Source organism: Sesamum indicum, linkage group LG8 (assembly GCF_026168435.1).
Source record: "Sesamum indicum cultivar Baizhima isolate 11 linkage group LG8, ASM2616843v1, whole genome shotgun sequence".
Lineage (NCBI taxonomy): Eukaryota > Viridiplantae > Streptophyta > Magnoliopsida > Lamiales > Pedaliaceae > Sesamum > Sesamum indicum.
In genome coordinates, this window is record NC_142664.1 from 1,650,143 (window position 1) to 1,720,893 (window position 70,751).

The following is a 70,751-nucleotide window of genomic DNA, read 5'->3' on the forward strand; positions in this document are numbered from 1 at the left end:
CATAATTCCATCGGCATGTGTCGAATTCTAACCCACACTAGGACTTGTCTGTATTTCAACTTTCTCATCACCATGCCCGATTCCCACTTCTGCAAGACTATGGGTTACCCTTGGAACAACCAGACCCCCCTCAATGATCTCCTCCATTGCCACAGTCGTCTTAAATCGAAAGAAGAAAAATCCATTTGAAGTTGTTGTAACATCAATCAACAATGGCCATATGGATTTAACGTAGTCTTTAAGGTGATGACAATAAGGACATTTACCCAAAAAATATCCAACCGCTGTGGAAATCCAACGACAACAGTTTCCAACGTAGGACGAATAACAATCTCTCCATTTTGCTTCGATGGGGGAACATATTCCAAAGTTTTATAGGTCGAATTATGGAATGCATCTGCAATTTTGTCACTAGCATTAGAAATATTCAAGCAAGAATGCAGGGGAATGTTACTGACAAAAAGTCCGGTCTGTGTTAAGGGCGGCACATGTACAGCAACCGTCACGGGAGGCAAACCCACCATTGATAGCGTAATAGGTTGCGGCACAACGGCAGCAGCTGAAGTCATCACCGGTGGTGCAATAGAAACAATTTCAGTCGTCGACAGCGTACGGACTGGCGACAAAGCAGCATCCATATCGAACAGGCCACCACTGGTATCGAAACAAAAATCGGCAGGGACTCAACCACAGCAACCGAGTCCGTTTCCACCGTCTGTGCAGCAGAAACCGACGGAATCAAAGCAGATGGGGGCCAACGAGCCATGCGCAGCCCTCGCGCTAAACGCACTGCCAAAACACGGCTTTGGCGAATTGGACCATATCGCGATTCCCACTTCTTTTTTAGGGTTTCCAGCGCCGTTAGGGAAGCGACATCTCCATCATTAATAATCCTATTCGCCAGCGTCAAGAATTCTACAATGCTGAAAGAAGAACGAACGTCATCCAAACCAATCGGCGACAATAAACCAATTTCATCCTCTCCCCCATAGAACTCGCCTCCTAGAGCGGCCTCACCGGCATCTTCCACCACAACTTCACCATTGTCAGTGCCGTGCGTGAGGATAGGAGAGTCCATCTCCTTTGAAAGTGTTACGCCGCTGCAATTTTTCCTTCAGTTCACGCGACAGAGAGAGCCAGAGAGTTGAGTCCTCAAATTTCTAAACTCTTTCCAATCTTCTGTCTGCAACTTTTGCCTATGAAATTTCTTCTAAAATTTGGTTTTGCAAAGTTTTGAATTCACATGGAAGAAAAACAGAGAGATGACTGGTTCACTTTTCTCCTAATTTAATTTATTTTTTTAAATAATAAGATGTATGCACTTATAAGATACTCTAAATAAATTTAAAAGATGAGACTGTTGGACTTGGATTTATCCATCTAATAAATCTCATGTGCACGTAACTACATATGTCTATACTATATTATTAAGATTGTGGGTGTAAAGTAACTATTTTAGTGTGTATTGTATGTATTGATCAAAATAAATATATATAACAAAAATAATAAGTAAATTCTTTTTTATTTTTGAATTAATTACGGCTATCTTCTACGAGGTATGACATAAATATAAATATCTCTCATTATTTAAAAGTTATAAATATCCTTTCAAGTGAAAATAATTATGCAGCTCCAGACAGTAAAATGGATATTGTTATTTTAACCTTACTGATTTGACTTTTTTAAAAATGCTAGGAGCAATAGAAAAAGAACTGAGGGTGGGTAAAATAAATATTTCATAAGAAATATTAATTTATAAAAATATTTTAAAAAATTTTAAAAAGTATATATAATTGTAATTTATAATATAAAATGGCATTTCGGTCAGTTCATTACAAAAATTGGATAGAAATCTAATGAAAACTAATGGAATGACTCGTTGTTATACGAGCATTAAAGTTAGAAAGCATTTATAATTTTTTAAATAACAAAAGATATTTATAATTATATTAAATATTAGGAGAAGTGACTGTAATTTATCCTTCCTTTTTTTCCCTTGTCTCATTTTTTGTTTTCTTTATTTTTTTTTTTTTTTTTGGTTTTTTTTCCTCTCTATTGTATTGTACTACTCATTCCCTTAAATTTTATAGTGCTCTTTTTTTTTTTGGGTGAAATGTAAGTTTTCATTCATCCAAAAATATTTACAGTGTACTCCAGACATACCTGGAGAGATACAAAAAGTCCACACTATGGATTAAGGTACAATCAAATTGTATAGAAAAAGTATCGAAGGGAGCCTATACACTGTGATTCTGATAGAAATAATAAGACCCTCAGGACAAAGTGTTGTGCCTAAAAAATGACTTCGTTTCAATGCTCTTTTATCATTAACTTCCTACAATCAGAAAATTCTAATGATACTATCTTTTGAAAATTATATCTACTTTTTTCTTACATATTTCGAAAAACATAAAATTTGATCCAACGAGTTTACGGACTTCAACTACCCCTGTTGGAATTTGGGCCTCATGAAGGCCTTAAGGACCCAAATTTTGATTAAGCTCATTTCAAGTCTTATTAAGACAATATTTAATATAAAATAATTTTTTTAATATTTTAAACTTTTAAATGAAATGATCGTATACTATAGTATTATGTCAGATCATAAAAAAGGTTCTGGGACCAATTATCATTACTATCTATTTACAAAAGAAAAATTATATGTGTAGATTTGCATAAGAGAAGAACGTGTTAAAATATTAAATATTAAATGATTCAGGATTGGACACTCTAATTTGACATAAAAGTTGGTGATAAATTAACATAATTTAGTGACGCATTTTCTAATATTTATATTTTAAAATGGATGTAAATATTCATATTTTAGAAATGTTTTTGTAGGGTTTTTGTTTCCAATATTTTGAAATAATACTAAAATGAAAAACAAAAGTATTCTGATTATAAAGACGTTTTAAGTGATATTTTCATGATCATTCAGTCAATACAAAATCAAATAGTACGAGTAGGTAAATTCTAAACTAGCCTTTATTAAATTTTGAAAATCTTAATGCCATAATATATTTCAATCCCTCTAATCTTAAGAAAGATTTTCATTTTTAAAAATGTATTTCACTAGAAGAAATTAAACATGTAGCTAAAGAAGAATGGACAACTTAGTAGTTAATAAGAAAAGAGAAATTTCAAAAATAAAAAATAAAATAACAGACCATAATTTGAGACACCAAAAGCCCTCTATTCATTGATAATAAAGTATGTATATAGATTTTGCTAAAAATAATGTCTATTTAAAAAATGGTGAATGATAAATTAAAAAAAATAAATTTAATTAATAAATTTATTTTGACACATGACAAGTTCATACTATATGGATGTCTGGATGATGATTGATGAAGCCCAGTTCAAGATGCACGGTGGACAGGGTTGGGCTAACTCAATCTAAAATCGGATTAAACCAATAAAAAATAGGCTGGTTCGGCCCAGGAACAGCCTGGCCCGTCTTGGACCAGGCTGTTCCTGGGCCCGTCCCAAGAATCAATACTTGGGACTAGCCCAGCCTAGTGGCCCAAGACCACATGGTCCTGAGTCAGGCCTGTTGGACTACTTTTTTTAGTTCATTATATATTCTCAATTATTATTTATATATACACAATTTTTTATGTGATTTAATTTATTATTTATTTATTCTAAATAAATTTAAGTAATTATTTATAAGAATACCTCAATATGAAAAAAAAATTAAGCAAGCATATTTGGGCCTAGTTTGGGCTTGGTTTGGGCCTCAACTAGGCCCGTCCATTGGCTGGACCTAGGTTTAAAAATGGACCCAATCAAACAATATGAAAAAAAATTAAACAAGCATATTTGGGCCTAGTTTGGGCTTGGTTTGGGCCTCAATTGGGCCCCTCCATTGGCTGGACCTAGGTTTAAAAACGAACCCAATTAGGGCCCACTTAGAGGCTCAAGACCGGCTCTTGGGGTGGATTTTTTCAAGTTTGTCTACACCGGCCCACTGTGCACCTTGATGCCCAGTCATCATCCAAACATGTCTAATGGATCGAATAGGTGTCAATTATTGAAGTGGTGTTTTTTTCGAATGAAATGATGTGTCCATTCTAGTGTAATGGTATGCCCTTTTATAGAAATGATATGTCTATTCGAAGAAAAAAAATCATAACCTTTTACAAATGTTATTCTCAACTAGACCTATCTATTCAATGACACATTTTAAACCTTTACAAATAGGGTCATCCATTTTCATTTCATTCATTCATTTAATCCATAAAATGCATTCTAGTATTGTAGCAGTTGTTTCTTTTTGTCAGAGTTTCAAAATACTCATTTTGGTTCGTTGTTTCTCAAAGTTTGTGGTGCTACTATTTTAAAACTGTAAAGTCGTTGTATCTTTGGAAAACTAATTACCATCACCGTTAGCACCAGCGCAAGACAATATTATCTTAAAGAGTCGAACTCTTGCCTCAACTTCCTAATGCACAAACACCACTTTTTCTTTCATTTTGCACAACAATATTAGGACAATATTATTATTGTGTATTATAGCGATTGAATTTGTTGCTACTAATCGGGTTACTGTAGTTGTCCAACCACCTGTGGCATAACCTATTGTTGCCAAAGGGTAAGGCTAGAGAAATATCCAGCAACGACTTTAAAAGATAGTATAAAACTATGTTATTCTACCTCACAACACTAAACTATGGGATTAGCTTATGTAATTTTAGAGATTAAGATCTCTAAAACGTCTAATCGACTTGTCTTATTACAATCTCATTACGTTGAAACTATACTTAAAATGTTCGATGCTTATGATAGTCCATCTACTAAATCTCATGTAGATCGAAATCTATGACTAACAAAGAACGAAGGTGAACCCGAAGGTTAATTTGAATACTCAAGAATGATTGATAGTTTAATATATGTCATCAACTGCAATTGTCTTGATATTGCATATAGTCAACAAATTGAGTATATTTACAAGTAATACTAGCAAAGATGAATAGGAGGGATTGATTAGGGTCCTTAGATATTTAAATACATTTCAAGCCATCTATTACATTATACAAGATATCAAACGGTATTAGAAGGATACGGCGATACCAATTGAATATCTAACACTAAAGACACCAATTATGGATTTACCATTGAAGGTGGTGTAATGTTTTAGAAGTTCTCAAAACAAACTTGCATAGCATGTTCCACAATGAAATCCTAGTTCATAGCTTTAGATAAAATTGTAGAAGAGGATGAATGGCGTAAGAATTTCTTTGAGGACATTCCTTGCTAGACAAAGCCAATGCCTACAATTATGATACATACGGGCCTTGCAGGAAAGATCCTACGAGCTAGATACTTCTGGCTTGCACTCAAGAAGGATGGGGTGGACTAGGTAAGGAAGTTTGAGCAATGTCAGAAGCATGCCCCACTTATCTATGTGTCTGATGAGCCTTTCTAGAACTTTTGGCACCTCGCTAATTTACTGAATGGGGAATGGACATAGTAGGTTTCTTCCCCACTGCACAAAGACAATAAAATTCCTGTTGGTGGTAGTGCATTACTTTAGCAAGTGGGTAGAGGCCGAAGCCGTTGCTAAGATCACAGAGAACGAAGTATAGATGTCACAAACAAGATATTAATGCAAGGCATTGATACCAAGCTTGAACAAGCAGGAGGGCAGTAGGTTGACTCCCTGCTCGGTATGTTGTGACCTTTACATGCTATAGGAGAAACTCCTTTCAACTGGTGTACGGTTCAGAAGTTGTTATTCCTGTTGAAGCGGGGCTAGAAACCTTCAGAATCCAGCACTATGAACAAGAAGGTAACAATATCTTGCTATGTGCTACCTAGATTTAATAGATGAAGTTCGAGAATAAGCTCGAACCTGCATGGAAAGATACAAGCTTTCGAACTTATTTGTATCTTTCCATGCAGGTTCGAGTATCTAGTCCCAAACTGGATTTAATAGATGAAGTTTGGGACTAGATACGGCAATCCTCCGGTGACTCGACGCCTCTCTCTCTCCTACCTGTCGCTGCTTCGCTAATCATGAAGTGTGTGTCTCTCGCGTACAACTAAGTCTGTTTCTCTTACTTATCTTTTGCAATAATCACATAACCTTTTGTAGGTAGGTAAGAATGCCCTAAATCCGGATGTATACAAGTTATTACTAGTCAAACAAGGACTCTTCTTTATTAGAACAGTAAGGCGAGCCCCAGTAGCCCAACTAAGACTTTCCCAGCTGGATGAGCACAAATGGGAAAATCTTTTATTTCGCAATACTATTTCTTTCTATTCTAGAAGTCTGACACCAAGACTCGCCCTCCGAGAGTGGGCGGAAGTGATGATATCCCCATAAATATTTTCCCTCAAAACTCAAGAATAAGGGAGTAGACCCCTACCAAATTGCCTAGCAGGCCAGGCCCTACTGGCCCATGAGCAAGGCAACAAATCCATAGCTTATATTATCTTTAATAACCATACATGCCTAGAAAGAGAGCTTAACACAGCATGTTAAGTCAGCATACAGTAGGAACGATACGTCATACATGTTGATGACACCTTAGGACACATCATATTAACATATCTCCGATTAACTCCAAGAGACCCGACTGAAATTAACTCTTTCATTAGCAAGTAACAGCTTCTCGGATTCTCAGTTAAGTTGACAAGATCGCTTCATACAGTAATAAATTTTTTCAGATAAGTTCGAATCTTAAACAACTGTTTTTTTTAATTATCTAGCTAACATATACAACTATCCAACAACATATCATTTGCTCTACTAACCTTCAGATCTTGCTCTACAGATGTCTATCAAATTAGACATGGTGCAATCATTTTGGTAGCACAAGCTATCATATTTTTTCTCTCATTCTCTCTCGACTTTTAGAATATTTCAACATATTTTTGCTCTCCACATGAATATTATCACTTTAACATTACTTCAAAACCATTATTCTCACTTCATGTCAAGTTTCTTTTATTTCTTTGGCGAATACGTTACTTACTTAAGCATCAGAGTGCTAACCTCTGTTTTGTAGGTAGTCCTCCGATAATCTTAAGATTTTTGTAAAATTCTTTTGGTTATTATGGTGCTGCTAGATCCCAGTATGCATCAATCCCATAAACAAAAGAGACATAAATAGAGTCCAAAGTACTTCTACAATGTAGACCACAATGAATAAGCTCATGTTCACATTACGAATTTATACATCAATATTAGTATCGTTCCATCCAATCCAAATTCTATTCCTCGAGCCAGCAGAATAGTCCGAAAACCAGGCCCATCTATTTTGAGTTGCCTGTTATACAGCATCTGTCTCAACTTAGCCTATTACCTCCAACTGAAGTTATGTTATTAGTGCCTTCCAAACACCTTGGTGGTCTCTCCTGTTGAGACCTCTTACATTCCTTGCAGCTACACTAATCATAGGCATCCACCACGGGGCTGCTACGATTAGGACCCTGGAAACATTGCTCTTCTTCCTCCATATCTTCAAGCATCGAGAACTAGTTATACACTACTATTTCTTTCCCTTTAGCAAGTGTACCCAATCAAGCATTGAGTTATGCAGTTCGTGGTGTTGCTGCAATGAAGTCTGCTCAGTACCTCGAGCCTAAGCATGAGGAGGTCCAATCTGTGCATCATTAGCCCCTGTTGCCAACTGCACCATGCTTCTTTTAGGAACATAGACTCACATTGGCGCCACAGCCTTCTCTAGAGGCTTCCTAGTCTATAGGGAATTCAACTCACTATGCCCCATTGCATTGTATTTGCCGCAACGTATAGGGGCCCATTCATATTCAACATCGATCTTACACACCCCTCCCTGCAACTCCTCTATAGCCGGTTGAACCGTCAGAATCTATTTTTTACAACGGTTATTTGGTAATCTTTTTCTTAAAAAGCTTATAAAATTCCAAAATAGAATATTTTGGATCTTATAAATATATGTAGAAAAAAGTTAACTTCACTCAAATTTTTTAAAACATCAAATAAACTTTATAAAATTAATAATTTATAAGACAAACATATTTTGTTTTGTCCATATTTCATTTATACCCTTCACATAATTCATATTTTTTTGTTAACAATGAAGGATTTTCTCTCACTTCCTTCCTCCCTCCCTCTCTCTCTCTCACACACTCACACACACACACTTTCTCTAGGATTTTAGAAAACTTATTTTACTTTTTAATCTTTCTTGCATTCGGAGTAGAGAAAATACTTTACTATTTAATAGTAAATTGTTATAGATTGCTATTGATATTATATTTGATAAAGAAAATATAGATTTAAAACATTATAACTTACATGACTAAAAATAGTTATTGCTATTAAGAAAGAAAATATCAATTATATATTTATGTTAATATTCAACAAGCATGAATATACATATATATTATTTGATACAAGAATTTAGGTGTAATTCGTTAATTTTTTTATCTTTTCGTAAAAAAACACATTATCTATGACATTTTTATTTGGATCTAAACCAGTTTATACTATTTATGATAGTATTTTAAAATGATTTAGATACAAAATATGTTAAGAAATAGCTATTTATTTAATTGTAATGGTATGTCAAACACCATAATATCTTATCATATGTAAAAACATCTTTTCTATCCAAACGTTATAAGGATTTATTTTTAAAATAAGATCTAACATCAAGTAACTAAAATATAGGAGTTTTATTTTAAATAAGTTTATACAAAAACACTCTCTTAGGTTGGACAAGAATTTGTCAAATGACCAAAATTGTTGTCCACTTTTCATTTATATTAGTTGATGATTCTACAAGCTATTAGCTCCTATCTCTTTCTTAATCTCATTATTATATCATCCCACTATATATAATTAAGCTCATTTAATCATCCCCTTTTTGCCCTAACCAATTAGTGAGAAGCCCATGCAAGTGAATCATCAACCTCCCATTAGGCAACAAAAGTGAAACTATTAAGCAAGTGTGTAAAAGAATGCCGAAGGCAACATATATTCCAATCAACACATCCTTCCAATCACTATCTCCTTTTCCCATATGGCCTTTTCCCCTCAACTTCTTCCTCTCCTTGAAACTCCATCTCCCTACACACACTCAAATCAACCTCTCCTCAACATTATTTCATTACCCTCCCAAACATTTCCTCTTGGATTTTGCTTAAATTTCACAAGCTAGGGGCACAAACTATACACCCTTCCCCTTATATCTATCTCTCTTCACATATAAATATATATGTACGCGCAATGAACGGAACATACACACACATCACATACTGATGACATCGTTATAAAATATAGAGGCGATAAATTATTATAAGCATGGGAAGGCAAAATAAGGATCAAGAAGTCGTTGGGTCATCTATCTTACTACTACAACAAAGATTTGAGCAGTTAGAAAGATTGAAAAAGATGAGGGAAGAGAGGCAACTTCGTAGAACGTTGGCTCAATCAAGAGATGATGGTCGGATGAGTGGTTTTGCATCATCAGAGGCTGCTCTCCATCAGGATCGTCTTGCGCTTGGGCTCCACTCCAATGCCAACCATGTTAGTGTTGCATGCTCTCGAGCCATTGAGCACCAACATGAGTTTCCTTCTGATGATATTGTCGATACTTCTCTTCGTCTCTAAAGACGTGTGTACATGGATGCATTCTGAAGCTCTTTTATGTGTATGGTATTGTGAAAAAATTAAATAATAAAAATCACGTTGTGCTGTAAAAGCACAATATATAGGTCCCATGTTGACTTGGCTTAATAATCATCTTTTTCGTTTTTTTCTAATGTATATAAGAACTTTCTATTATTATTATATAGGTATGGTGTGGTGGGGTTAAATCTTTGCATTTTGTTTCAATAAACTCTCTTATCCACGTCAACTATTTTCATTCCATGGAAGAAAAGTCAATAGAATAATAGAAACTAGTGTTTAATGCAACATATTATTACGACCATTTTCACAAGAAGATGTTATTTACAAAACAATCCCTCTTGAAATATAATTTATTTCAATCTTTATTATAATTTTGTGTTTTCTTTTATATTCCACTTTGATTATAAAATTTAGATATATAAAAAAAATATTATATATAAGGGTACATTAGATTAACATTCTGTAAGACTAGATTAATATTTATATATATAAATATTTTCAATTGCTTTTTATAAAATTACAAGTATGTGCACACTATCCAAAAAAAAAAGATAAAATGGCGATAAAAGAAATGAACTGATGATTTTAATATTGTCAAATATATTTAGTGACGATAATTTTTATTTTGGTATAATAATCAACATTATGATTCTAATGATTACTATTATTTTATAAAAATCATTATTAGCAAAACTTAGCAACAAAAAATGGTAAATAAAATTATCATTAAATACAATTAGTGACACATATATAGTGTCAATCTAGTAATAATAATTATTTGTTGTCACTATACATATGTGACTAACATATATATATATATATATAATGATAATTTATACACAATTCTAGACACTAATAATTATATAGTAACAAGATAAAAATTATTCTCACTTAATATATATTTTTGTTGACAATTTTAAAAGTTATCACTTGGTATTTTCGTCACTAATATCATATTTTTTTATAGTGTCCCTGACAGGTGTCAATGTTTACCAGGGGTATAATTGTAAGCTTTTGTCCCTAAAGGAGTATATCTAAACTACGATTATAAACTCAGGGGTGTGCTCGTAGCTTTGTAAGAGCATGTAATATTTATGTATGTCATTAGTCTTAGAGGGTGTTTGATTAAACTTTTTTAAAACATCTTATAAGTTTCTACTCTTATAAGATATTTTTGGAGCTTATAAGATATTGGATCTTATTTTAAAATTTATTATTATAGGATTGTGATCGGATTCGCATATGTTTGGTAATTCTCCTTTGAGAATAATCAAAAATAGAAAGTGTCCAATTGAAACATGAAAACATGCCTAAATTGGTTCTAATTACTCCTCGGGACAGAGTGGGAGGAAGGGAGGGGATTATCGAGCGCGGAAAAGGATCCAATGAATTCAAAAGAGTTGAACGAGGAGCCATATAAGGTGAAATAAGTTCCTAAATTATTTGGATAAAGTAAGATGTTAAAACTTATAAGATGTTACGGTTGTTTGACATAAATAAAATATTTTATTGGGAAAAATAACCAAAAATGATATGAACCATTAGAATCAAACAAGTTGATATTTTGTGACATATTTTGTATTTAAATATTTTTAAAATACTTTCATAAATAGTGCATATGAATTTTAACTTCAAATAAAATTTAATAGATAAATTTAAAAAAATAAAAAGAATGACGAATTATTACCTAAACTTTTGCTAGTTGAATACTGACATAGATATATAATTGATATTTTCTTTATTATTAATGATTATTTCTGATCATATAATTTATAATGTCTTGAATTTATATTTTATTAGTAAATATAACATCAAATAGCAATCTTTTTTTTTTTGTTTAACTATAATAAGTCATTATTAAATAATGAAGTATTTTCTCTTTTTCAAATGCAAAGAAAACTAAAATAGCCATAAAATTTCTTAAAATCATATATATATATATATATAGAGAGAGAGAGAGAGGGAGTATTTTGTACAAGTGAATAAGGATATTTTTGTCTAATGATATATTAATCTTATAGAGCTTATAAGATGTTATAAAAAACTATTAGTGAAATTATTTTTTTACAAAAGATTATAAGATCCAAAATATTTTGGTTCGGGGTTTAATGCAATTTACCTTCCTGTGATATTGTAAATGTGCAAATTACCTCCTTTGAAAAAATAATAGCAATTTACCCTCTTTATTGTTCAAAACGAAGCAAGTAAATTGCTTTATTTTTAAAAACACAAGAAGGTACATCGCCAAAAAGAAATTTCATAGGGGAATAATTTGCTCATTTGCAATATTATAAGGGGGTTGCTTGCAATTTTCCTTTTTATTTTGAGATTTTATAAACTTTTTAAATTTTTTTTTTACCAAAATACTTTATTGAAACTTATAAACTCTCAAACATCTTTTAAAATATTTCGAAGAGCTTATACACTTAACCAAACAGCAAAGTGTATACAAACAATGAGAATGCAACAAAGCTTACAAGACATGTCAACCCACAAAAAACATGGGAAAATCTTTGATGATGCAATTCAGAGTTGAAAGAGTAGTGGGAGTTGGTCACCATATCTTTTCTTGTCTCCTAACTCTCTTTATTTAATCAAATTTGAAAATCTATGTACAAGTAAAAATGTGAAAGTAAAAGGGAAATTTTGGTGATAGTGTAGCCTAAGATTTTACAGTCTTGTGCCTTTTTTATGTATTTCTGCAAACCCATTATTTATAGTATTACAAACTTCTTTTTTTTTTTTTTGAGTAATTTTGAATGGCAAGTATCAGATAAATTTTGATAAAATTGATTTATCTTTACCATTAGTGAAAATTTTAAATTATTTAATTTCCTAATTGACAATTATATTTTTTTAGATAAAGAATTGATACCCTCTCTATATTTTTTGTATTGGCCCAAGACATATCCATCAATTTCTGTTGGTCTCAAATCAGCTGGCTCATGAGCAGGTATATAAAGCCCACAAGGTCGTTTCTCTTACCTTTACTAAACTGGCAAGTTAATGAGCAAACTGATTATCAACCCGCCACGTTATCAAATAGCTAGGTGGATACGTCATACAACTTGCCAGCATATTAGGACACGTCACTCTAAAATACCTCCAACTGGCTTGTAGCCATCTAGCGGCAATCTTGCTGATAATAGCAAGTAATTGAATCCCTGAAAAGACTCAGATAGATTGGACAAGATTCAGTCAAAAAAGTTATAACTCTTTCAAGATAAGTCCAAATTTTGATATTCTTTTTCTATTATTTAGCTAACTCGTGTAGCTATCCAATGGTACCGGATTCACCCTAACTACTCTCTGAATTCTATTCCAGGAAATTCTATAAATAGTGGTTCTATGCAGTCATTTCGTAATATCTATCCTCATACTCACACTCACTCTCAGTTTTGAAGTTATTTTAAGCTTACTTTTGAATAATTTTACCCCTATGCAATTTTTGAAAGGCAGTTTTAGTCCATATGCACTCATAGGGGTAAAATTGTCCGAAAATCTGCCAGATGACTAAAAGTAAGTAATTTCGTAAGTTACTGGACCTAAACAAAAATAGACATAGTTATCGAACTAAAATTAGAATTAGGCCTACTTAGCGGACTAAAATAATACTTTTCCCTAAATATTAATACTTTTTTCCTTTTTATCTAAAAACATGTTAAATTCCACTTAGCTCAATAGATCTCATTAAGCTAATCCACAGCTGCACATACCTAGTGCTTATATGGATAGCCTCAATAATTCGATTTTATTATATATAGATCTAAGTATAAGTAGTACAAAATTTAAAAAAAGTTATTAATCGCATATCAAATACACCACATTTATTTGTAGTTAACTAAATTCTGCCAAACTCGATTGAATAACAATTTCCTGTACTAGAAAACACCAAACATATTATACCAAATATTTTAAAAGTTTATTTTTAAAATAAGATCCAACATGATACAAAATGTAAGAACTACAAAATTATTTTTGTGTTTTTCTGTATTTTATAAAATTACAGCTACATCTCTTGAGGGGTGTTGGTTTAATATTTTTCTGTGTTTTATAAAATTATAACTACACCTCTTGAGGGGTGTTAGTGTAATATTTTTTAGTGGGTGATTGTGTAAATTTTGCATTTGAATATGGGCGTAATTGAAATTAAAACTATAACTTCAGGAGATCTAGCTATAATTTTACAAAATATAGGGGTGTTTATGTTTTTTGGTCTAATATCAAGGATTGTCAATGTAATTTACCCTTAATTTTTCTAACACTCCGTAAATTTATTTTTAAAATAAAATTTAACATCTTATAAATTTTAAAAAAATCTTATAAGATTTTATTAAAATTTAAATGGAGTTAAAATTAGGATTTGGGCCTCTCTGAAGAAGCCCATGCAATAAATATATGTATTTAAAGCCCACTGAAAGGCCCTATGCAATGAAAATTGTACAATCTGTTGAATGACATAAACACCCATCAAAACAGAAAGAAAGTCCGACTGATCTCCAGAATCTTCCTAAAACCCCCCATTTCTTCTTAAACCCTACCCCTTCTCACTCCCCAACACACACCCCAAATCGGCAACTCTGCTCTCTCTCCCTACCCACATAATCATTGGCGAAAATGCACCGGCTGTCGAGGCGTTCCGTCTCCGCTATCCTCCGAAATGCCGCTACGCGTTACCGTCCACTCTCATCCTCGTTTCCTCTCGATCATCACCTGGTATTTTCCTATGCTGTTTCTTATTCGCATTCGTCACGATTTTGTGTCTAACTTTGTGGTCCTCCCAAGCTCTTTGCAACATTCTCTATGTTTCATCTTGAGGGTTTTGCCGGTTAGAATTTATGTTGATCAAGTTGAAACTTAAAATGTAAGAAGGCGTGGATGAAGCATATGCTTTTATGCTTGTTTTACTGTACTAATCTTGCGATGTTGCGAGCATGAAAGTAAATACTTAGAGAGTCACATTAACCTTTTATGGGTAAGTTGGTTGTCCTAAGAGATTTTCGGAACGAGAAGCATGTATGTTTATTGTTTTCCTGGGTAGCAAAGTGGTGTCTTAGGCAAACTTTTCAGCATTGTTGTATGTGTTTCTTTTAGTGATTAAAGACTTAGGGATATACACAGAGGATCTTGATTGTGCACCTAAGTTCAATTTTACTATATGCATAGAATCTTGCATGTGCATCCAACTTTAAGTCTCTTTATAAAATTCCCCCTTTTCTGTAAGATTAGTTGAATATGCCTTTCGGTATCTTATTACTGTAGTGTCTCTTACTGGGACATTGTAAGATATTTCTGCATGGAAATAGAAATTAGTTACAAAGTTTCAAAGGTTACAGTGATCAGCCATTACGTTTGTGTGTCATTGTCTTTTTGTTTATAAATAAATCAGCCTTGTATCTGTTGTTTCCTGTAAATAAGATCTTCATTCTCCCCTGGTGAGTAGGCTGGACAGAATGATACGACAAAGAGATGGTGTTCTGTGTTGACAACTGGTACCAGCAATGGTATTGGTGATACCAAGCTGTTTAACATGAAAAATGGTCCTGTTGTGGGCCGTCGCTTTGAGTCTACTGCTGCTGCATCTGATGCATCATCCCCACCAGCTGAAAAATTTGAGTACCAAGCAGAGGTGAACTTGAATCGTATCTTATTGACAGTCTGATTGACCTATAATTCATCAATTGTTCATATTTATACTTGTTGTGGCAGGTTAGCCGTCTGATGGACCTTATCGTGAATAGCTTATATAGCAACAAGGATGTGTTTCTTCGGGAGCTTATCAGGCATGTCTTTCAATCTACATGACATTCACATCCCAATATTTTAGTTTTGCTATATTTTGTCCATTACAAGAAGTTTGTAGTATATGTTGATACTGCACCAGAGTGAGGTTTGAGAGCAGCATCTGAAAAGCATGCATGGATATCTAATGCACCTGCAAACTGGATTTTGGTTGGGGGAGTCAAGAAAAATATCAAATTAGATTTTGTTCATTTTTATGGGATTAGGATTTTAATCCATGAGGAAAGAAAAAAGAGTGATCATCCATGAATTATTACTCAATTTTGTTTGCTATACTGATTTGTTGTTGTCTTTGTATTGTTATATCCATTCATTATTTGATCTTAGTTACCTACTTTTACTTTTATATAATATTCTTTTGTTATCATTGATGACACTTAACTGATTGCTGAGGGTAACGAAATACTGTGAGTTGCAATAGAAACTTTTTTATACATGGTAATTGCTTTTACATGCCTGTTGCTCATGAATCTCGACATTCTAAGAAAACATCCCATCTGTGTGTTGAGCACTATTTCTGTCTTCCCTGCCATGCCTGTGCTTTCTGAACGTTTTTACTAACTTCCAAAAACCTTGATCTTGGTTAACAGCAATGCAAGTGATGCCTTGGACAAGCTGCGGTTCCTTAGTGTTACTGATCCCCAACTTTTGACAGATGGCGTGGACCTTGACATCCGCATCCAAGCTGACAAGGACAATGGAATTATTACAATTACGTAAGTTGTATGAGCTTTAAGCCTGCTTTTATCTTTTACTAACTTCCTTCCTAATGTTGAACCATTTTCCTAATAGAGATACTGGGATTGGCATGACTCGGCAAGAGCTTGTTGATTGTCTTGGTACTATTGCACAAAGTGGAACTGCGAAGTTTTTAAAAGCATTGAAGGTGTGTAATCCCTTTGGCGATACTAATAGTTTATTGTTTCTGTCTTTTGATAGTCATTACATGTATCACCTTCCTATTTTGTTGTTTGACAGGAGAGCAAGGATGCTGGTGCTGACAGCAACTTAATTGGTCAGTTTGGAGTGGGATTCTATTCAGCTTTCCTTGTTTCGGAGCGGGTATGTATGGGTTCTCCTGAACTAATTCCTCCTCTAAAGCTGAAGCTTACACCCCCCACCCCCAGCCTCTCTCAAAGAAATTGTTTTTTTTTTTTCTGTTGGCATGTTAGGCTTATTCATTTTTTGTATGAAAGGTTGAGGTTTCAACAAAGAGCCCTAAATCTGATAAACAATATGTATGGGAAGGAGAAGCCAACTCTAGTTCCTATACCATCCGAGAAGAGACCGATCCTGCTAAGCTCATTCCACGGGGAACTCGCCTGACTCTTTATCTAAAGGTCGGTTCAGAAACTTCTAATGTTGTGTTTCTGCATCTTCTTTGCTGGATCTTTGTTCTTGTCCTAATATTCCTTTTGTTTATGCATTAGCATGATGACAAAGGGTTCGCACATCCAGAAAGAATTCAGAAGCTTGTTAAAAACTATTCACTGTTTGTTTCCTTCCCAATTTACACATGGCAAGAGAAGGGATACACTAAAGAGGTAAAGATTCCCAATCTCTTCTGATGTTTTTTGACTTTGCACGTACTGTTTTTGTTCTATTGCTCCTCTCTAATAAAAAGGATTAAAAAGGTCTGTGCACAGATGATAAAATGCAGTTAGCATTACATATTGGTCAAACTGTGAAAATATAAGGTGATTGTAGAGACAGGATAAAGTGCCAATTCTTGATCCTGAAAATCCTGCTACCAGTTATCCCCCCAGTACTCCTGTGCTTCTGCTCTTGAAGGCAGCTACGCACTCTTCTTGCGAGGGCTTTCTAAAAAGTGGCACTTTTGCAGGTTGAGGTTGATGAGGATCCTGCTGAAGCTAGCAAGGGTGAACAAGATGGGAAGACTGAGGTACTATCCGCAAGCTTATTTAGTTTACAAGCATGTATTAGGTGTAAAGCTTTTTGCTTTCCATTGGTGAAACTTTTGTAATGCTTATTGTACAACAGAAAAAGAAGAAGACTAAGACAATAGTCGAGAGATATTGGGATTGGGAGCTTACAAATGAGACCCAGCCAATATGGGTGAGCTTATGAAGTGCTATTTTTTTCTTTATTTGCTAAAGCTGCTTGTCTCCGGAATTTAAGGTTCCTCTGTTCGATGCAGCTCCGTAACCCTAAGGAAGTCACTACAGAGGAATACAATGAGTTCTACAAGAAAACATTTAATGAGTACTTGGAACCTCTTGCCTCTTCACACTTTACAACTGAGGTTATACCCCTTCCTTACCTTGAAGTTTCTTATTGTTGGGACTTGGGACGACTCTGTTTAATATCCACTCTGCAAGCTGCATGCATCATTGAATGCTTCTTTTTGCTGCTATGCCTTTGGGACTTAAGTAAATAATCTATCTTTCTGGAAATAGAAACAGTTCAACAGTTGTATATGTGAAATTTATTAATTTTTTTTATTCATAATTTACTGAGTCTCACTCTATTGGTTGTTGCAGGGTGAAGTGGAGTTTAGGTCTATTCTGTATGTTCCATCTATAGCACCCACAGGGAAGGATGATATAGTGAATCCCAAGACAAAGAATATAAGGCTCTACGTCAAACGTGTATTTATTTCTGATGACTTCGATGGTGAACTGGTAAGAAAATAATGAAGGGTCTGTAAGCAAGGATTGTCCACTGAAACTATTTATAACTAATATTCATTTTCTTTTTTCGTCTTTTTATGGAATAGTTCCCTCGATATTTGAGCTTCATTAAAGGTGTTGTGGACTCAAACGATCTTCCTTTGAATGTCTCACGTGAAATCCTTCAAGAAAGTCGTATTGTAAGTATACAAAACAAATACCTTCTTCAGTATCCTGCCTTCGAGTATTCTGCCTTTCTAATTCTTTCTGCTTGCTGTTGATTAGGTGCGGATCATGAGGAAACGTCTGGTGCGAAAGGCCTTTGACATGATTCTGGGAATAACTATGAGTGAGGATAAAGATGTATGTTTCTTCCTGAAATTTTTAACTTGGATTCTAGGGAAGAATTTGTGATGTTTTCACTATAACTGTACTTCTATTTCCTTTCATATTTTGATTTTATCCACTTCTGGGGAAGCATATGATTTCTAACTTGCCTTTGCATTCCCTAACTGCTTTGTCCAATTTGCTCATATGCCTGTTCTTTGTACAGGACTACGTGAAGTTCTGGGAGAATTTTGGCAAACACATAAAGTTAGGCTGCATTGAAGATCGTGAGAACCACAAGCGCATTGCTCCACTATTACGGTTCTTCTCATCCCAAAGCGAGGAGGATATGATCAGCTTGGATGAGTACGTGGAGAACATGAAACCTGAGCAGAAAGATATTTATTATATTGCTGCGGACAGCGTAGCTAGTGCAAGGAATACACCCTTCTTGGAGAAACTTGTTGAAAAGGATATTGAAGTATGTTCTATCTGCTGATTGCATTGTTCTGCTGTCCACCTATTTTTTACTTGCTTCATGACCATGGTTTATTCGCTTGGTGCAGGTCCTTTTCTTAGTAGATCCTATAGATGAGGTTGCCATACAAAATCTGAAATCATACAAAGAGAAGAATTTTGTTGACATCAGCAAAGAAGATTTAGATCTGGGTTAGTTATGAAAACCTTCTCATTTACCTTTTTTAGTCTTCATTTTCCTTTAGTACTCTGATGAGATGACACTAGCCACTAGCCTAATCTTGTATGTGAAGTTAGAAAATCAAACAGCTATGCTTCAATGTCGTCTACCTATGGGTGCTTGAACTAGGGGTCTTGCCCCTGGGTTACTGTTTGTTGCCCTTGTTTTTCTGTTTTACGTTATGGCTAGTTAAAGGTCATATTATTCAATGCAGATGTACATTTTCTATATCCGTATTGTTCTTGGTGATCTATGATCATCTTTTCTTGGTTGATTCTGAGGTTTCTGATGTCCTATCCATGAACGGTGTAGGTGACAAGAATGAGGAGAAGGAAAAAGAGATAAAGCAAGAATTTGGTCAGACTTGTGACTGGATCAAGAAACGCTTAGGTGACAGAGTTGCCAGCGTTCAAGTCTCAAATCGTCTCAGCACATCACCTTGTGTTCTTGCCTCTGGGAAGTTTGGTTGGTCTGCCAATATGGAGAGGTGAGGCCTCGAGATTTTGCTGAGGCAGAAGAATCTGCATGGCTTAAATATGTTTATATATCAACATACTTGTGCCTGAGATTTTTCTGTTATTTTGAACTCAATGCAGGCTGATGAAAGCACAAACTGTTGGCGATCCCTCAAGCTTGGAGTTTATGAGAAGCAGAAGGGTTTTTGAAATCAATCCAGAACATCCCATAATCAAAACTTTGAATGTATGGTTACTTGGTCCTTAGAAAGAGTTCACATGTAAAATATTGTCATTCTTGTTTCCACATCTGAATTGTATGTAATATTGCAGGCTGTGTGCAAGAGCAATCCGAATGATGAGGAAGCTCTGAGGGCAATTGATCTTTTATACGACACAGCTTTAATTTCCAGTGGTTTCACTGTGAGTTACTTCTCTTTGCAATCCTTTCTTCCTCTTCTTCTTCTTCTTCGTTTATATATATGTATATATGTTTAACAGAAGGAAAGATGAGCTCAGCAGTAGTCCAAATTTGAGTAGATTTCCTCTAACTGCACACTGAGACTTTGGCAGCAAAATGCTTTCTGTTAACACTTATGTGGTGATGGTGTCTTCTGAGGCCAATGGTTGTAGCTATCCTGTGAAGTGTAGTCCCAGATGTGGTTTTCTATACTAGATAGATGATGTTTTGGCTAGAATCTTCTTATTATTATTGTCTTCCAACATCTTCCTGCATGCGGTAACAATATTATAATGTATATATATTTGATCGATGCAGCCTGAGAGTCCTGCACAGCTTGGAGGAAAAATTTATGAGATGATGAACATGGCTCTTCTAGGCAAGTGGGGTGCATCTGCAGATGGGTTTCAGCAGCAAGTAAATCCCACTTCATACGTGCCAGAAACGATTGAAGCTGAGGTCGTCGAGCCCACTGAAGCTGGTTCGAAAAAATGATAGGTGAAGACACTCATATATCCATGCCTTGGTAGTGATATGCATAGTAGTTTCAGTAGAGTTGGTCAGATTGAGATCCATGATGGACGTTGCCGCACTTTTAGTCTGTTGTGCTGCGCTGACAAATTATCAGGGCATGGACGAGGTATGTAGTTTTGTTCCAAGAGAAACATGTTTTCCGAGTGATAACTGCAGGAGCAAAGAATGTTGATTATCACGAATTTGAATAGAAAATGAATAGATGTAATAAGAAATTATTATTCACAGAAGCTGGTGATGTCTGTTTCATCAGTAAGAGTTATATGATCACTGGATCTTCTTATTGGTTTTGTAGTCATTGCAACGCGAATTGCCTTCTCCTCCGTTAGTTAGATTAACAGGCGTTAGTTGTTGATATCAGCCAAACATATTAGGTAACCTATCTATTTTTGTTCTTGGTAGGAATAGGATGTTTTGTAATCTTCTGCTGACCAAAATACTTGGGGAGGGGAGGGTGAATTTGTAATTTCAAATGGGATTGAAGACTTGCAAATTTGGCCAATCTAGTGTATACAATTAATTATTCTAAAATTAATGAATTATTGTATAAAGGAATTGTGAAGAGATTAATCAATCATTACATTTGGCTGTGGACATTAATAGTTTTGTATCTCAACCCTTTAATTTGGTTATGCTGGTTGGGTTAGTAACGAGTGGTTGTACATGCCATAAATTTATTTATAGTACTTATATATTCGTGTTGTTATACATATGGTAATCTGATTCCTTTTTTTTTTTACGTTAAATAAATAAAAGTGCTAAATATTGTGAATTCGGTACAATGTATTCACAAAAGCAGTGTGAAATTTAGCAAGATTAAAGGTAGGATACAATAGAGAAGAGAAAAAACAAAAAAATGAAAAAGGATGAAAGAAGGGAGGCAAAAATTGACTCGTCATTTCTTTTGTCATATGGGGTTAGTTTAGTCTTTACACGAAACTGAAAGAAAAGGAGAAGAGTTTAAATATGCATATGTGTCAAGTTCAAGTAGCAGCAAATGCAGTATAGATTTATTTATGGATGGGTGAAGAGGTCCACCAACACCAACCCATATAAAGTATTTTGGAACAGTATCTGAACTTGAGAGAACAAATTCCTTAAGATATGGACATTGGGAATAATTTGACACAATCCACTCTTCACCTTTGTTTTTCTTTATTAAAAATAAATCAATTCTCTGCTTTATATAAACTTTATGTTGTATTAATTGGACGTATCTAAAACCCAATTAATAACTAATTTTAACGAAGCCCTGCATTTTCTGCACCTCATATAAGATTGCTGACTATTATTAAATTAATTTAAGGATAAGCTATACAGATATTATTTTTAAATGATATCGATGTAAGTTTTTGTTCTTCTCATAAAACGCTAATGTGAATTATAATTACAATCTCATGGATTTTCTTAATTTTACAAAGAATCTGGAGAATTTGCATAACTAGACTTGATATTAATTGTCACAGTGTAATTTACTCTTAATTTAATTATTATATTATGAATATTGATGGGGGTGCATAGTATTTATTGAACAAACACCCCCTTTATATGGTAGAAACGGCATAAAATTCGTATCCACCCGACCGCTTTGGTGATTTGAAATTTGAACCGTGTACTTCCTGACAGCTCATAGCATGAGATGTGCCATGTGGACCAGGCTCGTATGGACATCTTGACTGTTCCACAATATTTATGGTAAGACACATTGGCATCAGTTTTGATTACATTTAACACTTTGATCGCATTTGTCCATATCGAATTTGAACTGACTTAGGTATCGGAGGGTTTCAGTTGGAAACCTCCCAGTTAGCTTAATAAGCTTTTCTTTTATCATGGATCATACATTTTTGGGTAACTTATATCGAGCTCGAGTCTATCGATCTTCGAGAGATTGTCACTTTTCTACCCCGGATCAATTTGGCGTTGTCAGTGGGAAACTTGAGAAAGCATTCAAGGCTGGGGATGAAAGGAACATCTAGGATGGAGAATCTGTCTGTAGGAAGGAAGAAGAGACTTCTCTATGGCACGATGATCAAATAGTCCACTCGTTTCGAGGTGACTTGCAGCGTATGATGGAAGAGGCTAGCAGAAAGGTTGTGGTAGAATATGAAAGAAAAACAATAACCCCAACAATGCGAGACTTCATAAAAAGACAATTATTTAAGGAAAAAAAGTCGAAGAAGAACCAAGAGGAGCAATGAATAAAGGAGCGCCTGAGATAGAGTTGTTTGATGCAACATCCAGCGAGAAAGGAACAAGGAGGAAGCCAGGTATCTTGGAAGTACATGTAGATGATGTAAGTCGACAGATCGAAAAGTTGGGGTTGCAACTAAGAAAAATGGTAAAATTATATAGTCATTCCTTAAGTTATGTTTATTTATACAAGTACACTTTATTTTTGGTAAAATTATAAATACACCCCTTAAAATTATATTTGTAAATTATATCGACATTCTTTGCAGGACAGAAACTTACAGATACACCCACTCAAAAAAATTACATCGACAACCCCTTAGGAACTATATTTGTTGTTCACACAAATTTCAAAAAATAAAAAAAGTTACAAGACCATTAATATATGGGCAAATCGCTTTTCTGTAAATTTAAATAAAAACATTCCACAATTTAAAAATAAAAGTAATTATCTGATTGTTATCCATAAACTACGATCCAAGGGCTGAAAACTTATTTATGGATCTAAGGCCTTGAAAGTTTATTACCAACGACATGGAACCTTAACACTTTGTTGTGGGGAAGAGTTTTTAACTTACTTTTTTAGTTGATGTAGATTTGATATATATATATATATATATATGTAGTATTTCTGACATTGTGTCTTGATAATCCAATTTTATAGGCATAAGTTAGGATTTTGACTTGCAGCTCACTCTTGTTGAAAGTTGAATTCAATAAAGGTTTTTTTTATGGACTAATCTTCCAAAGTGTCGAAATTAAACATGCATCAACCCAATCAATCAATTCAAAATAAAAGAATAATTTATACTATTACCTTGAATCGATCCATCAAAAAGCATAAAATTGCATATTACGAATCTATCTACCTCAAAAATATACAAAATTCAAATTCATTATGAACTTATTTTGAAACTCAATTATTAGTTAATTTATTCAAACTTATTTAGTTTAAAATTTTAATGTAAACACTTGTATATTTGTTAAAAAAATATTTATATAATTAAACTTAATTTTATTGAGTGTGAATGTAATTTAAATTAAAAAAAGAAGAGATGATCAAAGGTTAATAAAATAAGTTGGTGGAAATCACAAAAGGTAAACTTAATCTTATAGCCAAACTTATACATAAATATATATATAGATTACTTCACTCCAACATGGATGACTATAACACAATAAATATTTTAAAAGGAAGATAGTGTTGAAATCATAAACAAAAAAAAAAAAAAAAAACAAAGAAGATACGGCCAAAACACACACATATGTGTCAGATGTCAAATCAAAACCTCTCACATCATAATAATAATAATAATTATATATTTTTTAATATAAGTAATGGTCAAACCAATCATGGGCATTGATGCAAGTAATAATCACTATAATTTTGCTTTACTTAGGAGTAATTAAACCCCATTTTAATTTTAATTTTAATTAATGTGTAGAGGAAGGTACAAAGCAGACCACTAGGCGCATTCTAGCAACTGTCCCCCCCCCCCCCCCCACTTCCCAAATTAATTACACACCACCTATTTTTCCTGTCTTTTTCCTTTTACTGCTCTCCATGCCGCCTCCTCCTACCATCAAAACCATCCTTAGAATAGATGCCCCCTCAACCCCCACCCCCCCTACCCCATCTCCCCTTTTCCTCTTTCAGAACTCTGAGCTCAACATAACATAAAACACACTGCCTTGGCTCCCTAAAACACCCCTTTAACCACTTTTCTCTCATTCTCTCTCTCTAAATATATATATATATATATATATATATTGAGAGAGAGAGGAGGTAGACAGATGTGTACATGCATGCATGCATACATTACATACATACATCTAATCTATGATAGGTCCTGGGGGGGGGGGGGTGCACAAGAGTGGCAGAAAAAAACAAAAACATTCATCTTTAAACGCTGAATGGATTGGTTGGGTCTCTTTCAACATTTTCTCAAAAGTAAAAGAAATTCAGAAGAGGGACAATAATAAGTAGTAAATGAAAGAAACTTGGGTGCAATATATAATAAAAAGAGAATTCTACGATGGAGATTTCTTACTTTTAACTCTTGTTCTTGGGAGAACATATCTTTATGAATACTACTGCTGCTGCTACTACTACTATAATACTGTTTCTCTACATTTCTTTACTTTACTAACTACTCTATAAGTAATAGTATTGTATGTGAACAAATTTTGGCCTTACATTTGATTTCTTTTTAATTTTTTGGGGTCGCTTGTTTTTCTTAACCTTTCCCCACATAGATGATGAGATAATGATGTATTGTACCAAACACTCACAAGTCTCTCAAGAACTACAGAGGGACAGAGAGAGAGAGAGAGAGAGAGGTTAAAAGGGAGAAGAAAAGAAAAGCACATTCTTTTTTATCCCACAACAATTGATAATTGATTCCAGTTGGATTTCTGCTGAAACCAACTGGATATTTTTTTCAATCCTAATTCCTCTTAGTTCAGTGATGCGTTTTTCTTTGATAAAGTTGTCTTCTTTGATGCTTCTTTTGTTGTCTCCTTCTATCTATTTCCCTCTGCCAATTCACACGTTAAGAGACTTCTACGTGTGACTTCTTCATATATCAAAAGGAAGGGGCCTGTATTTACTATCTTTCTACTGATTCCAGCTTCAGCTATCCAAATCAGTTTCTAAGTTGTCTTTTTTTTGTCATGATTGTCCTTCCTGCAAGTGTTCTCCAAATCAAGTTAAGGGTTGTTGTATGGTTTTTTTAAGCCTTCACGTTCAGAGAGTGTACCATCTTCTTCACATGTCGCTGTGAGAAAATTTGGAACTTTATTTCACTGCAGAATCTACTGTTCCACTGCCAACTTGCAGATTTTGATTCCCTGTCTAATTCTTTTTAAGGGTTTTGCCTTGCTGAAGCCCCCTTAACTTTGAGAAGATTTCATTGCCTTTTCTTGAAGGGTGCTCAAGAATCTTTGTTTCTAATTATTTCTTGGCGCTTTTAGGGTGTCTTTCTTGATCTTCTGCTTGATTTAGGGCATTTTCCCTATTCTAATACTTCCTGAAAGTTCCTTCTTTAAAGACCCTTAGGTTTTCATATGTTTTTTTAACTGAATTGCGCCCCCCCCCCCCCCCCCCCCAAGAATATGCAGTTCGGCTGAAGTATTGGTGTTCTCGTGGTGGGTCTCTTTGATGATTTTCTGTTTGATATTGGATGAGTTTCTCAACTGTTTCTTGGGTTACTTTGAAAGTTGCGAGGCCGTTGCTCAATGTATGTAAGTGGTTTTTGGTGAAGATGTCTTCGAATGGCAAGAATTCTGGTTCAAATGGCAACCTCTGTTCCTCCTATAATCCGCAGGACGCCCAAGAGTCATGGCATGGAAGAGCAAGTGATGGGAAATGGAGAAGAGGACTTGTACTCTTGTGGCTTGTGGTTTTTTCTTTTGTGTTCATTTGGGTCTTGTATTCGATCTTGACTGACGGAAGATTGGGCAAGAAAGTGGAGACTCCTCTTACAAGTGGAGATGAAGCTCAAGATTCGTTGGAGAATTGCAATGCGAGCATGGAGAAGGTTAGTTGTGCTTTGGCTTCTTGATCCATTTGAAAGATGTTTGTCTATTGTTCATACCCTCAAAGGTTTAGAGTTCTGATCTTGATTGCTAGTGATGCTTTCGGTTTTTGTTTTCTGGTTTGAGAGTGATCTGCGCTTGATGATGACTTATCAACAAAGATTGATAGGATCAAACATAGGAGATAAGTAAAATTCATAATTATACCACTTATAATGATCTACATAAGTTTGCACTCTGAACATGGACTTGCTCTTTTAATTTGAACTTAGATCATAAATGATCTCATAGGACTTACTATCTCCGCCCTGCCTGTCCAGTGTTGACATGGAATAAAAAGTTGTGGAATGCGAATTTGTGATAGGCTCTTGAAGTAGATTCGTTGATTCTATGAGCCTTATTAGAAAAGTCTCTCTAGTTCCATTCCATTGATGGAACAGTAGTGGAATTCTAATGTATGATACCTGTCAGCAAACTCTATGTGGAGCCTATCCACCTCGACTTCAGGACTATCTTAGGTAAAGCATCAAAATGAAAAAAACTCACCCTTCATTAATCATCTATCCATGTACAATGCGCAGCAGCCGATAACCAATCTTGGACTTGCCCTCTCCATGGGTGAAGGAAAACAAGAGATTCAAGATAGTGTATGATTAGGACGTATCGATTCTGAAGATCTTGTTTTCATAGATGTTTGCGATGAAATGAACTTAGCCTAGAAAATCATAATTTGTTCGTCCTTCTCTTTCTTCAGAGAAAGGAAGAAGAAAGAAATGGCTCCAGGAGTAGTGAAGGAACATACCAACATTGTTTAACTAACAACCGCTGCACTAGATAATCTTATCTATTTTCTATTGATGCTTTATCATATACATTACGTAAAATACTGTCTCATTGTCTTCTATTTTTTGTATCTGCCAAATAATCAATTTCTTAGTCTTGAACTTGTTCCATAGAAGTGTCTTTCCACTTAGAAAAGATTCTTGCTATGCCCCTGTGTTACGATTTAACATTTGGTTTGATCCCAGTTATAATAAATTATGTGCTACTGGTTCTATGTGCTCCTTTCTCTTCATTCAGCTACTTGCTCTTGTCTGCATCTTTCAGATTGTGTCTATGGCATGCCGCAGAGAATGGGGATGTGTAATCCCTCCACGAACTATATTATGTGCACTTAAGATGCTGGGTTCCAGGAGGCAGATATTTCATAGGCTGTGGGAATTGGTGGCTGAAAAGGTGGGACTCACTGCACCTTGCCCATCCATAGAGGCTACTGGTGCAATCTATCATGGTTTACCATCGTCTCAGGAGATTTCTTCATCATTTTTTAATACTACAGTTTCATCAATTTCATCCGCACATCTGTGTTGCAAAGAGGTAAGATATTTTTATGTGATTCTAGGTTCCACAGCCTTTGACTGAAGAATGCCATCTGTACAGCTAAGTGTAATGTGATTGAAGATCATGAATATACAGATTTTCTTCTCATAATGGTTGTTGCATCTTGAATCTACGAAATTATCTACTGATTACTTAAGCAGTTAATTAGATCTTCATTGATTTATTTAATATATCTTCATAAATCATCTCTCTCTCTGAATTCATTTCGTCACGAGCAGGTCTATTACCCAGTACTGTCTTTGAACCTGTCTTTGGCCTATGAAGACAGAAATTTCTAATTTTCATGTAAATGTTTTTGGTAACTGTTATAATCTGAATCTTAAAATCTGCATAGGTAAAGATGTTTAATATATTAGTTGGCATGCTATAATGCTTTTCAACGGGACTCTAAAGGAATTATTCAACCAAATGTCAATTGCATATCTTGTCATTCAAGAGAATGTCTTTTTACAGTTTATTATCCACTGAACCTTAAGCAGCTATTAATTGGTAAATATGCTTGAATATATGCTCGTATTGTCCATATATATTGCATCTATTTCCTTTCTTGGACAGCCAAAACAAGACTAACAAGCTTAAGTGGATCCTTTTCTCTAATACTTTCTTCTCACTTAAGTATCGTGACACCATTAACTCTCAATTCATATTTTCACAGAGCAACTGCATAGAAATAGGGAAAATTTTATCCTTTTCAACTCCGATATAAACATCTGTGTCAGGTCAAAACTACACCTAATCTTCATGGATAGAGAGAGTACAGTTGACTTGCTAGCTAGACATGATATGAGATAATATGTTCTGTTATATCCCTCAAATTAATTTTTAAAAAGAAAAACCAGAACGAGCAATGTATCCTTTTCAGCAGATTATATATTGTAAGTTGTGTTATCTTTTTCAACAGTCTGTGAGAGAAATTAAAATCTAAGTGAAAATTGACATCTTTTTGCTTTGGCTTTCAGCAGAATGAACTGAGAATGAGAGAAATTCGTACTGATGCCACAGATCATTGCGAGACCATTTACTATGGGTTTGCCAAAATTTGCTTGGGGGTCCTTATTGGGATGGCTGTAAGCTACAACCTGCGGAAGTTCTATGACAAAACTAGGAGTCAAAAGCATGAGATGAGACAGAAACTTCCACTATTGCAGCACGCTCAGCTGCAACAGCAGGCACAAAGTTCGTCACGAAGTACCGGAAAATGGAGGAAGAAGCTTCTGGTTATTTTTGTCTTAGGCGGTGTAATCTTTTCCGTTTGGTTATTTTGGTACTTGAATGAAGACATAATGTTGAGAAGAAAAGAAACTCTGGCGAGCATGTGTGATGAACGTGCTCGGATGCTCCAGGACCAATTTAATGTCAGCATGAACCATGTTCATGCATTGGCTATTCTTGTTTCTACATTTCACCATGGGAAACAGCCTTCTGCTATTGATCAGGTACAAATGCCAATACTTTCTGTAGCCTTTTGTCCTCTGATCTCAGAGTAATCTGTGTTTCTCACTTATGCAACATTAGTGGTGATGATCTTGTAATGCAATTTTGTTTGCCAACTTTTGGATCATACAGAAAACATTTGAAGATTATACTGAGAGAACAGCTTTTGAAAGACCTCTCACAAGTGGTGTTGCTTATGCTTTAAGAGTTCGTCACTCTGAAAGAGAGCGCATTGAGCAGCAGTATGGATGGACAATTAAGAAAATGGATGTTGAAGATCAAACTTTAGCTCAAGACTATAACCCAGAGAACTTCAGCACTTCACCTGTTCAAGATGAATATGCACCTGTTATTTTCTCACAGAAAACTGTGTCTCACATTGTCTCAATTGATATGATGTCTGGCAAGGTGTGCTTCTAACACATCTCTCTTTATTTTGACATTACATGAATGAATTAATATAAAGTCTTGTCAAATGCTGAAACATTTGGAACTCTTCAAATTTCCTTAAAGGATAAAGTTTAGAGTTTTAGTCACTAGGCTCCCAGGTTTGGAACCATTAGATGGGACCTTGAAAAATGTAAATTTTAAACAATAAAGTACTAGTATATGATAATCTTTACTAGTTCTGTGCATAGTGTATAATCTTGGTATGATAAAAATGGGACTTTTCTGTATTTACATTATGATAACGACCCTTCTTCTTTGCATCATAAGTTCTTAGGCACCCCATAAACGTAATAATTATATGATAGTTACTGCATGTTTCTTAGGATTGTGATAGGTATTGGACATTCAAATTGCTATTTTTAAGACTCAGGGATATGGAGAAAGAGCTTTCTGGAGACATATGCGTTATATATTCAGTTATAAGCTGCATTTATGATGCCTCAAGCATTTTCTCCAGAGACTTGTCAGTATAAATGTTTATATTTACATCAGCACTTACCCTGGATATATATCAAAGCAAATATGGAAAAAAAAAAAAAATAGATAGCTAATTAATTTGTAAGTTGCAGTTGTGGTTTAGTTTTAGGGACTTGTATCAAGTGTTCAAGATTTGTGTTCATTGGCGAAAAGTTAGGATGCGGTGATTGACGTTTCGAGCACCAAACACCTTGGGCATGGTTTTGGCTTGATAAAACTCATGCATCTTAGTGAAATAGTCCGTTTTGATATTTTAGGCGACTTGTCTTTTGCAGTGAAATCTCCAAGAGGGTCCCGAGGAACTGAAATTTATGTTGGATGGAGTAGATTATATATGGTTACTGATATCTTTTTCATTGTATAGAGAAGTGAAAAATGACGATTAGACTCTTCCATTACCTTTGAGGGTTCATTTTTCTCTATTTAGCTGTTAATTCCATTTAAAGTCAGGTGCATGTTCTAATCCACGTCCTTCAAGGTGACTTTATCATAAGTTAGCAAGTATACTATAAGATATCCTATAATCATTTATAATTAACAAGATGTAAATTATTTTTTGTTCTTTCTCAGAAGATACAAGATGAATTATGAGCCACAATCTTCTGTGCGTCCGCGTGTCTTTTGCTTGCCCATTTCATGCAACTTACTCTTATTGTTGTTTTCATACAGGAAGACCGTGAGAATATCTTACGGGCTAGAGCTTCTGGAAAAGGTGTCCTGACATCACCATTCAAGCTATTAAAATCCAATCACCTGGGTGTTGTACTTACTTTTGCTGTATACAACACTAATCTTCCTCCTGATGCTTTGCCTGAGCAACGCATCAATGCCACAGTGGGGTAAATAAATACTTTAGCTTTTGTGGTATATCAGTGAGCCATACTTCTGTGTGATTCTTCATGTTTTCCACTTATGAATTGTCTACTTCTCTTCTGATTTTGTGTTTGCTGCTCCATAAAAGTTATCTAGGTGCTTCCTATGATGTCCCATCATTAGTTGAGAAGCTCCTACATCAGCTTGCTAGCAAACAGACTATTATCGTGAATGTATATGATACAACCAAGCAAGCTGCACCAATCAAAATGTATGGCACTGATGTGGCTGACATGGGATTGCTGCATACAAGCTACCTTGATTTTGGAGATCCAACTAGGAAGCATGAGATGCATTGCAGGTTGGTATCTGTTCAACTTTCCAATCGGCCAAATGAGAAACAGCACTTGCTTCTAATGTTGTCTTGAATTCTCCCTGTATAGGTTTAAACAGAAACCTTCTCCACCTTGGCAAGCAATTACAGCATCTCTTGGAACACTTGTTATCACTTTGCTTCTGGGCCATATCTTTCATGCAGCCATAAATCAAATTGATAAAGTGGAACAGGATTATCAGGAGATGATGAAGCTCAAACATCGTGCTGAGGCAGCTGATGTGGCAAAGTCTCAGGTAAATTTAAAATCATATGGTTTAGGCATCTGCTTTTATGCATTTCATTCCTGCATCTTAGACTATTTGCTGACTTCTTTGCTCCATTCGTTATACTTTATACTGATCTACACTAGGCTTAAACATCTTCTATTTTTCGTTCTTTTTGTGATCCATCTTTACCCTTCTATTATTTTTGCTCAATCCTTTTCTCTGTCTAACTTCTTTCTCTTTTGTAGTTTCTAGCAACAGTTTCACATGAAATCAGGACTCCGATGAATGGAGTTTTGGGTAAATTTTAGATTTGAGTTTACATGCTTTCCACAGTGGGGTTGGGTGGTGGGGGTGTTACGGGAGGTTTCTCTTTTTAGCTGTTGCAGCTAATATAAAATTAGCACTTAATGCAGGTATGTTACAGATGCTTATGGACACAAATCTAGATGCCTGCCAACTGGATTATGCTCAGACTGCTCATGATAGCGGAAAAGATTTGATATCATTGATCAACAAGGTTTTGGATCAGGCCAAGATTGAATCTGGAAGGCTTGAATTGGAGGCTGTACCTTTTGATCTGCGCGCTGTTCTTGACAAGGTTCTGTCAATTTTTTCTGGAAAGTCTCATGAGAAAGGAATTGAGGTAGAAACCCAAGTTATTTATTTCTCTTCCTCTGTGTCCGTATGTGTGTGTGTATTTTTCAGAGATCAGACTTGCACCTTATATAATTTCCGTTTTGCACTGTTCTTAATCTCCTGGTGGAACACAGCTGGCCGTTTATGTTTCCAATAAGGTGCCACAAGTAGTCATTGGAGACCAGGAGCGGTTTGGGCAGATTGTCACGAATCTTGTTGGGAATTCAATTAAGGTTGGATCAGAATATTTCCATGCATTCATCTTAGTTTTGAGAGTCACATCTGTGATATTGTAGACCAGTCCCGTCATACCATTTATTTGACGTCAACTTCAATACAGGGTAAATTTATATCATTGTTAAATGATATCATCAGTTTTCAGCTGGTTGTTGACTGATGGATAGGCCATATTTGTAGTTGATTTCATTCTTAAGTGGTAATATATCCCAAGATCTGAGTAAATGGGGTTGCTGATAGTTCTGAACCTCTCATTCCAAATGATCTTGTCATATGTTCTGAGAGATAAATGTAACTGTATCTGTGTAAATAAATAATCATCTTCTGTTTATATTGCAGTTCACAAATGACAAGGGGCATATATTTGTATCTGTGCATTTAGCCGACGAAGTGAGGTTTCCCCAAGACATGAGGGACGAAGTTCTAAGACAAAGCTTGAATGTTGTTCAAGATGATTTAAATGCTTCATTTAATACATTGAGTGGGTTTCGGGTAGTTGATAGATGGAGAAGTTGGGAAAATTTTAAGAATCTTGGTGACACCGCAGACGAACCCGGAAAAATCAAATTGTTAGTGACCGTTGAAGATACAGGTACAGGTATACCTCCCGAAGCCCAAGGCCGGATTTTTACGCCCTTTATGCAGGCTGACAGTTCTACATCAAGGAAATATGGTGGGACTGGAATAGGATTGAGCATCAGCAAGCGTTTGGTGGACCTTATGGGTGGAGAGATTGGTTTTGTCAGCAAACTCAACACCGGCAGTACCTTTACCTTTACTGTCACCTTCACAAAAGCCGAAGCAAATTTGCTGGATAAAATATGGCAGCCATGCGATCCAGCTGTTTCAGAACTCAAGGGACTAAGAGCATTGGTAATCGATGAGAAAAGAATCCGAGCAGAAGTTGTGAGATACCATCTCGAGAGACTGGGAATATCTGTCAACATAAGTTCCAGTATGAAGTCTGCTTGCTCTTATCTTTCAAGGTACTTTTCTGGTGTGGGATTTCGTCTTTCTATGTTTTCCGAATAAATGTTTATAACTGACGATGAACTAGCTGATGGCTTTACTTTTTCTGTTGGCAGTGTCTCAGAGTCTGAGAACTTCGCTATGGTCCTTATTGACCAAGAAAACTGGGATAAGGAGACTTGCTTTTCGTTCCATAGCCTCATAAAGAAGATGAGACACACTATTTGCAGGAGCGAACGAGGATTCTCTTTGAAGATATTCTTACTAGCAACCTGCCTAAGCTCTACTGATCGCAACAAGCTGAAGTTAGACGAGTTAGTGAATGACTTGATAACAAAGCCTCTAAGGTTAAGTGCATTAGTATCCACCTTCCAGGAAGCAACTGGAAAGAGGCTTGATACAAGGGGCAATCCATCTAGACTAAAAAATCTACTCAAAGGCAAGCAAATTTTGGTAGTCGACGATAACATTGTCAACAGAAGAGTTGCAGAAGGTGCTCTAAAGAAATACGGTGCAGTTGTGACCTGTGTGGAAGGGGGAAAGTTTGCTGTCGAGTTGCTTAAGCCCCCCCACGAGTACGATGCTTGCTTTATGGATCTCCAAATGCCAGAAATAGATGGGTAAGCTTTCTCCACCTTGAGCCTCACTTTTGCATAATTACGTTGACCTGTTCTGTTTGAATTGGTCCAATAGATCCAATTTCTTGTTTGATGTACTGTAGGTTTGAAGCTACCCGACAGATCCGTAGCCTTGAAAAGGAATATAATGAAAGAATTAGCTGTGGTGAAACATCAGTTGGCGGAACACTGTCTCGTTGGCACACTCCAATACTAGCAATGACGGCAGATGTGATTCAAGCAACAAATGAAGCATGCATGAAATGTGGGATGGATGATTATGTATCAAAGCCGTTTGGAGAGGGACAACTTTATTCAGCTGTGGCACGCTTCTTTGAGACCGGATGATTTGCTGTATGCGGCAGCGGGTGATGATGTTGGTTGGGATTCAGTGCTCCCTCTAAGAGCTTAGTAGCAGTTGAGCATTTGATTACTGACAAGTGACTCGTCGTGTCTGCTATAACTGGGTTATAGGCTTGGCTGAATCCTGGTTGGACGGTCGGTGTCTCTCTTCTGGCTTGGCTGTTTGTGTGTGGGTGGGTGTGACTGAATTTCAATGTACAAAATTTTCATTTTAGTTTTGCAACAGGAGTGGAGCTCGGCTGAAACGGTAAGGAAACCATTGCAAGAAAAAGCAGAGGAACCGACGCTTACAAACATGCATACAAGATTGACGCTAAAAGCTCTCATTGCCTTAAATTCTTTACTGGGAAAGGATGTATCCTGTCCAGAAAAGTGAAGGAGAGATACCTGTGTGTATCATCTGTGTTTTGGTTTAGAATCTAGATAGATAGATGATGTTTGAGTTGTAGTGAGATATTAGTGTGGGTGTGAAAATGTATGACTGTATATAGATATGAGGTTTGAGATTGAGATTAAGATTGTTGTTAGGCAGATTTGCAATATTATATTTTTTTTGGTGGGAATTGTATATGAGAGAATTAGATTCGTATGTTGAGATCCATACTTACAGGGGATGGCCTTGATTGTTTTTGATCGATGCTTAAATTAGTAAGAGAGATAATATGAGCGAGCTCGTTAAGAGGCGGAATGCTGTATGGTCATTGTGAGCTCGTACATATTCAACTCTTACTGCTGATGAGTGTTTTAGGGACTCCTATTCTCATCTCAGACTTGATAATCTCCTGAAGCTACTAAGGGGAGAAATGAGAATTGAGGAAGTTTGGGATGGTGTCAAGACCAAATCTCATCCATCAAACACTCCAGAAAAGTGTCCTAACTAGTGAAGTTATTGAAATGGAAAACAATCTCCAATTGGAGATTAAATGAACACAGAAAAGCCAAATAAAGATGACTGCCGTTTTACAATCAAGAGCAAATCACATCCACTCGAGACGAGAGAACCCATTGGGATGGCCCAATTCCACCCCCTTTTCTAATATGCGGCAAGAGCCCATCAACCCAGCAACATTAATGATATTTTTTATTAATAGAATCCTTATCAATGTAAAAGATTATACATAAATGGATTGTGTAGTTCGGCCAAAATCCTAAGTCCAATGGCGATGTGAATGGAGGAGATACTGATAGAGGAAGAGGCAGAAGAGCCGCTTTGTCTACGTCTACGGGTAAACCTCCACCACAGAAACACTCTTCTTCGCCAAACCAAGAAGAATTCTTGGCCATGTTTCTCGCTCACAAAACCACTCTTATGGCTTTATCTTTCTCCATTCCCAAGCACTCTCTACCCTCTCATTTCACCACCAAATGCCACCTCAATGTCTTTGCACTTCCCCCATCTTTTCTTACTCTCCATCATGGTTTTCGTCGCCTGCGGAGTCCCAAATTCTCTGCCGTCGCCACTCAAATTACAGAAACGCCCACTCCGCCGCCCCGACAAGCCCCTGACATTGATGCCTCCGGCGGGAGGATTGTCCTTCCTACTAATCTCTCTTCTGAGAGGCTTCTCAGAATTCGCCACACGGTGAGACTTTTTGACGATTTCATTTTCTCTTTTACCCTTATCATCAACTGATTTTAAAGAAGAAGGTACGAGCAGTGAAGGTGTGGTGTGGAATTTGTGATTTTACACCTAATACTTCAAGTTAAATCAATCCAAAATCTGAATCAAGTGCCAGGAAATCAGTTTCATTCACAACTGGATACCAGTAGGTATTGTTTAGCAGCATTCAATTGCTGCGTTTGAAACCGGCATGACAAACAGCTCAATCACATATCATGGCTTTTTAACTGAAAATGCTAGTTCATTGCTCGGAATTATGCTACTGAGTAATTAAATGGAGAGCCTAGCATGGATATTTGTAATTCGATGTTGATGCTGCATTGACAGGACATCTGATTATGTCTTCAATCTTTGTTTATCTTATTTGACTTGAAGGTGTGGTGTGGAATTTGTGATTTTACACCTAATACTTCAAGTTAAATCAATCCAAAATCTGAATCAAGTGCCAGGAAATCAGTTTCATTCACAACTGGATACCAGTAGGTATTGTTTAGCAGCATTCAATTGCTGCGTTTGAAACCGGCATGACAAACAGCTCAATCACATATCATGGCTTTTTAACTGAAAATGCTAGTTCATTGCTCGGAATTATGCTACTGAGTAATTAAATGGAGAGCCTAGCATGGATATTTGTAATTCGATGTTGATGCTGCATTGACAGGACATCTGATTATGTCTTCAATCTTTGTTTATCTTATTTGACTTGAAGGTGTGGTGTGGAATTTGTGATTTTACACCTAATACTTCAAGTTAAATCAATCCAAAATCTGAATCAAGTGCCAGGAAATCAGTTTCATTCACAACTGGATACCAGTAGGTATTGTTTAGCAGCATTCAATTGCTGCGTTTGAAACCGGCATGACAAACAGCTCAATCACATATCATGGCTTTTTAACTGAAAATGCTAGTTCATTGCTCGGAATTATGCTACTGAGTAATTAAATGGAGAGCCTAGCATGGATATTTGTAATTCGATGTTGATGCTGCATTGACAGGACATCTGATTATGTCTTCAATCTTTGTTTATCTTATTTGACTTGTGACATGCCCATATTATCAATTCTGAATGATAAAGTTTCTATGACACGAGCATTTAATTAGTCTTGACAAAATGCAGTGTGCTCACGTAATGGCCATGGCTGTTCAAAAGGTTTATCCAGATGCAAAAGTGACAATTGGTCCTTGGATTGAGAATGGTTTTTATTATGACTTCGATATGGAGCCTCTGACAGATAAGGACCTTAAGAAAATTAAGAAAGAAATGGTGAGCTTAGTTTCTCGTTGTGTTGCGATAATCAGTCCTTTTCATTTTAAGTCAACAAAGTTGACGCATGACATTGTGAAAATATTCATTAAATTATGCTTTTCGGATACAGAATTTATTTCTTGAATCATCTGTAGGATCGCATCATTGGGAAAAATTTGCCGTTAATTAGAGAAGAAGTTAGCAGAGATGAAGCCCAGAAAAGAATAATGGCTGTCAATGAGCCGTACAAGATGGAGATTTTGGAGAGCATTAAAGAGGAGCCTATTACCATCTATCATATAGGTGACTTTCTGCTTCTTTCTATCTTCAAATCTGATTACACTTGCTAAACTATTTTTTAGCTGTAATTGCCTTAGAAAAACTTAAGAAAATGTTCGTATGTAGTAATGCCAAGGCTATTAGAATGCATATCCTCTTTTTGAAGAAAAGATTCCTTGCTAGGGATCCTTGACCTCGTGGCTCCGTGTAGCTAGATTTGACACGTGAAATTTGATTCTGCCTTTTCCTCTTCTTCTTTGTCATCTTCACAGGTAATGAATGGTGGGATCTTTGTGCTGGGCCTCACGTTGAATCTACTGGAAACATCAACAGAAAAGCTGTGGAACTTGAGTCTGTCGCTGGGGCTTACTGGAGAGGAGATACAAATAAGCCAATGCTGCAAAGGATATATGGTACAGCATGGGAGACTGAGGAACAACTGAAAGCTTATCTGCACTTCAAAGAAGAGGCTAAAAGACGGGATCACCGTCGGATTGGCCAAGATCTTGATCTGTTTTCTATACAGGTAACCTGTTTATAATTTTGGAGTAGTCTCTGCGCTCTTAGCTTTCTCCACCTTGGGTATCCAAATTCTGAAATTAGTTCTGTTATTAGGAACAACTCCTGAATAACTAACTTGTTAACTGCTATATGGAGGTGTAATGTTATGTTTTATTCACAAGGTTGAAAATTTGAAGTTTCTAGTTACATTGACTAAAATCTTAGACTGGGGTCTGCTATAATAGTCAATGGTTTCACATATGATGAATTCCGTGTTTTAGCATTTTTCTCTTCTCATTGATGGTTATTTACTTTCTACCTTTTCAATTTACCTAAGGCAGTCACTTCACATCATAATTAATGTAGAAGTACTCAACGTTTCCATCAAACTATGATATACACATCTATGTCTGTTTTTAATATACACACATTCATACCATGCATTAGGCTCTGGTGATTTTCCCAATTACAGCTTTGAAAGATTGAATCACTTATCCTGTGTAAAGGATCTCTAGCTTATTATTCCCTATAGCAGAGACAATTGAGCTTCTGATCATCAGTTTTACACTAAAGCTGTCAATAGTTGTTAGGGAAGAAAATACACAAAGATAATTATTTCCAGCTCTCTTTTTACTTAAAGTGAGTGGTTTCTTTTTAGAGAGTCTACAATGTACTGTAGCTGTACGCGTTAAAGATTCGATTAGTACTATTTAACCAAATCAGGTGAGTGACTGCTTTCACAATTTTTCCATGTAATATGTCTGCATGGCTCTATCATTCATGTTAGATTCCCTAACTTTCATCGGAGATGATTGATCCATGCATCTTAGATAAATACCTGCAGGATGAAGCTGGTGGAGGGTTGGTTTTCTGGCATCCCAAGGGTGCTATTGTAAGGCACATAATTGAAGATGCCTGGAAAAGGATTCACATACAGCATGGCTATGATCTGCTTTATACTCCACATGTAGCGAAAGCGGATCTTTGGAGGATCAGTGGCCATCTCGACTTTTACAAAGAGAACATGTTTGACCAGATGGAAATAGAGGAAGAACTTTATCAGCTTCGGCCAATGAATTGTCCGTACCATATATTGGTTTACAAACGGAAGCTACACTCGTACAGGGATTTCCCAATCAGGGTTGCAGAGCTTGGAACAGTGTATAGATATGAATTATCTGGAAGTTTACATGGTCTGTTCCGAGTCAGAGGATTTACCCAGGTACCCCTCTTTGGTTTGCAATATTACATGCAGGCCCCTACCAATATCTGCCAGCCAAAACAATATCTGGAAGTTGCAAATCATCCATTTTACTCCTTCGGTAAAAATAGCCCAGAAAATAACCAAAAATAAAATGAAAATACTATGGGAACACGAATACTCCTAATTTTCAAATTTAAAAATTACCATTCCCTATCTTCTCTCAACCCCCCCCCCTCCCCCCCGCACCCCATATTCATAAATGCACACATAAAAACACAGGCACCCCAAAGAATACACGCATATATTCACAACCAAGATCCACACAAATGGGAAAAGGGATTCAGGAGAGGCAAGGGGTTCGGATGCAACGGGGGGTGGGTAGCTTTGAGGGGGTTGGGGGGGAGTTGATGGCCAGAATAAAGGTGAAGAAGAAAAATAGGGAAACAATTTAAACAATAACAAAATTATTCATTTATCTAATTAAAATTTAAAAATTTAAGTTTTTACACCTTTTAATTTATTACTTTATTAAGTATATATGTAATTATTGTTAAGTTACTGTTAAGATATTATTTAATTGATTTAAGAAGACAAATTCTACTATGTTTTTTAATTAATTTACTTAGTTAATTGTATATTTAATATATTTATATTATTTACATGTAATAAATAATAATTTAATTATTTAAAATCTAAAAAAGGTAGCATTAAATTTTACCTATTAACTTAATTGATTTCATATTTTTATTCATAGTTAAGTTATAAAACTTAGTCATAGTTAATTAACTATTACATTCGTACTTTATTTGATCCTTTTTTTTTTTGTTTACTTGATTAGTATCATTAATTAAATTGTTGAAACTGAGATTATTAATGCACCCTTGTGGTTAGATAAAGTAACAAACCCATGGATCTATGCAATACACAGCGTTGGGGCAGCAGGGCATTGTTAACTTACATTGGGTCTGCGCGTAATTTCCTAAAACTGAGGGGTGCATCATTAACAAGACCAAACCTCAGGTGTTCTCTATATAATTATCCCTTTAGATAATGGATACACATGATGTCTAAAAGAATCGACTATGCTAACAATGTCTCCCAATATGGGACATCTAATAGAGTTGAAACTCAAATCAAATAGGAAAAAAGAACCATATAAGAAGATGATACATGATATATAGTGAGGTTCTCCAACACTTGGGTGATAACAGTACCTACAGGTAGCTGCAGCAACCAGAAAATCGACTTATATCCAGATATAACATGAGCCGCAGTATATTGAGCTTCTCACACCAAATGCAGATAGGATTTCCTCGAGCTTGTAATTTGCACTGAAGCCATTCAAGTTCATCAACATTGCTGCATCTTAATCCATTTATTTCTGTATGTGTCGGGAGTCTTATTAGTCCTTACCGAGAATAGGATTCCCCATTCCACTGCATCATAGGCACCTGATGCTCTCTGATAATAGCCATCATGCATTAATAGGTGTTCTCTCCTTTAACTTTTTTATTACAAAACCTGCCTTTTCTGGTCAATGTTATCATTGACCCAAACATACACTCATGACATGACAGAGGTATATATTTAGTCTGCTCTTTGATGGTTTTGCAGGATGATGCCCACATATTTTGTTTGGATGATCAAATCAAAGATGAAATCCGAGGTGTTTTGGATCTTACCGAGGAAATATTGCTGCAATTTGGTTTTGACAAATATGAAGTGAACCTCTCAACAAGACCAGAGAAATCTGTGGGAGGCGATGATATATGGGAGAAAGCAACAGTAGCTCTAAAGGATGCTTTAGATGACAAAGGTTGGAGTTACCAGATAGACAACGGGGGTGGCGCTTTTTATGGCCCCAAAATTGATCTCAAAATAGAGGATGCTCTGGGAAGAAAGTGGCAGTGCTCAACCATACAGGTATACCTTTGACTGCACACTTTATGTTGTTATGTTTCCAATTATCTCATGGGAAAAAAGAACGAACATTTTACTCTCCCATTTCAATGTTCATCTTCAATTTCTCTTGCTAACTCAAGTGATATCTTTTAAAGACAAATCTGCAATTCAATATGAATAATTCTTTGTGAATTATGTTGTCTTTTATCAAATTTCCTTACAAAGTAACTTTTCTTTGTACAGGTTGATTTTAATTTGCCTCAGCGCTTTGACATCACATATGTTGATTCAAATCAAGAGAAGAAGAGACCAATTATGATACATAGAGCAGTTCTTGGATCCTTAGAGCGGTTTTTCGGAGTTCTTGTAGAGCATTATGCTGGAGATTTTCCACTATGGCTTTCTCCAATTCAAGCTCGACTTTTACCAGTAACTGATACACAGGTGAAAAAGCTTCCATTCTCTTCCGAAAATTTCCCAGTGGGTCCACTCATATACTAGATACCTTTTTGGATCAAAAAATCTTATATTGATATGGTGCTTTTACACAGCTTTCTATATGACTAAACCACCAAAAGATGCATGACTTGAAATTCAATGGCTATCAAAAATATATATGTGCTACTATATCATTCACTGTTAGAATTGTCCCCGTTGCACTCCTCCCGGTTACTAAAGTAATATAGATCTTTATTTATGTACCTTCTGATTTATGTGTTGCTCCATGCTGATTTTTGTTGCGTGCGTTGACAGCTGGAGTACTGTAATGAGGTGAACAATCGATTGAAAGCTAATGGCATTCGGTCGGAAGTTTGCAGTGGTGAGAGGCTGCCCAAACTTATTAGAACCTCAGAAAAACTTAAGGTTCCATTGATGGCTGTAGTGGGGCCAAAAGAGGTAGAAACACAAACTGTAACAGTTAGATCCAGGTCTGGCAGAGAGTTGGGAACCATGGCTGTTGATGATTTTATCAGCAAAGTGAAGTATGCAATTGAAAACAGGACATTCTTTTAATCAAGGACTTGAACATGTTTTCGACCTCAGTGCCACCACGGAGGACTGCTTTTATTTGACATATGATCAAAGAAAAACTGAGTACGTACTTAGCACACACAATTTCTGTATGGACATATCTTTGAAAGATCAGCACGAGAAACTGCAACGAGAATGGTCCATTCTTTTCTTCTCACCAACCTTAGGTCAATAATTTTATTAATGCTTCCGTTTCTGTATATATATATATATATTTTCACAGGGGGGTCGGTTTGCTCTTTCAACGAACAAACAATTAGAAGCAAAGCTCAAAAAGCCAATCCATTTGGATTTTGGATTCTTTAATTTGATTGATAAACAGCTTTCACAGTTGTTGCGATGAAATATTTTTCTTGTTTCTATACTTTTATCCTGAATGGACTTCTTTTGGAGTTCTTATCTCCTAGCAACTTAAATTGCAATTATTTTTCTCAATTGCTGCGGTAGCAATCTACAGTAAGTTGCTCTCATCTTCTTCTCCATGTTACTAGGACCTATTTCCGCAGGGACAAATTCTAAGCCATGGGCATGATGCAAAAATGAGCCCAGAAACTGCATTGGTCATTTGCCACTTGCAGTGACTTTCAACATGCTCTCTCTTCATCTGGCCTCCCCTTCACATCTCTCATTTAGTTCATCCTGATCGGCAGGTCCTTGGACATCTTGGTCCCATCATGATGAATGAAATCTCATGCCTTACCTAGCCACCCTGGTTATTCGCTTACAAACCAGCTTAATCATCTCTTACTTTCTGATGAAGAAAGTTAAGAGAAAGGGTACCTACATTCAATTTCTTAAGTGTATAATTACCATCCTCCGGTGTTGATGATAACTTCATACTGTTAAACATGTATATGTCATTTCTGGAAACATAGAGCAACAGGCTGCAACTGCACTAAATAATACCAAATCAAACAGTTGAAGGTTCTGCCTCAAGCCCACCCCACGCATCTGCTGCTTCACTCTCTTGTCATACTAATCAGTGAGCATTGGAGAAACTAAATAAATTCTAGATTGAGTCATAGTTGGACAATAAAGTACTGTTTGCAAGTTGCATATGCCTAGTCGACGAAAACATCAATCAGAAAAGTTTAGAATGTGGGAAAACAGATTTCAAAATAACACTGAAATTTATTTGGAAAAGTGGTACCATTATGAAATAATCAGTTGGCAGCATCCAAGTACTGCTAAGAGTGATTGGTATATCAACACAAAAATCACCATAACCATTAAATTTTTAGGGTCGTTCTGAATCATGAATCTTGGTTATATTTAAGCCAACAGTCCTGCTAAAGCAGAAGAGTGAGCAGTAACATCGAGCCCCCTAGGCATGTTCTCCCTTCTCACTTAATACAGTCAAATATGATGAAGCCTTTCTATAGAATGAGGAGTCAATAGGTCTAAATTCCAGTTACAAATTGCTGAATAGATATAAAGCTCCCCAAAACCTTAGGGGCAAGGATTACTATTGCCCTCCAACTATCTGATTGTTTGAGAATAGCTTCAAGGCTGTGTTTTTAAATCTGTACATTTTGAATCTCCCAACGCAAAGACTCCCGTAGTTCAGTTTTTATGTCGTTTGCACTTTCATGTTTGCCAAGCCCGTATTGTTGCCGCATGGTGTCGCTTGTAGGATACCATTGTTGCATTGCCTTTAGCTCTTCCTAAACATTGGCAATTGCTTCAGTCCGAGAAACTTCAGCTGCGGCTTTTATTGTATAATCTCCTTGAGGAAGCTCCGCCTGAGTTCTTTCTTGTCCCTCGAAAAGCTCCACAGGTTTTCTCTTCTCTGCACATGCTTCACCTTCAACCTGAGGCCTCGCAACTGGAGTTGAAGCAAAGATCTGACATTGACTTAACTTTTCTTCAGACTCTCCTTTAGGTTCAGCTGGAAATTGCTCGTTTTGAGGAGCTTCCGTGCTCTTTTCTGCACAACCAGGACTTATATTGTTCTGAGGTTCAGTTTCTCCTTCAAGTAGCTGATCTGGAGTAGCAGCAGGGTCAAGATCCCAGCAACCCTCAGGCAAGTTAGTACCTTCAACTTTAAGTGAACAAGATGGCACCTGGTGTGAAAATCGTAACATCTCTCTTCTTGGGATCCATCTAATCGCATTTGTGTTTGCATTCCTCTGATATACAGTCTTATATCCACTGAGTTTAATCAAAGGAGTTACCCAGACCCCATTCTCTTCAGAATAGTCCTCAAGAACCTCAACCATTTCATACTGGTGCCTAACTTCATCTGGGGTTGTTCTGTTCCAATCTGGTGACCAATTCCGATACACAGCCCATATATCTCCACCTCTTGGATAGATTCTCACACAACCTCCCCTACCAGCCTTCTCCCTGCTAAGAAGATGAGAGAAGATGTTGACTTGCTCAACCATTTCAGAATGGAACACTCTAAAACTTCCACAAGATTTGGTAAATCCAGAATCCAACCAATTTACTGACCCAAATTCACAATCGGATTTCGAGCTTAAGTAGCTTATATAGATCTTGAATGGATTCAGTGAGATGACTTCACGAATTATACAATACAACCGAGGCATACCATCTTCTTCATCATACAGGGCCCATATCTGCTTTGGCTTAAAGCATTCTTCTGATCTGCCCTGGTCAAAATTATGGAAGTCGGAATCTGGAACTGTTATCGACATAGATGCAGTTCTCTTCAGTTCTGATTGGAAGCCAGCACCCATTGCACCTGATACCTTAATCGTCTTGGATTTATCAACTTCAGCATGTGTATTTCTCTTCTCAGCCTCTTGATCTGCTGCTTGTGACGCCAACCTCATCTCTTCTAGCTTCCTACCGATTTCTGATCTTGCCTTATCAATTAATACCTGTCTCACGTCAAATGCAGGGGCAGCTGCACAGCGTCTAGTTGAAGTCTCAGACGGGGAGCTCAAAGCCGGCTTCAGTATTCCATTACCATTGACTATTTTTGCTTCTGCAGCGGCATCAGGAATTTCTTCTTTCCTATTGTTAACTGAGATTCCCAAGTCCATTTTTCTCTTCTTGGCAGGTCTACCACGCCTGGGTTTTGGTACATCATCTTGACCGGTATACCCATTAGATGTCACATGACCTGTACCCTTTGCCCTGTTATTTGTTCCATTTGCTTTGGTTTTGTTTGCCTCTTCATTGGCTTGATAAAAGACAAAGGAAGACGTAGACAGTCCATTAGGATCTACAATGCCAACAGAATTTATGGAGGAGGTACCCTGAAATGATATATTGGAGGCATACTCAGATCTATATCCAGCATGATGTCCTGGGGGGCCAGTAGGTGCACAATATCCAGTGGCTTTTGGTATATATGTAACTCCGCAACCATGACTTCCATACCCATTCTCAGGCGCATAAGAGTAGGTGCTGTAAGGGAAAGAACCACTGACAGGGGCTAACCCTGTTTCAACGGCAACAAAGACACCACGACAGTTCTTACAGGATAGTCGCTTGTTTACATATTTCCTCAGATATTCATACTGAACATGACAGGAGGTGCACACGGTCCAAAATGTATCGAGTCCTGAATGAGAAGCTGAAAACTTGGTACAGTTGTCATAACCACCAGCCCCAGTACTGCACCCAGCAAACAAACTTCTCCTTTGATCATAAGAGCTTCGTTTCACACTATCAGATAAAAGCGTCCATGCTTCAGAGACAAGTCTAAATGCCCCATCAGCTCCAACAGTTCTATTCTTATCAGGGTGAAGCAGTACTGCCAACTTCTTATACTGTTTCTTTAGTTTGGACTTGTCTGCAGATGGATCCGACCCAAGAATTGAATAGAAATCACATTCTCCATTAATTTTTGCCTCAGAAGCAATGTAGACTCCAAATGTGGCCACCATTTGTGATATACCCTCCAGCTCAGGACACAGCATTTGAGCTTTTAAAGCATAATTCTGAGCTCCAATGACATCTTTCATTGCAAACTGCTTCTCAGCAAATGCTTTCGCTCTAAGTGCTTCCTCTATATTGCTTTCCATGTCAAGTTCAACTTCAAACCCAAATTTTTCAAGGAAAAACTAGAAGCAGCATATACTGGGTGAACCCATTCCCAAAATAGCCGATGTTAAGCGCTGCAAATTATGAAAACAGATCATGATACATTCTCTTTTCTTATGTACACATAACATGGTTTCACCAACAAATATCACAAAATAAGTAAATTATCCAACATCGTACACAAAATGATTCTCTAATGTCAAACCAAGTGATTACCAATCCAAATACATGCATGATTCTTTAACTCAACTCCAGTTAAAATAGATGTTCTCCAAATTTTAAATCTTGCCCTCCACATTCATCAAGCCATCAAAAGCAGCAAGTATTCTGAACTAAGCTGCATGAATAACTCAAAAAATCATACTTCAATTTCACTACCCTTTCAGGAATTCTACCCTAGTCAAACAATTTCAAGTAAAATTCAAAATACATAGAAAAGAAACATATCACCAAAATTTTAGCACAATGTCTCCATCAACCAAAGATCTAAACTCAAAACAGAAAAAAAAAAAAATCATTTCAATTTCCCACCATTGTCACCTCAAAAAATAAACAAACTTAAAACTTTAAAAAAAAAAAAAAGAAAGAAAGAAAGAAAAACAAAAAAACTCACCCAGATTTACAACAAAATCCAGAAGCAGATTATGAGAAAATCTCGTCAGCCTCAAAAATTAGCTTCAGATCTACACAAAATCTAGGGTTAAATCCGGACCCAAAAAACCACCGTCCAAAATGCAAATAATACCATCAGTAAATAAAAAAGAAATCACAGCATTAATAAGCAAAGAAAGAAAAAAGGAAAGCTTACTCAAAGGCAAGTAGAAAACAGGTGGAGAGATGAAATTGGGTGAGAGAAAATTTCCGGCAGCTGAACCTCCGTCGAACGCCAGCAACCAAAACCAAATTCAAAAAAAAAAAACAATTTTCAAAAAATACTGTTGAGAGTTTATTTAAAGTAGCACTACAACTACAACGATACGCTGCTGTTAAAAATATGTTAATATATATATATATATATATATATAAAATTAAAATTAATATATCTACAAAAAATAATTAGTATTATTAGTGAGTGAAAGTGACAGTCATCATTAATTAATATGTGTGAGACAATAAAAATTAAAAAAAAAAAGAATATATTAATTGTTAAAAATGAAGGGTGAGGTGGAGAAAAATATGAAGAAGGATTAGAATTATGTGTGGTGTTAGGTGAGATGGATGGAGTGCAATTTTATTTAATTATAATATTTGATGGAGTTTTAATAAGAAAAATGTTTAACAATAATACAACTTATGTTAAACTAAAATAGGAATCTACTTTTTATATATTTTTTTTTATATATGCTTCCACTTTTGATGGCCAGCTTTAGCACTCCAATATATTCTTTTTTTATTTTTAAATTAGATTAGTAATTGATATTCTTTTTAAAGAGAAATGCAGCAGTATATCATCTGATTCTTGTAGTACAAAGCATGTCTATGATTCATATGTTTTTCAAAAAATAATCAATCACAAAACAAATGTAGTCACCGAGAGAATCTTGAACAGCATCTAGGCTCTTTCCAGTTGACCACATCCTAAAATTCACAACTAAGTAAATGACAACCTGTGCAGTTATTATGTACATCGCATTGCTACATGAAACTATTCTATCAATAACTTATATCAGCAGGCAAAGGCAATCTGCGTCTTGTTTTTGGCAAATAAAACATGGTTGGAACCTCATCTTGAAGGATAAACGGATGCAGCTCATGTTTGAGCTATCCCCTTTCTTATCAGCATATCATACACTTTGTCAACCTTGACTGGATCAACATTGAACAGCCCATGTGCATCAGATTTCTTAGTTACGTTTCCATTTAGAATTCCAATAGACATGGTTTGCAGCATGTTGAGGTAATGTGTTGGTAGGATTCTCATCTCCCCACATAGTTGTTTCTCCTGCATCAGTGTTGTTGTCACAACAGAACCAGTCAGAAACCAGTACAAGCCCGTCATAGAAATCTCAACTACTTGTAATACAAGTTGTTAGTAGCCAAAATCTAATCAACAGACTGTTAGCTTCCAATCATATTTGGAAACTCAATCACTAGATCTAACGGTGAAAGCAACTAAAGATATAGTAACAAATCTTACAGCTTCGGAGAGCATATCTGCTCCGAGAAATCCACTGACATCCCAATTATCCAAGGGGTCTGAACCATTAAGGCCTCTAGTGTTTGTTGAAGAGTCCTTTCCACCAGGATCTAATACAGATGGACTGTTGTTACCTCCCCTCGGGCTGCTATCTTGTTCTCCTTTATGGTGATTCATTCTTTGCAAATATTTGCCACTGGGACCGGCCTGCGAACTTTCCTTCACTCGACGGGCATTTTCCTCGATTTCCCTCTTCATCTTCTGCTCAATGTACCTCTCAGCCTCAGCAGACGTGCGGCAGCCAGCAGCTCGAGCTTCCTGCACATGCAGAGCCATCAGACTTTTTAAAAATGGAAAATAAAAAAGATGATCATAAAAGCTATAAATCAAAGCAAAATATAAAGATCTCTGCTCAAATGTCTCATTTATTTATTATTAATTAGATTAGTAACCAATCTGAGTTCAATATTCCAAGCATAATAAAATTCACCCATTTTTAACCACAATGACATGACTGGTTACACCAAAATTGAGCAAAAAGCAATGAACAAAATACAGAGATAGCACAAACAGCAAGAAAAGGAAGAAAATAATCCACCTAACCTTCAATCTTAATTGTATCAATTCCAAAATTCAGCCAAATGAAATTTTTAGCATGATTTGGTACGATCAATCCAGAAAATTCAATAATAAGCACTTGTACGTGCCATTCATAATTATGAATAAATCCTAATCAGGAGAAATACTTTATACAGAAATCATGACGTGCATGATGGTATTACATTTGAGATGCTTCGGAACGTCAAATGGTGCATATAATACCTGAAGGTCTTGTATTCTTTTCAAAATTCGCTGCTCCTCAACAATACTCCTCAACAATTCATCATGTTCCTCTTTAGAGTGAAATCGCATAAACACCCTGTACCGATTACACAATTCCTTCTCTTCCGAGGTAAGGTCCTTTTCAAAAGGGTCGGGATATAGCAAATTTCTTTCCAAAATGAAATCTTTCCTCCGTTTTCTTTCATCAAGCCTGCAGTATTGATGGATTCACATGAGCAACAAAAAAGAAACGAAATGACAGAAAGGCTGCAGCAGTTTAAGTATCAAGCTGAACTAACATTTGTCATATTCTATAGTAATTACAATAAAAAAGAGAAATTAGATATCTAAACGCAACTGAAGCACTTAAATGGACAACCATGAATCAGAAGAGAGCCCAATGTATCAAAGAAAACATTCTTGTTCAACAAGCAACGAATAGGAAAATCAACAAACGCAAAAGAAAGTAACTAAAGAATCAAAGATAAATTACCTCCAAAACAGCGGTTAGGTTGCAAACTTGTGCAGGCATATGAAACAATCTGACTGAAGAATATTTTAGTTATAGTATTAATTGAAGTCTTAACTTGGTATACATGTAATTCAAATATCATGGCTCCTAATGCCAGCATATGTTGCATTCGTAAGCACGTGGTATGTTCTAACGTTGTCCAAGTAACAATTTCTTTGGATGGGTGCAACCTGTAAGCCAATTTGCATATATTGCCATCGCAACATTCACAGAAGATGAAAATGGCAGTTATTTGACTTGTTTATATTCAGATCTCTATCAGAAAAGAAATAGTGATCCAGTACAGATATCCACTAATGAATATTTGCAAGCCTCTAACAATTAATTCTGCGACACAGAAGTTTTCCTTATATACCAGAGAGTAAACTGCTCTCTAAAGTGGCCTCCTGTAGTATCAAGTGAATATTCCAGAAAATGGAAGATATGGACAAATCAACCAAATCACTAAAGCTTTCAAAAAGTCATATCCTCGCAATAAACAATGTTACAGGTCTTCACCCTTAGATGTGCATCTCTCCTAGTCTCCATGCGCAATCTCTTGTTTGAGATATAATTCGCTTTCTTTCCAATTTTTGGTAACTTCACACAAAATGCTGTTTGTTTAGGAGTTATTCTAACAACTCCATCCCTTCCTCTTCCAGTTGTCAGTAAAAGCCACTAGAGAAGAAATATTGCAATAACATTCTCAGGGCAAGTCTGAAAAGCAAGACTACCGTTTCCTAGCTCTAATACAATGTCAAATATTCTCTTATCTTAACATCTGATGTTGATAACAAAATTATCATTACTATTGGTCCGTAGCTACTTAAGTTCCTGGTTTTTACTTAGTTTTGTTCATTTTACAAGTGTTAGTTCTTTTTACAGTCTTAACAAGCACACCCAACTTGAGCACGACAATGCCCATTTAAGCATTCCTATCTAGTTATTCCACAAACCATTATAGTAAATATTTTGTTGATTTGTCCCAAGACTTTCTTTAATGTAATCCCGTACAGAGGGACAAAAACCAACGTACTTCAACTTCTTATAAACCTCAACACCGACTATATAAATAGAATATATATTTTTTTAATTTACCTAGCATTTTTTCCTGAAAATGGTCAGATTGAATAATAGGTGGAGACTTTAAATTTTTCTTATTTTCTTGGAGGGAAAGAAAGGAACTCAGAGACATAGTTCAGAGCTCCCTTTTCCCTTACACTTTTTGTTTCTTTCTTTTTTTAAGGTGCAGGATTCCAGTTGCTCTGTACTTATGAGTCGCTACATTTAATCAACTTGGAAATTTCAGACATTAGATGTGGATGTTCTACAGTGCTACTGTGACATTGTGAGTCCTAAAATTTGGGCCTCATGTACTGATAAATTTTCATTGAAGTAACATCACATAGTTATCAACGTAATTGAGTCAGATTTAACTATAGGTACTTAAAAGGACCACTTTACTGCCCGTGAAAGCCTAAATTACGTTAACAGTACAATATGAATCTCTCTCCATACAGCCAGCAACAAAACCAGTTTAAGTATTTGTAATATCCTAGCTTAATACTATTTTTGTGGTGTTTCTGTACCTTACCTTCTATTTTGATTGCTACAAATAATTCAAGTGTTGAAGAGAAATGACCACAAAAAATACTATGACATCCTTATGTTAACAATCAGATCATTGCCAAGGACTAATCTGGAACTTGAGTTTTCACAAAGTGCACCTCACAATTCGTTTCTTAATCTAAAAACATTACAAAATCTCGATCTGGGGTTTCTTTTCCAATTGCTAAAGCTTTAATGCTTTATGATTGCCTAATTGTGCAGACAACCGAAAACATGTAAAAAGTTCAACTGAAAGCATATTAACAACTAGCTGATGCATCATAGCGCTGCAATGAAGAATGACCCAACAAAAAAAGAACGGAACATGTTTTAAGTCTTGAGAATCTCGAATGATACAAACGTAGCATTACTGATGAATAAAGGGGAACAAAGAGTAGAAACCAATAAACAGATTTGATTGCTTGTTTTCATTAATTACTTATAGTCTTGATTCAAAATTGCCTGTATTACATTGGCAAGCATATACTTGTCTTGACATATCCCCAAGTTATATAAGGGAGCAAGGTAGGGACACTTGAATAAAGATTTTGCATTTTGGTATGTTAACAAAATACTAAGAAAAGCCAACCAAAACAAGAATCAGGGATAGATTTTCCCCATAGACGACTCCTTGCAAACGTCGACCAAAAGATTGCACAAAGAGAACAAGACTCAAAATGAGAAGATAGTGGAACAAGAAACTAAATTTTACCGTTTTGAGTAAATATGCAAAACGCGAAGTTTCAATTCACGTTCAGCATCAGTATCTGTCTCCTTGAACTCCATGTCAGCTAGTAGCTGCTCAGCATCATTGTCATACTCAATTTCAAACTCTTGCCTCTTAGAATTATATCCACTCAGTTCTTTCATTGAAACCCCCTCGTCGCCTGATGCCCTAGGTTTTTTCTCTCCAACACTCCTGTCAGCATGGAACTCTGCATAATAGATCGGCTGTTTAAAGATTTTATATCGTAACATATACAAAAATTCGACTTGTTAAGAAATAAAAATAATTATCATGAAAAGATTCCTGCTGAAAAACTAAATCTAAATGCATCCTGTTGGTGGTATTATATAGAAATTATTGGCTCCTCGAAATGTACTCCTTAACAACGATAATCACAAAAAGATATCTGCTGCATAGGTAATCTGAACATGGATCCTATTCATGATGCTAGCAAATTACGCGTCTGGTGCACACAGAACATATTTTTTACATACTACATCCACCCTGATATTAAAGCTCTCATTCGACCAATTGCAAAGTTTTAAATGTGAATTGAAAACATGAAACTGCTGTATATATTTTCACTATTGATCTGGAAAGTAATGGTAGAGAGTTGGTAGTACGACATATTAAATCAGAGCAGGGCGGGTGGGGCGGTCTACATGAGAAAATCAAGCCTTAATTTGAGGCACTCCAAAAAGGATAAAGGATATAAAATTTGGGATAAAAACAGCATGCTAAGTTTATTTTTAAATTCAACTTTGAAATTTTTGGAATATTAACAAATAGTCTAAGTAAAATTTATACTTATTTCAAACATGAAATCTCGTAAAATCACATAATACATGTATTAAGTCATTTGGTCGTTATGTAGAATTACCAACTTTTCCTTAATTATCTTCTCGTTCTTTTATTACATGAATTAGAAGGATATCTTCCAGTTTAATGCATGTTAACAAAATTTCAACTCAACAGTTGAAAACTGCAGTCAAGACCATAAAGATTAGACTTTTTTAACTCAGTCTACTGATAACTTTAAAAGTAGATATGCACAAAATCTCCAGTTACGGCCGTTAGGTATGAGTTTTACTACAACCATTAAACTATCAAAATTACTTTTGAATGTATCGTGATTTGTAGAGGCATTGATTAACTGAAACTACATGTGCTTTTGATATGCATAAATAAATGAATTGTCGATTCTTCAGAAAAGGTAGCTTTTAACCAATCACAATTCCACGGATTATAAATCATTTTACAGTCTGCAATTTAAACATCAAATTTTCGCTTGTGCCAAACTCAAATTTTAATTTATTCCAGGAATATTGTTTTAAATAGATTTTAATAAGTTACAGATTTTTTATTCTTAAAATTATATAACATCAATAGCTAATAACTAAAATGGGGTGCAGCCATAGTACATACCAAAACATGTAATGCTTAATAAAGTGATGTGGTTAAATATAGATCTACATGCATCACGAATTTACATAATACTAATAAAATGAGGTAGTTCAGTTAAAAGTTGAATTCTGATTTTTCCTTTGCTCAATAATAATCAAAAGCCATCTAATCGATAAGTGTAAACAATTATATGAATTGTTCTAATTGTTATGAACAAATGCAATTTTCTTTCTGAAAATTACTTGGGAAACCAAATAAATGAACAAACTGACACAGGTTCCACCATGGAGAGGGCGACCTCCTCTCTTGTAGATCAAGTCTTTACATGTTTAGGAGACTTGGCAATTTCGTCGCCAATGACTTCAACTCCAGAATTAACTATTTCAGATAGGTGTAGGACAATTAATATGGGACTCTTCAACTAACTTATTTTCTCTTCCACCTTAGCCTCATCCCATCATTTTCTTGCTCGTTATGAATCTCAGTTATTATTAATAAGGAAAAGTGTCCATGTCAGTCCATAGTGAAATAGTAAATACATCCATATCCATACTTGTATAATTGTGAGTCATATACATATATATAGATAGATAGACAGATACATAGATTGTATAGAAATTTACGATTGACCCCTTGAATAGATAATTGCATGAACCCTTGTCATCCAAGGCCTATTTGGCACAAGCAGAAATTCAACTGCAAAATCCGCTGATATATGGTATATGGTACTTTTCAACTCCAGTTTGTGGAAGCCTTACTCAGACTTAATATAAGATGGTTTCAAAATTCCCTACATTTCAATTGAAACTATGGAAAAGTTTCCATTTTCCTTCGAAACACTCCCATTTTCTTAATTTCCTTACAAGATCTTTGAGTTTCCTAGGAAACTTTTTATTTTTACAAATCTTTTGGCTAAAAATTTATTTCTTACTTTGAGCTACAGATGTGTAAATTCATATGTCACGCATAACTATTTCATTTAACGACAACAAATTTAACATTACGCTAAATTAGTCACGTTATATGCATATATATCAATGTAATAAAGAAATTTTACAGCATTAAGCTAAAAAAAATACTACATTATTGTTTAGTTTTAATAGCAACTACACCAAATAATAACTCCAAATACATAATTATACTACATAAAAATAAAATTATTTTAGTTGGCATAAATATACAAAATTGTAGTAGATATGCTTGAATTAAAAAGAGAAAGGTCAAATGTTTAAATTTTATTTTTATACCTACTATGTATGTTTCTTTAATCTTACATTTCTTCTGCAACCGTTTCCAAAAACTTTCTAATTTTTATTAACTCAAAATATGTGTTAGAAACGAAACTTCAATCCATGAATTTAAGTGCTTCCACGAGAGTTAAAATGGGTGTTTTACAAAGTTTTATGTCATAATAATATAATCTATGTCCCCTTTCATAGAGCCATGTCTCTATGAATAAACAAGAACCAGAAAGTAGCCTCATGATATCTAACATTTCTAAGGAAGAGGTTCCAAAAGCTAATTACAGCGTTCAACTAGGGCAAATGGAGTCTTCGAGCTCTCAAAAATATTTCACATGACAAAGTTTAGTTGATTCATTTTTTCCTAAATATCGCATTACCTAGAGGAGCATTGAATGATGTATATGCCCGAATAACATCGTAGTTGGGCCCAAAATCAGATTTCATAATTTGATTTGAATACAATTCAAAAATAGATGTCAAGAATTGATGAGACATGCTAAACTACATGTGATTATACATGTACACATGCATTCATGGAAAAAAAGCATAACATATAAAAAGCTTATCGTTCTATTATAAGGAAATATGAAACCAATTCGTAAAATTGAATTATAAACTTCTCCACAAAACACTGGGCTCACTGTTGTTCCACAAACAAATAACTTCTTAGATCACATCCAGAACAACCCAAATAGAAAGTATACCATTGGTAGGAAGCACCATCAACTGGTGATTAGCATTTTGCAAGATGATGATCAACTGACCAACATATGCTAGGCGCAAAGATAAGGTAAATTTATACAGTGCTAAACTCAATCATGAGAAAAAAATAGATGGAACCAACAAAAGTGAGCACCATAATGGTCGAAAGAGCTATTCATGAGAATGCACACCTTCTACTTTAATGGCATCTGGACCATCATTGCTTGGGACTTTGCTTGATATCCTTTGACTACCTCCTGTAGAGATTTTACCACAGCGAGTACCTCCAACGGTGTCTACCTCTGAGAGAGAGAATGGATCAGAGCTTGCAAAACCATGGCATTCATCATTAAAGAAAATAACATAAATGACATCCGTGCATACACATTTAACTTTCTATACAAGAATGACAGTCTACAAGTTCCACAAGGGAAGACTATTGTACCAGAAGAGATACTTGAGGAGGAACGTCCTGCTTGGCCATCTTTTCTTTGGTCTTCCACCCTGACCACATGACACTGAACTGAATCAGAACGAAGTTCAAAGATGTCCGATTAGGAAAACACAAAAAAGTTCTCGAGTATACTTGACTCCTGCAGAAAAGGAGGACTCTTCTTTCCCATCACCTTCTCCAGAAGTAGTAGCTCCTACATAATCAGGTTTAAAAAAGTTAAAGGCAGCAGGAATTATGCATTAGACTACAAACAGAACTTTAAGTTAAAATCGCGGCCAAGAGGTAACACATGATTAGTTTAAAGTTATCAAGCACTCATGAGGAACCAGATTTAGCAATTGACAGTAAATTGGCCCATCCTCATAAGTTGATAAGCAGTTTGAAGGCCAAGATGAGACAACCGCCATGACAAGAAAATAATAGCTATAGGATAATGCAAAAAATAACTAGTTTCACATTTCACCTCTTTGAAGGTTGATATTTCAATTAGCAAAATATTAAAGAGAACTCCGGCAAGCCCAAAAAGGGAAGAACAAAAACAAAACAAAACAAAACAATCAAACAAACAAAACAAACAAATGTCATGACAAGTACCTTTCTTGGTTTCATTTTGTTCTTTGGCCATAGCAAGGAGTTCCTCTCTGTTCTTTCCCATCACATGAGACATGTCCTAGGGAAACAAGCATGACAATATAGTTACGGTATGCTCTAAAATTAAATCCCATAAAAGAATAGATAAATGTGCAGAACAATTATGCCATACCGGAAGAGGGAAGCATGGGGACTTCATATATATCTTGTCATAATGATCAATACATTGCGATTTACTTTTTGTTCCAACATGTTCTGCTACTTCATTCCAATTTCCGAATCCATACATTTCAATTCCCTGGGAAACAAGTATAACCTTTCAAAATGCAATAATAGAAATAGGCCCTCAATCATACGTTGACAAGCCATAAACCATTTCGAGGAATCATCGAACGACTAATAGCATCATAAGAAGAATAAGAATCTTGATTTTAATTTGAATGACCTCCGAAATAGGAGTTTAACACTTAATGTTAATCCCTGAAAATGTAGCTTTTCAAATAAATAAAGAATGCCAAAATACCTCCAGAAGTAACATCTCCTCATCAGCATTCCAGTCAGGACATATAAGAGGAAATGCCAGGTTGTCCTGTTGAAATTGAAACGGTAAAAGGCAGTCGAAGAAAATCATAACCCCGTAACACAGTAAATCCAAGCATTATTAAGAAAATATAAAGTTACAAAGGAATATAAATAGAAAAAGAACTTGTTATCCAGATTGTCATTGCAACTGTTGCAGATAAATGACTTTAGTGAAGATATTCCTATCTCCAGGCGCCCCTTCTCTCCAGAGAATTAACAGTTAAAATCATCATGTCAACTGTATCAAGTACAATAGGATTATTGCATCTATCGGTTCAGTTTTTCAGAATGGTATAATTGTCAGAGAAACTTCTATTCAACGCATACAAAACTTGTTCTTTTCTTGGGAAAAAATCTTTTCAAACTGGAAATATAGGAGAGCAGCATAAAATATGACAAAAAAACAAATCATAGAGGCATCCAGACAGTGCCCTTGAAAGGTAGAAAATATTGAAGTAAAAACAAATAAACGGGAGGTTTTGCAAATATGAACTGGAACGAATTTTATGTTTGAGATTGTCAAATCCATGAAACATTTGTACTCCTTATGGGACCCATCTCAAGCATCTAAGCATCACAGGGTCAATGGTAGGTGTTCCAAAAGCAAATACTAAACAGATGGGCAGAACGCAGAAAAGTACTGTTAAATGGAAAATTTTAAATCATATGCTGCATTCTAATCATTACTTTTCTGTCTCGTGTTGTGCCCCACATCTCATACTGGCATATAATATAAATAACTTCCTTTTTTCTCATTCACGCAACAGCACTATATATTAGTATATAAACTCACTCACCTCTTCCAGCCAGATGGAGAAACTTCAAATATTTGGCCAAAATTTCAAGCTTTTATTTATAACTCCTAGAGGATGTTGTTAGCTCCAGATAAAAGAGGGAGTTCACATGAAACATCCAATGCCAGAAAACAGGCGCAACAACATGTGAGAGAGGGACTACACATTAGGCACAATAAAATAGATATAATAGTTTATCCAGAAGAAACTATCACCAATAACTTATACTGAATACTGAAATCATCAAGAATTTAGACCAGGAAGTAATACAAAAGAAATAATAGGGTGAGATTACAAATTTAACTAACCATGACTCTATAAGGATGATTGCTTTTGTGAGGATGGACCTCAGCTCCAACGGAAAAGCATTCAACACAGAGGTCAAAATCCGAACAGACTACACACTTGATGCGGATCTTTCCTGAAATATCTTTGTTGCAGTAGTTACAATGGTATAACGCCTTTTTTCCATCAGTTATTCCTGGAACTTCTGCAATTACAAAATAAAAAATGGATACAAGAAGCCTAGGACCAATTTTTTTTGCAGAATATAAAACAACATTTTCTGCTCATACCAGGAGGCGCACTCTCCGTATTCTCCACATTTTGAGCTCCTCGTTTTCTCTTTGAGCGACTGAAGATTCAATTTTACACAATAAAAAATAAATGAATACTTCCTCCCTATTAAAAGTCTGTATGACTTACAGTATGACAGAATTATATAATACAACTATAACTATAACTTTGAAATAGCCATATGCAACAGGGTCATTCTTTAGCCTAAGGTGATTATTCAACATGCATGTATTCAAAATGAATTGAGTGCATTTAATTGTGCATGTGTTTGTACCAACGCGTTAGTTGTCCTAAGCTCCAGACAAGGACCATATCGTCCAAGCCAAATTAGTATGACTAGAAAGTCCTATATAGCCAGAACTGAGCTTAATTTTCTTGAGTCACTCTCTGTCCAAGAATATTAAGCATTCTAAGTACGTATCAAATAGCCTAACCATTCACATCACTTAGTTCATCAAAGCCAGCTTGTCACAGCAAGCACAAAACATGCTACGAAAAAGGCCAAGCTCTAGTATCCTAATTCATTTACAGCCCTGGCCAACTCTAAGTAATCTAACATTATCCGAACACCAATTTAAAATTGAATAATAAACCCAAAAGGGGTGAGCCCAATCAAATAGATCCCCAATAATACGAAAGGAGGAAAAATAATTTTTTTTTTCTTTTTAAAAAAAAGGAACAGAAAAATGAAAATTGATAAATAGTGAACTTATGGAAATAATTGTTCAAACCTCTGTCCGGGATCATCCGGGGCGGCATGAGAGGCGGCGCGAGAACGACCCATTTGCTGGAATTCGAGCAGCAACCCAGAAAGTTTACAGTAATCAGGGTTTTAGGGTTTCAATTTTTGGGGGGGAAATTTTACAACTGAAGGATACACTATAATAGTGTACAAGTGTGGAAGCCTACACAAGAAAATTAAAGCGGCAAATATAAGCGGTTAAAGATGCTATGCAGGCGCAATTTTATATTTTTCTTTTGCTCCCTAAACTTTTGATAATCATTCTTCCATCCCCAAATGAAGAAGTTATTTATGTTTTCACTCCCATACTTATCCCTCCTAGCTAGGGATGCAAATGTGGCAGGTAGGTCAAGGCTTCGTCCTCGACACACTCACTTCGGGTTTGTGTTTAGGATGAATTTTATTTTTATTGATTCGATCAAATCAAGCAGGGTATCAATTATTGTCCCAGATTCATTCTCGATAATACTTACAAATATATTTAATTGATTAGAAATATATTTTTTTATTAATTTATATTATACAATAAATTATATCTTTAACATAATACAAATTTATTAGGTATTTATAGATAATAAATTCAATTTCGAAAAAATGAATTAAACAGATTTTGTAGGTTAAACCTGTCAAATCCGAAATCAAGGTGATTTGAAAGCACGTATGAAGTAAGCCAAGATAGTTTCAGATCTAACAGTATTTGAAGTTAAGGCGAGTTGGCAGTAGGTATGAGGCTTAGCCAAGTGACGTCACCAGAAAATGAGATTTACTTAATTTGTATTGTGCGGGTGTGACTCAACACGCTTTACACCAGAGTTCGGTACAAGTCATTTCTTTCCTCTTTCAAATTAGAATATGAGGAGGTATTTATACTAATACAAATGTAGGGTATTTAGGATAGGTATGAGTAAAGTACTATTTTAACCTCACCTACCCCTTATTATATGGCTACAATCTATTTTAGTAGGGGTATTTCAGTAATCCACCACACTTTGCTAATTTGGCAAGTTTGACTCCGGACTTTCCTTTAGGGGAGATATTCTTCCTTGTTTAGATGATTTTTGCCTTCATCAACACAACTTGTTCCAATCCATCAACAACCCCCTATTCGTAAATATTCCTTGGGATATTTATGAATTATAGTGAATTTTGGACTCTTCTGCAGGCTCGTCCTGTCTTTGATGCTCACATTCACTTTTGGTTCATCGATCATGTTGTCCACTCCTCCAAAGTGATTTCCTTGTTTTCTTTTGGCAAAATATCCTCATGGCTAGGAGAGGTATTATCTATTTTCTCTTCTCCCTTCTTATCCTTCTCGCGTTATTTTGATTTCTTTCTTTTTGTTGCATCATGTCAATTCATCTCTAATGAGTCAACGTACTTGCGGATTGACTACGTACCCATCTGGGATTAGGTCGTGACATGTCGGAAAGAATCATCAAGAGTGGGGGGTTGCCATTCAATGGGGTGTCGTTGGCGCTGATAGAGGACGACGCCGTCGTTGGTTGAGGCTTAATGCTTCAACCAGGTTGTGGCCGAGGTTTGCCTCGACTAGACTTCCAAAGTCGAGGTTGTTGCCAGCCAAGGCTTAATTCCTCGACCAGACTTCCCAGGTCGAGGTGTGTGTCCTCAACCTAGTCTTGGTCAAGGCGATCAACGTCTGCTAAATCTCATTCACGGAGATGGGTCTCGTTGTCGCATTATGTTGTCTCGCATTGCATCGCGCTACGTCGTATGTCTATGTGTGAGCATGTCACTTCCCAATTTCATCAGTTGATATCCAACAACTCAACATTAGATGTAAATTAATTTGTCAAGTTTAGTAGAAACATGAAGTGCTCCGACGCATTCCAGTTGCCTTCCATCTTTCACGGTCGGGGCTTCTCCTCAACCCCTCTTATTTTCCACTTTCTTGATTTTATCTCTTTGTATGATTCGTGATTTTTAGTAATTCAATGGAAGATTTTTAAAGTGAAGTCGTAGAATTCTCAGAAGAATTGTTTGAGAGTCACTTCGACTTTGGGTGGTGCTTAAGTCACCTTAAAGAGGAGATTTTGCTTTTATTTGCTTTTGACTTTAACGTGTCGTGTTTGACACTTCAAGAGTGCGTATGATACCTCAATTGACTTTGGGGTATCACTTATGACACCTCAAGGAAGCCATTTTTTGTTACGACTTCGGGGTGTAGCGTATAGAACCTCAAGAAAGTCGTTTTTTGTTTTGACTTTGTGGTGTCGCTTATGGCAATTCAAGAAAGCCATTTTTTGTTTTGACTTCAGAGGTATCGCTTATGAAACCTTAGGGAAGTCATTTTCGTTCCAACTTCAGGGTTTCACGTATAGCACCTCAAGAAAGTCATTTTTCGTTTTGACTTTGGGGTTTCACTTATGGCACTCAAAGAACTCATTTTTCTTTAGACTTCAGGGTGTCGCTTATGGCACCTTGAGGAAGTCGTTATTCTTTTGACTTTGGGGTGTCGCTTATAACACCTCAAGGAAGCCATTGTTGTTCCAACTTCAAGGGTGTCGAGTATGGCACCTCAAGGAAGTCATTTTTCTTTTAACTTTAGAGTGTCGCTTATGACACCTGAAGGAAGCCATTTTTCATTCCAACTTATGGATGTCGAGCATGGCACCTCAAATAAGTCATTTTTTTTTTCTGTTTTGTTCTTCTCAGAGGATAATGTAGTAATAAAAATTACTTATTTGATGTTAAGATAAGAAATATTTGATATTTTATTTCTGGTAAAGCGATCAGAAAGAAAGTAACACATCTCGAAGTCTCTTATCACTAAATATTTAGTCTTCTGTCCTATCTTGGTTCTTGAAAATCATTCATTCTTCCTCTGTGATCCAAAATTCTTTAAAACGTCCTTTCTGGACCAACCTTTCTATCTCGTCTTTCAAATTATAACAGTTTTCAGCATTATGCCCTCTATCTTCATGGAATTGGCAATACCGACCAGACCTCATCCTCTTTGTCTTGCATGGGTGGCGGTCAACGGACTAGACCCTGCTGCTTTGCAACAATGAGGATTTCAGCCTGCGAAATGCTCAACAGCATGTAATGTTCTAAGTTGTTTGGGGGAACATGTTTATGCTCTTGTCTGTCTTTGGGGGCATAACTCCTTCCTCGCTCATCCTTCTTTCTGGTGGAGTCATTGACCTTGACCCCATGGATTCTTCGATTCTTATGTATTTTTCCGCTCTTATCAGTAACTCCTATTGGGTTACTAGGGGCTTCTCGGTGATGGATTCTTTGAATTTTCCTCTCTTTAGATTTTGTTGCATAATATTTGCTAAAAGCTCCTGACTCACATGAAGAACCTCGAGCACGGCTTCGGAGAAGCATTGAACATATTCTCTAAGACTCTCATTTTCTCTTTGTACTATAGTAAAGAGGTATGACGTGGTTTGGGGGTATTGCTTGTTGATCGTGAAATGGTGCAAAAAGCGCTACGACAATTCCTCAAAAGCCTAGATCGTCCTTGGGCAGGGCAATTGCTTAAACCATGCCATCGCATTTCAAAAGAGTGGTTAGAAATAATTTGCAGTAGGCCGCATCACTAATGTCTAGCAAATTGGCCGTAGCTAAGAAACAATCCAAGTGGTTTTGGGGATCGCCCACTCCGTTATATTCACTTAGGTTTGGAATTTTGATCTCTGGTTGAATAGCTTCTCCTAATATATAAGGCGCAAAAAGACTGCGTTTTGGGGGTGTGACTGCCAGGGGGCAGACTAGGAGTCCCCCCTGCTCTCATGGGGCTAGGGGATCTAGGTAGAGGATTCCCTTGCCCTCTCTTTTCTCTCTGAACTCCTCTCTGGCAGCATCCCCTCTAAAGGAAGTAGGGGAAAGTAATTGTCCTTATGCACACCTCTTTCAAGAGGTGGTGGAGAAAAATAGTTGTCCTCAGGCGGTGTAGCCCTACTGTTCACTTCTTCTTCATAACTTATCCTCTCCTAGGTATCCCTGGACCTCGGCTCGCGGTCTTTGGGATCCAATGGAGCATCTTGACCTCTGCAAGGATGGCGACGAGGTCGTGGGGGCAACGCATTCTCTGCAATGTACTGGGCGACTACTCTTGTTGCGGCTTTTGCTGAGGCGTCCTCGATCATTGGTCGAAGGGCTTCATGTGTAAGCTAGAGCATTGGAGGAGGGGAGTTCGCACCTGCTCCTCTTACTCTTCAAGTCTTCGATTGTTCTCACCCCTTCTGGGGCCGAATGGTTGTTGGACTCCCTCTTAGGGCGCGTTTCCGAAGATCCCTTCAAGCTCTCCTAGGCCTCCATTTGTGTTCCATACTCTTGATCTAGTGTTCATCTTCAAGTGTTGAATCGCAACTTTCCAAAGTTCGGTACAAGTCCCCTTTTTCCTCCTTCAAATGAGACAATGAGGAGGTATTTACACTAATACAAATGTAGTGTTATACAGAGCTTTGGTTTTATACCAGGCCTCCATACAATAAAGTAATCACTGTATTAACCTATACTAATTTTATAGACTTATACACGCAGAGGACAAAGTACATTAAACGGTTGCTTAATTCTTGTCAACAAGCTCCAACTTGATCTCAAGACTTTGAAATTTCGAGTGAATTGGTTGATTAATTCAGGCAACACTTGGAGAAACTTGATCACTATCAACTCATAACTTGGCAGAAACCATACAGATTCTGCCTGATTTTATTGTAACTTATGTTAGTGAATCCTTGCATTACATAACTGTTCCTAGTTTACCACATTTCATAATTTCAAACACTGGTAAACCACTACCAACTGTTACACAGTAGCAATAACAGTAATCTTTCACAAGGCATTATTTGTGTTGAGTGAACTATGCCTAATTGTCACCTAACTTGAAGGGCTCTCCAACAAAGACATTTACAAGGTACCTGTCTTCCTCAAGAAAAGCTTCTGTGGCTTCAATAGCTCACAACTAGTCTTAGATTGCTGTAGCCTATCGGCTTTATGGACTAATAAATATGAGTCGTCAAGTTCTGCTCCAACGGTGGCTGAGAAGTCCCCAATGTTGAGCTAAAGTTCGATGCAGAAAATGGTTGGAATTCCAGAAACTGAAACGACATGCTGGAGTCTACATATTGTGAGTCCCGACAGGCACAACCGTGGATAGATTCAGCTCAAGATATTGAAGTCATATGGGCCGTTCTGGAAACGGAGCACATCACAAGTTTCTTGTCTTTGATGGCTCAAATAACTTAGTTGTAAAATCAGGTTACCAACTTGAGGGAAGGCCCTCCACTTGAAATATGAACTTTTTTACATCAGTTGTAATTATTTGCATACTGGAATCATCAGAAGTAGTCAACTTTTGTGAGCAAATGGGAATTCTAGTAGAATGATGAAAGATGCTTTCTCCGCCTCCCTGAGGTATTGTACAGAACCGTTCATGATCTTAACAAGTTTTTGGCTGATGTAGAGGCCAAGACCTTCTTTGGAGACATTATGGTTGCAGTAAAACATCTCTCGTATTAACTCTTCAGGGATCCCTGGAGCCGGATGAGTAATCCTGTCAAATTGAGGTCATCATATGTCAGTAAGGGTCGTCAAAATCTGCTCATAACCATGAAGTTCATCCACAAAAGAGAACTTGCCAACATTAAATTTATAAACAAACTGATCTGTTCTAGCATTAGGTGACATTAATAACTTTTATGGGTAAAGTAAATTATTGATTGACAGTGAAATAATCTATAGATATTTTTCCTTTAGTTTTCAGTTTTATACTGTTTCAAATTATGAAATCGTGTTTGGTTGAATCTGTTTTTGTGGAATCAGAGCATAAATTTCAGGAAATCCATTATATCAAGTCTTTTCCTGGAAAAAATTATTACAAAATATCATGTCTATTTGAACAAAAATCATCACAAAATACCATGATCTAAACACATTTTCATTCTATGATGTCCTTTCGTACAAAAGACTATCACAAAACATCATAATCCAGACACATGTTCATCTATCATGTCTTGTCTTTAGAAATCCAAAACCAGTTTCATTCTATCACGCATTTTCGTAAAAAAAACTAACAAAACATACTAATCCAAACATAGTTTCATTAATCCTATTCTTTGTGCATGATATCAGGACTAAAGAACATATGTTTTTCCCTTTTCCAGTTTCTGAAGAAGCTCTAATAACTTATAGAGTGATTCATCAGCCAATCAGTTTGTGCCTAAGTAGATGATATCTAGTTGCAGAAAGAAACAGTATCAGACAAAATTTCATGCCATGTGCAGAAGAATCAGAAAAAGAATATAAGTGGAAAGTATTTTACCGAAATTCGACATGGAGGACATGCATCTTTGTTCCTATACTCTCCTTTCTTGGAATTATTTTGAAAAGAATTGACGATCCTTCAAAAGCAGGAGTAAACAAGAGAGCAGTAGCCAAAAAGTCTGAAAGAACTTGCTGAAGCCTCAGTATATCACCATACAGGAAAATAGACGATACTTCAGACGGCAAATCATACATGATCTGCACCTGCCGCTCCTGACTCAGAATCATAACTTGATTCATGACCACTTCTAAAGCTTCCCCAAGATTAAATTCATCAGACTTCATCTCATTATAACTGGAAAATCAGGCATACAAAGATCAAGAGCTGCAAACGACCATCCCGAAGGAACTATGTAGCGTTACAGTAAAATTTCACGCAGTCCTTGTTTACATAAGAAATACAACATGGAAGCAAGCATTTAGCACAGTTATTCAATTATGCATAGGTAAAATTCAATGAATGAACCAACAATCAATGAAAGCCATCACTTAAACCAACAGTATTGAAGTGAAAAAGGATCAAATGAGCATCACATCCATGACAGTAAAAGCAAGATGTAAGTCATAGTAAATGAATTCCAATTTATAAGGGGTGTATTCAGTCCAAGAGGGTAACGAGAAGTCATGAAAAGGAGAACATCCAATATAAGCATGAGGAGAAAAAGTACAACCTAATCCAAAACGAAGCATGACTCAACATGCTCGATAAACTAGATGATCAAGTGTCCTTTCTGTTCTTTTTTGTGCTACAACAACATAATTTTAATATTTAACGCAAACTAGGACTTAAAGAGTTCTATTTCAACAGGGTAAAGTTTATTTCCAAGGAGAACTATCCAAGACTCCAACATATAGTCGAGGAAGCAAATTATATATTATGTAATCACTTAATTAAATCTGTTAGTAGGGAAATCCTACCTTTCTTCAATGCCCTCAATATCAGTGTCATCAATGATTTTGGCCAACTGGTCTCCACACAATTCGCTAGTCCTTAGTAGTTGCCTCTGTTCTTTGCTCAAATCTGACAATTTCATCATGTTCTGGAGACACTTTATCCCACTCAAGGGATTTCTCATTTCAGTTCGAATATAAGCCAACTTTGTTAGGGTATTTACTGCTGCCTGTTCAGTGACTTTTTGAACCTCCATTGCATGTTGAAGTTCGGGGCTAGCAACATGCAGAAAGCACAACACTCCAGTAATCCTGCCTTCCGAATCGGTTCTCCTGTTTGCTGAAACCAATGCTTCTACATATTTATGCTGCTGATCAAAAAAACCAAAGACCACTTTATCTGCATTCTGGCCCGCAATTATAGTATGAAGCAATATTCTGAGCTTGGTCAGAGTATCCTGATCTTTGACCTGGCAGCCAAAGGAATGAACTGTGAAGACCTCACCCAGAAGCATTTGCTCAATGGCTTGTTCCCTCTTTAGACCAGACAGTTTTTGCATTGCATCATTCCACTCCACGCATCGGCCATCTTCATCCATCACAAAAATAGGAGGAATCAGTGGACAAGGGTTCCTCATAATACCGACATAATCGCCTTGTACACGATTGTATTTGTCCAAAATCATCCTTTCTGCAGTAACATCTTGCCCAACAAAGCAAATACCAACTATATTTTCCTTCACATCTCGACTGCAACATGCATTAGCAACCAAAATAACAGGACCATTTTTTTCCTGAGCACCAAATGTTTTCAGTTTGATTTCTACATTCTTCTCGTCCTTGTCTGAAATCAATACTAGATTTGATCAGGGTGAAAAGAAATATACTTGATGAAACAAAGGGGTGTTTCCCATTGCTTAAATCATGTCAACAGGAAATAGAACTCTCGCCAATCAGAAAAAAAAAGTATGATCCCAACGACAAAAGTTATTTAACTGGCATGGTGCATCAATAACAGAACCGCACAAGTCAATATATCTCCGACAAACTCTTTGAAACAGTATATTTAAGCAATGAAATGGCATAGATCGGCCACTTCCAGAAACCAGTGTACCATTTGCATGTCTCATGTTTGTTCTACATGCTCATAAGCCTCAAAAGTAGGAAGTGTACTTGTTCCCTGGAACTAAAGAATCAAATGACAGAAACCATACATCATTTGGAGTAGCATCTTGGGACATTATACCCAGTGCAAAGGAAGAAAACCTATGTCTTGCCTTCAATTATTTTGTAATGTTTCCAAATGAAACTTATACTACAATCTCAGCACACTATGCTCATGCCACAAAAGATTAAAATATCTAAGTCTAAGAACACAGCTTTTTTCTATAAATAGAGAAAATTGATAATCCTAATTTAAGGCTTTCCCCAGGGTTACATGAGAGAGATTTTAATAGTGAGTTTCTTCGTTAAGCTCGTACTACCATTGCAGGTAAACCCTGGGAGCTTTCTTAATCAACAAGGGTTGTTACTGCATTAAAAAAATGAAAAAGAAAATGTGACCAGCTGTCCGAAGAATGTCTCTCAATTTTTCATAACATTATGAGAGACAATACAAACAGTTAACCATACAAGCAGACAAAACGTCCATTTCTGTTTATAGTGCCAGTTGTTTTGGCATAATCTCGTGCATCTACTTTGATACAAATTTCCAAACGAGTTAAGGTGAAATTACTTCGACACAAGAACATTTTACCAATCATTACTTGGACATGAGGAAAAGAAAGGAGCCACTCTTTTTCAAAATATGAAAAAGGCAAACTTTTATTAGAAAGGAATGGGTTGGACCATAATTGAAATTTGACCTGCTTCTGAATTCTATAAAAAGGAAAAACTTTCATAACTTCATGCCTGAAGCTATGAATTGCAATTTCATGTTTATATTATTACTAGCCAAACTACGATTAACCAAAAAATGATGAGTATTATACTGCATCCTGAGGCTCTATCTCAGACTATCCAGTCATTCTTTCACTCCATCTGTTGAGCAATTCAATTCTTAGATCATTATAAGTGTTTAAGACATTAAAAACATACAATACTTTCTTCAATGGGCTCAAAAAGATAGGAATAAGACTTTGTGCCAATATTCTCCTCTGGAATTTGTTAAAGTTTCCTATACAAACAAATACAGAATTTACAAGAAGGGCTCTGAAAGGTAGAAAGAGTATAAACCTTTCAAAGCTAGGGTGAGAATGTGATTCAATCTGTCAGCTGCATCATCAACTACCAGATCACGAAAAGGTCTACCAAGAGCTTTTTGTAAATCTAAACCAGTAAGTTCAGCCACTTTAGAATTCCAGCCATTGATATAACCAGAGGTATCTACAGCCAGAATGGGTATTGATGCAGTTTCAACGAGGCGAACCATTTCATTAGTCACGACACGCAGTTCATCCACCCTCTGAATGCTTGTGTCGACTGCTGGAACACTCACAATCATTTTGGATTCATCTGCCACCTTATCTTGCAAAGATCCTCTCAATATCAGCTGCAGCGAATGGATTGCATCCATTTCCACATCTTCCCATGGTAGACTTCTCCTCTTAACCACCTCTAGGAAGGCCTTAAATGATGACCTCGGGTGCATTTTGCTGCCATCATCTTTGTCATGAGGGTCATGTTTAGCGCCACCCCACTTAACCTCCTTTGCTGTATGGGAACGAAACCAGAATAGGAAATCACTGGAAGTTATCTTCACAACAGCCATTCCACAGACAGCATCCCCAAGAATTGAAGCATCTGGATAGCCTGCTTCCATGAGGCTATCAGTGCTTAATCCAGTACTGTTGCCATGGAATTCTAGAAGCCATTCAGCTATATCTTTAATTTGTGCCTCTGTAGGTGTCACCCCAAGCAACCAGCATTTCTTACGGTAATAAAGTGCAGCTCCATCACACTTTACAAGGTCCATAACATTGGGCGACTGAGTTACAATGCCCATTGGAGCATCTCTTAGTAGCATATCACAAAGCACAGTTTGAGTGCGCAGAATATGCCTCTCCTTCAGTTGAGCTGCCAACTCAACTTCCTTGTTGATTTGAACACCAAAAACCTGAACCAAGAATTCACAAGCATATCTCAATGGAAAAGGGATGAACCTGGCGCTGGTATGGTGGCAAACCACCAAACCCCACAATTTTCTTCTCGTTTCTTGATTGCTATCCGTGTCATCATCCTCTTCGTTTATCATGACAGACATCACAAGTGATGCAATAGACCCCATGTTCGCCATATATTGGGCATGACACCCATGTGGCGGCCGTAAGGTGGAACCGGCAAGACTCAAGGGTTGAGCCAAAGCCTCATCTTGCATTACTTTAACAGGCCTAGCAAGGCAATCACATATCATCCGAACCCTATTCTTCACGAACAGGAATCTTGATGCTTGTGGTATATCAGTGGCGGGATAATCTAAGCCAAGATAAGGTTCCAAGTCAGGCCTGCGGCACTCTGCAACAACTTCCCCATGGTCATCATCATGAAATTTATATACCATAATGCGGTCATAACCAGTTAAATCCTTTACTTCTTTAACCAATACATCACACAACAGTGATATATTCCCACTTGATAGAGATTGTAACCTAGAGATGGCTTTAGCTGCAAGCTTGTATGATTTCAGTGCCCCAGCAGCTGTAACTGGCACGTCGGATGGATTCACAGGTTCCAGATCTATAACTAATCCAACATCAATGCGATGTAAAATTGCATAGAAGGGTTTACCAGAGCTTTTACTATGGACCAATATTGGATTAAGCATGTTAACTTCCCCAAAATTGGCTGCCTTTTGCAGCGCAGCAGCACCTGAAGGTCGGAAGAGTGTCCGAACATCAGTGCCAAAACTCAGAATCTCCTGTTGTTCCATGCTTGGAACTGCATGTGGTGCCAAGTCTAGCATTTCTGGCGCATTCTCACTATACGCTAAGACCCTGAGGTCCTGCTCATCAATTGCAATTAAGCAACCAAATGGCTGAACAAGGCTGCCCCTTTGCATCCTCTGAAGATAAGATGATACTGTTGAAGAAGGAACATCACTAACGGCATTGGATGCATTAACAGAACTCGAGTAATCAAATTGTTGTTCAGACTGTTCAAAATCTACATGAAGTTTGGCATCAATGGGGGTCTGAGCAGCTATACGAGCGCCTTGCCGCGACCTAGCAGAGCTGCTCCTAGAACAGCTTGTCTTGTTTGTGGTCGATTTGGACGACATCATGTCCAAACCTTCTCAGACTATCCAAATTCTCGTCACTGTTACTCCAATAGCATATCTAACATAAACCAAAAACAACCAATCAAGAACCTGAACAGGAATTTAGCAAAACCAAATTCAAGAATAAAACAATATCAATTCGAAATCCACTCCTTTTCATCTCAATAGGACTTCAAATCAAGAATCCACTATTCATGTCCACTTGTCACCAGAGACAATAAAATAAGAGAAGTTTAGCACAATATACTTTTTCAAGAACAATAAGAACTGGGTATTCCTTTATTTACTCGTTAAAATCCTCTACAGCCTCAAAACCACCTAAAACTAAGAAGAAGCC

General features: G+C 36.3%; 6 protein-coding genes across 13 annotated transcripts in view; 3 read left to right on the forward strand and 3 right to left on the reverse strand.

The window, feature by feature from the left end:
- The first annotated feature begins 14,126 nt into the window (after window positions 1-14,126).
- On the forward strand, window positions 14,127-20,820 carry HSP89.1 (HEAT SHOCK PROTEIN 89.1). Its single transcript, XM_011087091.3, has 20 exons — window positions 14,127-14,341; window positions 15,069-15,254; window positions 15,335-15,408; window positions 16,018-16,143; window positions 16,220-16,313; window positions 16,406-16,489; window positions 16,624-16,767; window positions 16,858-16,971; window positions 17,271-17,330; window positions 17,429-17,503; window positions 17,586-17,690; window positions 17,929-18,069; window positions 18,165-18,257; window positions 18,343-18,420; window positions 18,611-18,865; window positions 18,951-19,053; window positions 19,394-19,568; window positions 19,678-19,783; window positions 19,870-19,959; window positions 20,315-20,820. Exons 1-20 carry the CDS (start codon window positions 14,243-14,245, stop codon window positions 20,489-20,491), a joined length of 2,379 nt encoding a protein of 792 aa, XP_011085393.2. The 5' UTR covers window positions 14,127-14,242; the 3' UTR covers window positions 20,492-20,820.
- Window positions 20,821-24,990: 4,170 nt separating this feature from the next.
- Window positions 24,991-34,891, forward strand: LOC105167397 (histidine kinase 2). Of its 5 annotated transcripts, none has more exons than XM_088883295.1 (14): window positions 24,991-26,262; window positions 27,368-27,637; window positions 28,621-29,097; window positions 29,228-29,503; window positions 30,692-30,861; window positions 30,984-31,196; window positions 31,279-31,465; window positions 31,684-31,735; window positions 31,840-32,081; window positions 32,209-32,307; window positions 32,651-33,297; window positions 33,397-33,900; window positions 34,002-34,395; window positions 34,487-34,891. In XM_088883295.1, exons 1-13 carry the CDS (start codon window positions 25,906-25,908, stop codon window positions 34,243-34,245), a joined length of 3,738 nt encoding a protein of 1,245 aa, XP_088739421.1. In that variant the 5' UTR covers window positions 24,991-25,905; the 3' UTR covers window positions 34,246-34,395; window positions 34,487-34,891. The 5 variants fall into 5 exon arrangements, with proteins under 5 accessions (XP_088739421.1, XP_088739423.1, XP_088739422.1 ...); XM_088883297.1 differs by having other exon boundaries at window positions 28,624-29,097; XM_011087093.3 differs by having other exon boundaries at window positions 24,992-26,262; window positions 31,852-32,081.
- A 490-nt stretch (window positions 34,892-35,381) lies between these two features.
- EMB2761 (threonyl-tRNA synthetase, putative / threonine-tRNA ligase) lies at window positions 35,382-42,409 on the forward strand. Its single transcript, XM_020695768.2, has 8 exons — window positions 35,382-35,842; window positions 36,999-37,145; window positions 37,283-37,430; window positions 37,679-37,932; window positions 38,752-39,129; window positions 40,726-41,034; window positions 41,257-41,457; window positions 41,767-42,409. The coding sequence occupies exons 1-8, from the start codon at window positions 35,543-35,545 to the stop codon at window positions 42,025-42,027; spliced, it is 1,998 nt and encodes a 665-aa protein (XP_020551427.1). The 5' UTR covers window positions 35,382-35,542; the 3' UTR covers window positions 42,028-42,409.
- Window positions 42,410-43,408: 999 nt separating this feature from the next.
- On the reverse strand, window positions 43,409-47,038 carry LOC105167398 (uncharacterized). Of its 2 annotated transcripts, XM_011087096.3 has the most exons (3): window positions 46,871-47,038; window positions 46,676-46,745; window positions 43,409-46,136 (listed from the first exon to the last, which is right to left on the reverse strand). In XM_011087096.3, exon 3 carries the CDS (start codon window positions 46,041-46,043, stop codon window positions 43,710-43,712), a length of 2,334 nt encoding a protein of 777 aa, XP_011085398.1. In that variant the 5' UTR covers window positions 46,044-46,136; window positions 46,676-46,745; window positions 46,871-47,038; the 3' UTR covers window positions 43,409-43,709. The 2 variants fall into 2 exon arrangements, with proteins under 2 accessions (XP_011085398.1, XP_011085399.1); XM_011087097.3 differs by lacking the exon at window positions 46,676-46,745.
- Window positions 47,039-47,518: 480 nt separating this feature from the next.
- On the reverse strand, window positions 47,519-59,214 carry LOC105167399 (transcriptional adapter ADA2b). Of its 3 annotated transcripts, XM_011087098.3 has the most exons (13): window positions 58,946-59,214; window positions 58,214-58,272; window positions 57,947-58,128; window positions 56,786-56,851; window positions 56,435-56,560; window positions 56,266-56,341; window positions 55,804-55,864; window positions 55,663-55,721; window positions 55,409-55,519; window positions 51,853-52,075; window positions 49,022-49,232; window positions 48,200-48,517; window positions 47,519-48,004 (listed from the first exon to the last, which is right to left on the reverse strand). In XM_011087098.3, exons 1-13 carry the CDS (start codon window positions 58,996-58,998, stop codon window positions 47,813-47,815), a joined length of 1,737 nt encoding a protein of 578 aa, XP_011085400.1. In that variant the 5' UTR covers window positions 58,999-59,214; the 3' UTR covers window positions 47,519-47,812. The 3 variants fall into 3 exon arrangements, with proteins under 3 accessions (XP_011085400.1, XP_011085403.1, XP_011085401.1); XM_011087101.3 differs by lacking the exons at window positions 57,947-58,128; window positions 58,214-58,272; window positions 58,946-59,214 and adding an exon at window positions 57,642-57,781; XM_011087099.3 differs by lacking the exons at window positions 57,947-58,128; window positions 58,214-58,272; window positions 58,946-59,214 and adding an exon at window positions 56,969-57,082.
- A 4,366-nt stretch (window positions 59,215-63,580) lies between these two features.
- The window catches only part of PHYC (phytochrome C), a 7,652-nt gene continuing 481 nt past the window's right edge, over window positions 63,581-70,751 (reverse strand). The window contains exons 2-5 of the mRNA XM_011087102.3: window positions 68,374-70,472; window positions 66,166-66,982; window positions 65,246-65,542; window positions 63,581-64,477 (exon numbers count right to left, since the gene is read on the reverse strand). Coding sequence (XP_011085404.1) covers window positions 64,273-64,477; window positions 65,246-65,542; window positions 66,166-66,982; window positions 68,374-70,417 — 3,363 coding nt within the window. The 5' untranslated portion in view covers window positions 70,418-70,472 and the 3' untranslated portion in view covers window positions 63,581-64,272. The remainder of the gene's footprint in view (window positions 64,478-65,245; window positions 65,543-66,165; window positions 66,983-68,373; window positions 70,473-70,751) is intronic.

Excerpts from the sequence above, each read along its gene's own strand:
- LOC105167399 (XM_011087098.3), bottom strand. The coding sequence starts at position 58,998 with ATGGGTCGTTCTCGCGCCGCCTCTCATGCCGCCCCGGATGATCCCGGA. Across the intron at positions 58,273-58,945 it reads CCGGATGATCCCGGACAGAG|TCGCTCAAAGAGAAAACGAG; the intron begins GTTTGAACAATT and ends TTGAATCTTCAG. Across the intron at positions 56,561-56,785 it reads AGGAGATGTTACTTCTGGAG|GGAATTGAAATGTATGGATT; the intron begins GTATTTTGGCAT and ends CTTGTTTCCCAG.
- LOC105167397 (XM_088883296.1), top strand. The coding sequence starts at position 25,906 with ATGAGTTTCTCAACTGTTTCTTGGGTTACTTTGAAAGTTGCGAGGCCG. Across the intron at positions 27,638-28,620 it reads CACATCTGTGTTGCAAAGAG|CAGAATGAACTGAGAATGAG; the intron begins GTAAGATATTTT and ends TTTGGCTTTCAG. Across the intron at positions 33,298-33,396 it reads GCTTGCTCTTATCTTTCAAG|TGTCTCAGAGTCTGAGAACT; the intron begins GTACTTTTCTGG and ends TTCTGTTGGCAG.
- HSP89.1 (XM_011087091.3), top strand. The coding sequence starts at position 14,243 with ATGCACCGGCTGTCGAGGCGTTCCGTCTCCGCTATCCTCCGAAATGCC. Across the intron at positions 17,331-17,428 it reads AACAAGATGGGAAGACTGAG|AAAAAGAAGAAGACTAAGAC; the intron begins GTACTATCCGCA and ends ATTGTACAACAG. Across the intron at positions 19,054-19,393 it reads CAAAGAAGATTTAGATCTGG|GTGACAAGAATGAGGAGAAG; the intron begins GTTAGTTATGAA and ends TGAACGGTGTAG.
- EMB2761 (XM_020695768.2), top strand. The coding sequence starts at position 35,543 with ATGTTTCTCGCTCACAAAACCACTCTTATGGCTTTATCTTTCTCCATT. Across the intron at positions 37,431-37,678 it reads TATTACCATCTATCATATAG|GTAATGAATGGTGGGATCTT; the intron begins GTGACTTTCTGC and ends TCATCTTCACAG. Across the intron at positions 39,130-40,725 it reads GAGTCAGAGGATTTACCCAG|GATGATGCCCACATATTTTG; the intron begins GTACCCCTCTTT and ends ATGGTTTTGCAG.
- LOC105167398 (XM_011087097.3), bottom strand. The coding sequence starts at position 46,043 with ATGGAAAGCAATATAGAGGAAGCACTTAGAGCGAAAGCATTTGCTGAG.